This window comes from Arachis stenosperma, chromosome 10, assembly GCF_014773155.1.
Source record: "Arachis stenosperma cultivar V10309 chromosome 10, arast.V10309.gnm1.PFL2, whole genome shotgun sequence".
Taxonomy (NCBI): Eukaryota; Viridiplantae; Streptophyta; class Magnoliopsida; order Fabales; family Fabaceae; genus Arachis; species Arachis stenosperma.
The window spans coordinates 93,294,156-93,366,244 of NC_080386.1; the positions used below are offsets into that span (position 1 = coordinate 93,294,156).

The 72,089-nt window shown below is 36.7% G+C and overlaps 1 non-coding gene and 1 pseudogene across 1 annotated transcript; one reads left to right on the forward strand and one right to left on the reverse strand.

Moving 5' to 3' along the window:
- Positions 1 to 10,626: 10,626 nt before the first annotated feature.
- Positions 10,627 to 15,325, reverse strand: LOC130957354 (AMSH-like ubiquitin thioesterase 3; annotated as a pseudogene).
- Positions 15,326 to 30,053: 14,728 nt separating this feature from the next.
- On the forward strand, positions 30,054 to 30,157 carry LOC130958873 (small nucleolar RNA R71). Its single transcript, XR_009077977.1, has one exon. It is a non-coding gene; the product is annotated as a small nucleolar RNA R71 (small nucleolar RNA).
- Positions 30,158 to 72,089: the final 41,932 nt, after the last annotated feature.

The following is a 72,089-nucleotide window of genomic DNA, read 5'->3' on the forward strand; positions in this document are numbered from 1 at the left end:
TCCCGATAATATGAAGGAAACCACCGGTCCCCACCCCTACCATCCTTCGCATGTAGCCAATCTATGTTCAGAGCTACATCTGGGAGAGGCTGAACACCGCCGAACTGGGGTAGAACCCTATCCACCTGATGCCACTCTATCGCAGCAAAATATATGAGGCTAGTGACGGCCGTCCACAGCCGTCGGTGCTGATCAACTAGTATCTCCGGATGAATAACAGCAGTAACATCAGCAGAAGAGTAAGGCTCCCACACAAACTGCATAGAACACAGTAAGACGTTCATGAGGCAGTGCAATGTAAGAAAAACTAGATCTACCATCAGTAATAAATAAGTCACTCACGTCGTGGACAAGCAACCGATCAAGTGCAAGGCGTGCGGAAACTAATCGCTGTGCCCCTGCATCGTTCCTCGGAACAAACTCCGCCCACCTACAATTTAAATTTACATGATGTCAAAACAAACCATAACACAGTTGCAATTTTTACAATTTATGAACGCATATTTTAAACCATACCTAGAAGCAAGCGGAAAACCAAACCGGTCAAAACCAGTGGGCCTCAGAGTGGGAAACCTCCAGAAAATCCAAGACTGTAGTAGGTGTAGCGGCCCAGCCAAGTTAACGACGTTCCTGTTTGTACCACGACAAAGACACCTATACAACCAGGCTAGTGCAGCGGATCCCCAGCTATATCTGCCCAACTCATCCAATGATGCCAAATAAGGCAACCAGCGAAGGTGTACCCTGTTTGCATTCTTGTCCGCAAACAGCTGAGACGACAAGAGCATCAGGATATAAGCCCGTGCGTATACACGAACTGTCTCATCAGTAGCATCTGCAGGGAGAACACGGAACCTCTCGTGGAACCAGGTGTAGCACACTGTCATCTGCTTCACTTTACTCTGCGGAGGCAACTCCCCGAACAACTCCCGGAACCACACCCATGCTGGTCTACCGTGTTCCATCAGATTCTCAAACTCATTCAAGCACCCACTAACGGGTGCACCATCAATCGGCAAACCCAGTTGATACGCAACATCCTGAAGAGTAATGGTGCACTCACCAAACGGCATGTGGAACGTGTGGGTCTCCGGACGCCAACGCTCAATAAATGCGCTAAGCAGAGGCTCATCAACCCATAACCAATGACTGTTTAGCCTAGCAAGATGATACAACCCCGCAGTCTCCAGATAGGGTATAACCCTGTCATGTAAGGGCATATTCTGCTGCCGCCTAACGGCTGTAATAACCCTACTAGGCTGCAAAACGTTCGTAATAAATAAATCCATTAACATACAACGATTACAAACAACAACATACATAATACTGGTGCTAAGATAACTGTGCACATTAAATTCATGGATTCTCTTATCCTCTACTAAATACTGAAGCTAACAAAACTGTGCACTCACAACAACAAATTAACAATTTAAATTCATGAATAAAACCTATGAATAAAATACAATAAGGATAACAACAAATTGTGCAAAAATACTAAAAAACACAGTAAGAAGATAAATAAGCATAACAACTTATGCATTACTTACAAAACCGATAATATCATTAATATTTATGTAAATAATATTAATCAGAATCACAAAACAGGTAAACGTAATAAAATAAAAATATTTACTACCAATATTCCTACTAACATATCAATTGCTATATTAGAATTAAATTTAATTACAATAATAATAACAATAACAGTTACTAACCTCTTCGTCGATATTTCCTGCCACGTGAGCGATGCCATTTAGTCGGTACAATCGATCCTCATCCTCCTCCATTGGCCCCACCACCCACTTCTCCTTCACTACCTCCAATCCTTTTCACAAACTCTCTCTACCACAATGAATCCAACTTTTTTTCCAAAGGTAGCAAATGAATCCGTCCCAGCCTTCAACGGATTACATATATATATAGATACACGTAAACCGCGGTGGGTTACCGGGTTTTACGTTCAAAGTTGCACTCTACATAAACCGTGGTGACTCCCCACGGTTTATGAACAAACTTTCTCCAACGTAAACCGTGGTGACCTCCCACGGTTTACATGCAAAACAATGTCTTCCTAATCCGTGGTGACCTCCCACGGTTTATGTTTGTTTTAAAACCGTGGTGGGTTGCCACGGTTTACATAATATTCAATTTTGCACAAAATCGTAACATCAAACAGATTTGCACATTTACGTAAATAATGCTTCCACTTTATTTATTTATGTAAATTGCCCTTATATATATATATATATATATATATATATATATATATAAAATAGTTGGTTGTGAAATTAATAAAAAGAATTTCTTAATTTTAAAAGAAAAAATTTAATTTTAATTATAATAAAAAAATAACATATAATATATTTTAATTATAAAATTAGATATATATAATAGATTTCTTTAAATCAACCCCAACATCAGCCTCATATATTTAGCCATGCATTATAATACTCGAAACTTGAATATACAGTTCTTCCATATGAAAAATGCATATTTTTACGAATATAATGTACTCAATTAGTAGTTAGTACCTAATAAATTTTATGATCACGATATATATTTCCTTGATGCAAATGCCGGATTGTGAATATGGATTAACACAAAAATTAAAACTCAACTAAATATTCATATACTTTGGTGACGTTCATCTTTAAAATATAAAAGCATGCTACCTATATATACCTTGATTCGAGATTGTGGAAATGCAGGACACTATCACTTGAGTAAACTATCAATTCGGTTCTTATTCATTTTTTAGAATGATAACGCGACTTTTTACCATAAAAACGACTCATTTTGATTTCTGTCCTTTATTTTTATAATTCAACGCGGTTTCTGTGGGTGTTTTTCTGTTAACTCTAAACAAAAAATACTGATGTATCAGATTCAAAAATAGATAAGGACCTAATTGTTTCTAAATTTAAATTGGTTAGGAGTTTATTTGTCTCTATTCTTTAAATGATATTTAAAAAAAATTATTCATTATATTAATATTTTTTTAATAAATTATTAAATATATGGTATAATAAATACAAAGTAATTAATAAATTATTCAAATTTAAAAATATTATTTATTATGAAACTAAATAAATAATTTTTAAATATATAAATAATAAATATTAAAATACAGTTAATACATTAATAATAATAATCCTATGATATAATATTAGTATTATAATCTAGATAATTTTCACAATAAAATAAAAAATAATAAACACATTATTTGATATATAATTTTTTTTTTGAGTTTTTCTCTGTTTAAACTAAATTAATAATTCTATTTGATATCTTTGCACTAAAATACACCATGAGTAAACTACTAATACTAAATAAAATAAAACATAATATATATATATATATATATATATATATATATATATATATATATATATATATATATATATATATATATATGAAGACCATTTATAAACTTCACAAATTCAAAGCATCAATAATATTACAAATCTATCAATAATACATGTTCTTATAAGGTACAGATCTATAAAAATTTATTAATACAAGAATAATGTGGATTAACTAAAATTTTATGTATATTAAAATTTAATTAAATGTTACATATATTTTACTCAAAATATTATTCATAGATTAATAATATTATTAATATTTTTAATTTGCTGAGTTTATAAATGGTCTCCATAATATATATATATATATATATATATATATATATATATTATGTTTTATTTTATTTAATATTAGATTATTAGTAGCTTACTCATAGTGTATTTTAGTACCAAGATATCAAATAGAATTATTAATTTGGTTTAAAGAGATAAACAAAATTAAATTTGTTATTACTCAAAAATTGTTTACTATATATCAAATAACGTATTCACTAGTTTTTATTTTATTGTGAAAATTATTTAGATCATAATACTAATAGTATATTATAGGATTATTATTATTAATGTATTAACCGAATTTTAATATTTATTATTTATATATATTTAAAAATTATATTTGAGAATTATTCATAATAAATGATACTTTTTAATTTGAATAATTTATTAAAAAATGAATATTAATATAATGAATAAAAAATTAAAAAAAATATTATTTAAAGAATAAGGACAAACAAATTCCTAATCAATTTAAATTTAGAGACAATTAGACTTCTGTCTATTTTTAAAACTGACATTCAGCATTTTTCGTTCATAGTTGACGGAAAAACACTCACAAAAACCGCGTTAGGTCACGAAAATAAAAGACAGAGACCGAAATAAAACGTTTTCATGATAAAAAAACGCGTTAACATTTTTAGAAATAGATAGGGATCGAGTTGGTAGTTTACTCCTATCACTTAGGAATAAGATAAATTATTGCTCCTTAAACTTACAAGATTTTTTAAATTCTTTTAAAGAAGAATCACATCTATGAGATAAACTTGCCATAATCGCTTGATAGTTTTAACTGTACTGTTTTAGTGTCTTTTAAATTTAGATCCTGTAAATGTAAAAATAAAATAAAATAAAATAAAATAAAATAAAAGAATGAGTATAATAATTTCAATTTTTAATGAAAAAAAGGCTAAAAAAAATTGATATTTGATTTTCTCAAAAATTATCTCATGGACAAAATAAAGAGAAATGTTAAGGATCAAATTTTTTTATTAATATTAGCTAATGTTTTAGTAAACATTTTATTTTATATTATTAAAATTTAGAATTTAGTATTTTATTAGTATTCAGAGTTGACTAAGTCTTGGTAAAATATAATTAATTTAGTTAGTCGTGTAGCATTCCTCCGAAATAAATACATATCACAATATAAGATTTACATACTCTAGGATGAGTTTAAAAACAAGATTTTGACAAAAATTTTTATAAACTTGTTTACAAGAATAAAATATGTATATGTTCAACATTTTATATTTTCGCAATAAATGGACTTATTTGGCAATCTTTTACGTAAATGACAAATAATTAAAAAGTTTACAAAGAGTTTAGATAATCGAATTTTGTTTGAATTTTTATTACACACTTTTAAAATAATTATTTAAATATTTTTAAATGGAATAAAGTAACAAGTATGTTAGAAAGGTAATAAAGAGTAGTAGAAAAAAAGATTTGTGTGTATTTAAATTGTGCAAAATGATACAATATAGAATGGTATTTATAGGTGCTAAGTAGGGGTGTTCAAATCCAAACCGATCTAAATTAAACCGCTCATCCAATCCAATCAAAATCGAAAACCGATAAAAAACGCACTAATTCGGATTTGATTAGATCTTATTTTTGCAAACAGCTGGATCGGATCAGATTTCGGATCTACTTTTCACAACTGATCCAATCCAATCCAAACCGCACAATATGTTATAAATTATTTTATTATTATGTTTACAATTATACTTATAACATATTCAATTTGTTATACATTTTTATATTTTTCATATATTATTATTATTTAATAGATGTTTTATGTTCAAAATATGATTTATTTATTTATTTTAACTAATCTATAATTTTATTTCTATTGTTATGTTATCGTTGGTTTTTTAAGATATTGTTAAGACTTGCTATGTCATTGTTGGTTATTTGAAATTTGATGTTGAGACTTGTTATATATATTTAATTTTTTTAATTTACAAAACCGCAAATCCAATCCAATCCAAACCGCTCGAAATTGGATCGGATCGGATCGGATTTTTTTTTTAAAAAATCATCCAATCCAAATCGCACCGCAAGTAAACATAGTGTTTGGATCAAATGAGTTTTTGATTCAAAACCGATCCAAACCGCACCGCGAACACCCCTAGTGCTAAGAGAATTAAATAATAAAGACGTAATATCCTATAATAAATATTCAGATATGCTAAATAATATTAATTGATTTAATTGATCAATCTTAATTATACTCTAACATTCTCCCTCAAACTCAAGTGACAACTTGAGTTTGAAACTTATTTAAAACTGATAGAACGAATGCATACAGAACTGTCAGAAGAAAGCGCAGACGGAACTGTCAGAAGGAAGCACAGACGAAACTGCCGGATGGGAACGCAGACGGAACTGCCGGATGGGAACGTAGACGGAACTACCGCAAGAGTGGTCAACTGCCGAAAAACTACTAAAAAGATGGCAAATTGGCAGAAAATTGCTAAAAAATGACAAAGTGCAAAGAGATGACAAACTATTGGAAGGTGACGAAAACCATATGGTTTCTTCATGAGAATAAGTTAGTGAATGAGTTAATCGGTGAGGTAAGCAAGCATCAAAGCATTGACAAAAGAGAAGAAAAAAATAGCACAGAAGAAAAGTATGAAAAGTACGGTGATTTCACCAGAAGAAAATCAACCTATCATCCTCAAGGAGGATACCATTACTCTGATACCATGTTAGAAAAGGGTAAGAGAGAGTAGTAGAAAAAAAAAGCGTGTGTGTATTCAGGTCATATGAAATGATACAATATAGAAGGATATTTATAGGTACTAAGAGAATCAAAATAATAAAGACGTAATATCTTATAATAAATATTTAGATATGCTAAATAATGCTAATTAATCTAATTGATCCTAATTATACTCTAATAAAGTAAATGCATGAGGATTTTAGCCTCAAACTAATCAGCCTTCGAAAAAATACTAATTAGATCCTCAATGATAATAAACGGTAGACACGTTATGTCTTTTCGTTTGTAAATAGTGCAAAATAAAACAGAATTTTTTGTGTTTTATTATCTACGTCCATGAGCATGGCAATGATATCATTTTGATCAGTGTGAAGCATTTGTTATCTTCTAAGTTTTCATGTAATCATCGTCGATTGTTTTCTATTTATCACAAATCCTAACTAAACAGGTGAAATTTTCCTCCAAAAATTATTATTTCCGTGACAAATCATTATAGTTAATAAGTAACACGGTTAGATTTTACACGATGAATTAATGAAAGGACATAACGTGTTGGCTGTTGGTTATCATGGATGATTTCTTTTTTTTCTTCAGGTGCCAATTAGGCTTGTTTGGTGTAGCGTTGGGAAGAAGAAAATCATGTTTAATTGCATTGAACATTTTCTTTTTATGTTTGGATACTTTTTCTATTCTGAACGCAGAAGTGATTTTACATCCCGACGTTCACGTGAAGCTATAAGTGTGTGTGTTTGGATTCAAGTTTGCGAACAAGAGTTTTGATTTTTCAAACTTGATTTTGATGAAAGGTAAGTTTGTGTAACATGATTTACTTATGTTTAGTAATTTTTATATCAAAATGAATTATAGTAAAATAAATGTTGTTTGAATTACACTACTCAAATTCACCTTTACATGAAAAATAACTAAAATAGACATAAATTTAAATAATATTTTTATATTATCTTATCATTTTATTTTAGATATTTAAATAAATCTTATTAATTATTTTATAGTAAAAATTAATATTTACTTATTAAATAAAAAATAACATATAAAATTGATACTTTATATCAAAAATTAAAATAATATATGAATAAACGTATAGTTTAACATGTTAGTATAAATAAATATTAAGTTAAAGGATAAAATACCAATAAAGTACATAAAAGATAATATAATATGTTATACAAAATAAATACATAAGAACACATTATTTTTACTACATGTAATTAATAATTTGATCTCTAATCAAGTCTTAAATACGGTCCATTTCTGTAGAAGAGCTAACAGTTAAAGTTGGATAAGAATTTTCACCAATATGACTATCATCTTCATAAAAAAGTGTTTGCATATTTATATTGATTGAATTCAGTATCTGTTTTAGAATGTATTCTAATAAAATTATGAGTAGCCATGGTTGCACATAATATTTGAACTTGAGTTTCAATTTTGAACGTAGGTATATGTCGCAAGATAGCAAATCTATTTTTTCACACTCCAAAAGTTCTCTCTATTTTATATCTTAAGCTTAAGTGATGATAATTGAACACTTCGATATGATTTGTAAATACAGAGAAATGCTTAAAATCTACAAAATGATAGCGCTCACATTTATATGGATCAATATATTCTCTCGGTGTTGGATAATCGGTATCTACCAAATAATATTTACCTAATAAACAATAAAATTAATTATATATCATGTGATAACTAAATAAATGTAGCTCAGTTGTAAAAATATGATAGAAACTAACCTGGAAAAGGATGTGAAAAATCCAGAGTAGGAGTTGTAATAGCATTGTTGACTACACGTGCATCATGTACAGTGCCTTCTCATCTATGTAATGTAAAACTAAAGTACATGTTCCAACCACATACGACCATTATATTTTGTGTTGGATATCCTTTTCTTCCAATAAATTTGGATTGTTCACTTGGGCTAACTACACATGGAATATGAGAACCATCAATTACTTCTATAGCATTTTTAAAAAAAATGGCCAATATCTATCATTGGTCATTTCTTATTTTTTCTATGAACATTCGGAAATCTTGAATTAGATGGCTTAATATATTTAATAGACAATCTCAAGCAAGCAACCAGTACCTCATGAAAATGTTTACTTATTGTCTCTCCAAAGTGTTGAGACCTTTCTTGTATCATTCTGTTACATATTCCATGACCAACTGTGTTTAAGGACATTTCAACCATCTCTTGAACTCCCATATGCTTTGTGCACTTTAGGTCATGTTCAACTAATTTAGCACAAAATTAAACAAAAACATATTTTTTCATCCGAAACATTTTATAATAACGAATGCCATGACCACATAAAATTTTTTACGCCCATGAATGACCTGTTTGTTCATTAGTCTTGCATGGTTCTTTCCATAAATAATTGACATCATATTAACGAATCAATGCACTAATATTTTCAATCTCATCTGTATCTTCTATAGTAGAAAGTAATTTTCATTCCTCATTTTGTTCTTTTTTAGTATCTTCAAACAAATGCTCCATGTTCATTTCAAATTAATTAACTCTTATTAAGTCTTACATAAAGATATAAATAAATTCTTATAAACATAACAATATTAAAGTAAGAAATAAATAGTATATAACACTACAAGATTTTTACTTATTTGTGGTAGTTTTTTTTACTATTTGTGGTAGTTTTAAACCCCCACAAAAAGGATTGTGACAGTTTCCAAAATCTCCAAAATTTGAGGTGCCACGAGCTCCTTTGTGGCGGTTTTTCACAATCCCCACAATGTCATTTAGTGGCGGTTTTCTATCCCTTTTGTGGGAGTTCTGTGCTAGCATTTTGTGATTGTTCTTGGTTAATGTTTGTGGTGGTTCAAAACCCCCACAAAAGAAATTTTCCATTTTAAAAAGAACAGCTATTCTGTGGGAGTTTCAAACCTCCACAAACCTGTCAATATTATTCTTAAAATATTAATCTGAATGTTAGAATTACATTATTATACTAATCATTTACTATTTAAAAGAAATACTTAAGCAAGATATTAAAAATGTAAAAGAAAATTAAAATATTACATATTTAAACAAAAGAAATATTTTAAAACAAAATCAATATAGTACATTACTATCATTTTCCAATGACATTAATTACAACAACAAAATATTAAAAATAAAATATATTAAACATAGAATAATTAGAAAATACTATGTACATAAATATATATCTCAAGTGAACTAGTGTACAAACCAGCACTAACCATTTCTTCTATTCTTTTTTGAATCTGCAGATTACATATTTTCTATTTCAGCTACTGAAAAGCAATAAAGAAACAAATACAAAAGGCTAAGAATAATTAACATTAAAATTGAAAAGGGTACAAGTACAAACCTCAGAGATGCATATTTTTCGAACTCATTTTCAAGGGGTTCAGATCCCAAATCAGTTGCATTTACATGTGACTAGTACTGAAATAGATGTAGGAGGATTATACATTAGCATTTGACTTATCAATAAAATAGATGAAATTATTTATATGCTGAAAAATGCATGATAATAAACATTGTGTAAGTGACACATTAACCTATGACTAGTGCAAACTAATTAGCATGCTCTGTTCAAATCAAGATATCAAATTATCATAAAACTATGCAAAAAAAGTATTGTTGTTGAACTGTTTTAGGATCCAATGGTATGACACGAAATCTAAAAAGGAGTAAAAAAGCATCATCAGCAAATGATTCATCAATAGGTGCAAATACCAATTGAGCACAAGCCCCAATTGCATTTTCATCAACCCCGGCCCACAGCAAAGCTGCCAAATCAAATTGCATAATAGAAAGTTAAAATAAGAATCACTTACATAAAAAATATAAAAAAATTAAGACAAAAAAGAAGTATATTGGCTATATTATATTATAAGGGAAAATGCATGTGCCCTATATTTGCTATATTGGCTATATTATATTGGCATGTGCCCTATATTTTAGCTATTGGAGAAGAGAATAAATCGCATGTGGTGTTAGTGAAAAGGATTTGATGAGAAGCTACACTAATATATAGTGTTGGTCCAAAATATTAGCTAAATATAATTAATTGCAAGGAGCTAAAAGAACAATGAGGACTGTAGAAAGAGATCCAAAAGTCCAGGAAATGTCATTGGTCATATCAATAAGAAATAAAATGGTGTTATATGAGGTTAAATGACCATTGTTTTGGTGTAAGATCTTTGATAAATAACTAATAAATATATAAGAACATATTGACAATGCAAATATCATCCAAGAACAATGGATATATCCATCTAAAAGAAGTTCCAATTACGACATTATCATCAGCAAGCTTCCTTTTTTCACTCACTTCTCAACCTAATCTATAAAGATAAAAAAATATACAACCATTCAGGTAGGTAAATTTAAAACCTTACATGCCTTTGCTGACTGTACGTTGCAAGTTGTGATTTTGTTTGAAAAAGAAAAAAGAATAGAAAAACAGCTTATACTATCTTCAGTTGTATTTAACTATCTATTATTGGGGAAAACATTGATGGTTCAACCCACCATCAGAGCTAAGAATGAATAAGTGACAGTCAAGGATAATGGAGCTTACATGTATCCAACCTAAAAGAAAGTATGATAAGCTGTCCTAAACTTCAAATATTTCTTCTTCATTCAATGTTGAACACTGAACAAGAAATTAAATTAGATATACATTGCTCAACTAAAAATAATTAAAATTACAACAAACAGTTAAAAAAATCATTAATGAATCATGAGAGAATTACAATCTTGAGTCTCCTAATTCTAAGGAATACTGTATTTAGCTCTATTCATATATGTTTTTCATTATTCCATTTGAGAATCATTTTATCTCCCAACAATAATCCCAAGAGAATTGGCTTAAGAACTAGTTTCGTTTAAAAGTAATTGAGAAAATCCTATCATATGATTTACAGTTCCAACAGAGGTTTAGTAGCACTTTCACAACAAATGTAGATAAATAATCTCAGATAACAATAAGAACAAATTATGCAACACTCATAAACTCCATGCATCACAACCTCAGATCAGTAGAAGTCTCACTTTGTCTGACAGGATAAAATTGGAAATAGAAAAAAATGAAGAAACAGTCTATATAATCATTTAAAAACAAAAAACTGAACCACAAGAGTAAACATAACCATTATCTTACCGAGTCTGAAGTTGACTCCTGCTTTGGGATAATAAGTGTAGTGATATGGATAACCCTGTTTTTCTGTAGACATGAAATTGCAAGCACAAAAATATATTAAAATTAGCAATCAAAATATTTCTAGAACCCAGAAGTAAACAAAATTATGACTTCTTTTACCAGGGAGCCTGCAAGAACACCACATGTCTCTAAGTTTTTTCGTGTGTTTTTGGAAGCCAGTTTCAAAAAATCTTCCATCATTTTCGCAGGCTGCAACACAGAGTAAAGTGAACTTATAATAATTTATTACCCGGTTTAAGAACGAAACAAATCACACATAAGAACAAGTCACAGTGAATGATCAAGAGAGTCCATGATGTGCTTTGAACAATTTCATTTAAAACGTAAAATAAATCAGACTTACAATATGTAAGTGTTGGTATGTATTAGGACCAGGTCCAGAATCCTAAGAAGATTTAGCTGGTCCAGGCCTTGGATCTACAACTTTTGAAGGAAGAATGGAAGAAGACTCAGGATACACCTGAGCAAGAACAGGAGGTGGCAAAGGCTGTTTGAGCAACTGGAAGGAGTCCTCCCTTGATTCAGTTACAACAGGAGAACATGACTCAACAGCAGGATGCGACCATCTTCCGTCATCCAATGAGAGATCCGAGTTCATTGTGGATGCAGCTGGTCCTTGATCCAATTCTTTAATTACCACAATATCATATTGCCCAGCCTGATTCAAGCTGTCAACATGAACGGCAAGAAAAGTGTAAGGCTGTTATACTCCAGAAAAACAAAACTGAATAAACAACTATGACAATGTTGACTTCAGTGTTCAGCATTTGCTTATAATCAGATTCCTTTAAAGTGAAAAATCAAATAATTTTTTTTTAAAAAAAAGCCAAACTATAATAATGAACGAGCCAAACCTTGAATCTTTGACGTGTGTCAGATCAGTACTGCTTGGATATTGAACCTGCATAAAGACATATATCAATATATCAAAATTATAGATTATAGATACTTGATGTTGCTAGAAGCAAAGTCAAACTGGAGTTTTTACCTTAATTTCTGCACTAGGTCCAAGCCATTGGCCGTGAAGACCACTTGGCCCTAAGAATGAGTGTCTAGACAAAGTCTGCTTCTTTGAAGGAGGTACACATAATACGCCAATTGTGACCCAAACTGTAATTTGTATCTTGCCCTTGCATCCATTTTTTATCTCTTGAATTGTTTAATATCACAGTACAAAACACAAAGATAAATCATGTGATATAATTCAGGATTAGAGAAAGATTAAGAGTAGTTTAAGGCCAAGTAAATGTATTACATACCTAACTCTGAAGCAGGAACTGGAATATAAAGATCTTGGCCTGCATCTGGTAGAATCCTTAAGTCATTAAGATCACCAAACCACAAAGCATATTCTTTTACGACATGAGGTTAATTACTACAAGACATGAAAGAAAAAAACACATCAACAGGCAGCTTCAAACCTTATAAAGGAAAAAATATGAATAATGGAAACTAGAAAGCAACTAGTCATTTAGCTCTTGCACTTTAATTGGTAATTGCAAGTTCTTTTACAGGAAAAAAATCAAGAAGGATAAACTATATCAAGAAATAGCAATAGCTATTTATTTCACTAGGAACGAGGCCAATCATCAGTTCATCACCACAGTTGTAATAAAGTGAAGAATTTATATTCTTTTAAGCAGTTCCTAGTGGCATGTGATATTTGAAGTTAAAATTGTACCAAAGAATAAACTTATTATTATAAAGCCTTTGGCAAATTAATTATAATATAAAGATTAAATTAATAACAGTACTAATAAAGCATAAAGATAAAGATTGAGGGCAAGAAGCTTAGAATTCATGTAGTACGATAATGTACTATACTCTTCAAAAGAGAGAGCTATTAGCCTATTACTATTTAGTATTTACTAGTGGATCTGACTGTGCTGCTGGTTTTAAGGTCAAAATGTCAATACCTGAAAATTATACTTTGTTGAGGCTTCCTTTGTTTTGAAGTTTCATAGAAGTCCATAACTAGCTCCCTGAAAAGAACACCACAATAATGACTTACATGAATGAGGACTTCAAATCTTTTCAACCACAAACTAATGCCATTATTAGATAACACTCACCTGATGATACCTTGATATTTGTTACCATCATTGGAAGGAACATGTTTAAATAAAGACTGAATTAGCCACAAAACTCTTACAATCCCCTTCATTTCAGCACACTTCTTGATGGTATTACACAGAAAAACTGTGTCACAGCAAGCTAAGAAGTTTACAACGGCCTAGCGCTCAATCCTCATAGGTTTAACTAGTTTCTAAAATATGGCATTCAATGTTAGATAAACAACTCTAACTTTGCCAAAAACCGAAATGAAGTTACTAATTATATCGCCATCAACTTGCTAAATAATTGCAAAAGTAACAAGCCAAATCCGAAATTAGAGAGTAATCAATCAAACTAAATTAATGTGGAGGAAATCACAAAAATTAACAAAAAAGAAGCTTCCATAGGAATGCACAAAAGAACACAAAGATCTCAAAAGTTACCGTGTTGTGACCTCAGGAGACGCGACGAAGGAATAGCTCCTCCTTCGACAATCACGTTCACCACTTCCTCTGCAAGACACAACCACCGAAGGATTTACACCAAAAGACATGCACGACTGAATTTGCCAAAAACCAAAATGAAGGGAGCAACACGCTAGGAGATTGAGGAAGAGGAACGGAGGATTTACCGTTTTTGACAAGAATGAAGGAGTGGAGTTAAGGATGAAAACCTGCTCCTGGATGACGGCAAGGATGGCATCGCGGGCGTCGCCGGTTACTCTCCTTCTGATCTCAGTAGCTATAGCGAGCTTGATGGTGACAAATTGAATACAGTGGCATAGATCTAGGGTTTCATTCTCACTATTTTTCCTCTTCTAATTTTTTTGGACAAGAAGATTAGAAACTGGCTATTTGTTTGGACAATTAGACTTAAAAATTTAAATTAGTATTAATTAATGGAGATTTTATATTTTGCCACAAATAAAATATGTTACGGAAGTTTTTTATAACTTCCACAAAATAAATCCCACAAATAAATAGAAATCTTGTAGTGTAATAAGAACAATAATTAAGTACGATAAGCAACATATTCTAAGACAATAATACATAAACAACACACAAATTTTTGTTATTATTTTATTGTTACATGACAAAAATTTATGGCCAAATTTAAATGGAGTACAATAATAACTTAATTAGTTTTGCATGAATGGTAGTGAATTATAAGATACATGTTTGAGCCAATCCAATAATCTTTTTCTCATATCCTTTTAAGGACATAAATATTTTTCTAGCAGGTTTAAACATCATTAGTTGACAACATGTATGAAAATCAGAATCACTAATAATAGCCTTTATCTTTTGAATCTCAACCATTATTTTTCCAATAGATGCAATAGGTACTAGAAATATGGACATAATAGTTGAGCGTGATTTAAATACCAAAGCAATTTTACTTATTGCATTTGCAAATTACTTTGAGGCGGGAGCTTTAGAATTTTTTGTTGTTGTTTCACAAACCACGTCTTTTTTTTCTTTTTTTAATACTCTTTTAACTATTATTTTTTTAGAAGAACTATGATTTATATGTTGAAATTCAGTATTAACTTCCACACTAGCACCTATACCTTTCTCATTATCTCCAAAATCTTTCTCTATATCAACATAACTTTCCATAAAGTATGGTCTATATCTATCATCATCTTCTTTTATGCCATCGGGTAACATCTCAGATGAGAGAGCCCAAGTAAATTTGCCATTGACCACAACATCATTGAATAATATAATTAACTCATCCTTAAAAAAAAGTCTTTTATTTATGAATTTTTCATATAAAGAAATTTTCTGCATGTATACAACTAATCAACATAGTACTCATAAAAAAAATAAAACACAACTCATTATAAAAAAATAAAACAAAACAACACTCATCACACTTAAAATTTTTGTTTTAATAACAAGGTACCGTATAATAATTGTTTGCTTTTCCACCATTTATTTGGTGCATCAAGAGTATGTTTAGTATAATTCTATCATAAATTCGTTTCTTTGTCAAAAAGCTTGTACCATGCTGACAATTCCTTCTTAAAATTATTCAACTTATTTTTTAATCGACTATTATCATATTGTGTTGATAATCACTAACTATGAATTGTGAAAATTATGAATTGATGGTGGTTGAGACAAGTCTAGGACTCGGAATGGAATGATATATCACTGATATACTGAATAAAATGATTTCTAAAAACCACTGGATTACTGTTTTATACTGGAATTATTAAGACGCTATAAGCCTGGCAGGGACGGTTTGGTTAATCCCGCCTGTCGAGGTCGCGGTGGTAGCGTAAGGGCAGTGGTTCGTCCCGCTTATGTTAAGATGTGAGGTCCGTGACAAGAGTATCGCACTCGCATCCTTTTGGAATCACTATAGTATGCAGGCACTGATATCCTGGGCCATGATCCGAGCACGATATCTCGGGGGTTTCCAATATCAGACCGAAAGGCGACATCTCCATGGAGGTGTGTCGGGTTGACAGTTTAACCGACAATGTGATATCACAGCCAATAGAGCAGGTATTCATCATGTACATATTCTATCTGATTACTTGCTTTGCCGACGTGAATTGTTTGCCTAATTGTATAACATGCTTAGTTGCTTCCTGAATTACTTGATATACATGCTTATACTTGCGCTTTACTTGCATTGCTATTACTTGTATTTTCTACTGGGATTGAGGAGGATCGGAAGGCGGTGGGGATGGGATCGCATGGCGGTCAGGTTGGTGACGGCTGTGGGATAGCAGTGAACTGATAGTTAGAAATCCCTTAAGTTAGTTTACCCCTTTTTATAAAGGTTTTAAAGTTATGGTTTTAATTTTAGTATGCTTTAAGTTGAATCTTATGACAGATATTAAGCTCTAGGATTGCTTCTGGCGTCCCAGGGTCTTATATCTTACATTACTGGGCACTGTTACCATATTGAAAACCTCCGGTTCTCATTCCATACTTTGTTGTTACTTTTCCAGATGCAGATCGCAACCTACCTCGGTGAGTTGCTTGATGGTGACAGAGCGGAGGACCTTTATCATGTTTTGGAGTCTTTTGATTTTTTTTATTAGTACTCTCACTTTTGTATTTTATTTTGCCTTAGAGGTTAACTTTATGAGAGATATTCTATATATGCTATTTTAACTTTCAAAATTCAGTATGTCTGTACAACATTAGTCGGCCTAAACTCCGCAGGTTGAGGCTAGTTCCTTATGACTATTATATTCTCTTATATACTTATATTTTTGTTATCTTGTACCTTTTTCTTGTGTCCTAAGTTGTAGCTTCGTGTGAACGTTCGCGCTTTGTAATTTCGTATTTGAGCTTATTTTCTTCATCGGGCTTCTAGAATTATTATTCCTTCTATATATATTTATGTAAAAGTCTTAGAATTATCGTAACCTTTGATTATCCTTTGCTTTATGGCTAGAGGTAAGGCTTAGGGTAATTAGGGTGTTACAATATTCATCAGTATCTCAAAAGTTGTATGTGAATATAACAAGTATCATGAGAAGAAGATTTCTAGACATGCTCTATATGACCAGATTTTAGAAATTAGTCCACTTAAAAACTGGTTGAGTATACCCAAAAACATTTAAGAAAAGTAGCTAAAGGCTCAACCATTGTTTCTACATGTCTTAGAAAAATCAACAATTGTATCGATAAGGACTATTCTTTCCTTGAATATAAGTAGTATCTTTTATCACTACAAATATTTTTTGTCTGAAATAATATATGTGACACAAAAGATAAAGGGTAACAAATATCTCTGTGCATGTGTCTTCGAAAGAACATTTCTAAAGGAAGAAAAATGTCGAAGATTATTATGTTGTATCATAGGGACACATTGAAGGATATATCCTTCATTTGATGGCTCCTAATTTGATGACTAAGGAGCTTGATGCACCACTTATTCGTGGTATATCTTGTACTTAATTGAGTAGATTTTATCTACTATTCTCACATTTATTCACAGAATCTGCATGTTTTACACTTTCCTTCCTGATTTTGTGTTATGATTGAAAACAGGCTTCTTTGGCTTTTAATTCACTATTTTTAATCCTCTCTTATTACCATTCGATGACGTGATATGTGTGTTAAGTGTTTTCAGAGATTATAGGGTAGGAATGGCTTATAGGATGGAAAGGAAGCATGCAAAAGTGGAAGAAATACAAGAAGCTGAAGGAATTGCTAAGCTGTCAACCCTGACCTCTTCGCACTCAGTCGATCATAACTTGAGCTACAGAGGTCCAAATGATGCGGTTTTTATTGCGTTGGAAAGCTAACATCCAGGGCTTCACGCACAAAGAACGCGTACGCATGCATTGGCGAAAGTTCAGCGTATTAGAAATCACCCCCGGAAATTTTTAGGCTATTTTTAACCCAGTTTTTGGCCCAGAAAATACAAATTAGAGGCTGCAGAGGGGAGGAATCAGAACAACTTCTCATAATTCACAATTTATGTTTTAGATGTAGTTTTCTAGAGAGAGAGGTCTCTCCTCTCTCTAGGTTTTAGGATTCTCGTAGTTTTAGGTTTATTTCTTCATCAAATTCAGGTTCAATGTTCCTTTAATTTAGTTTTCTTCTACTCTTATTTGTTTTAGTATTTTAGTTTATCTATCTTCTCTTGTTGATCTTTTTATTCTACCATTTAGTTTATGAACTCCTCATGTTAGATTGATTTTCCTTTTAATGCAATCTGAAGTATTTCATGTTTATTGCTTCTTCTATTATTTGTTATCATTTTGCAATTATTGGTTTTAGATTTAATATTCTCTTATTAATTTTTTATGTTTTTATGTTATGCCTACCAAGTGTTTGATAAAATGCTTGGAAGGATGTTAGAGTAGATTTTATTTTCTTGGCTTGGGATGGTAACTTAGGAACTCTTGAGTTACTAATGTCTAAGTAATTAATGATTGGGAGCCATTAAATCTAGTTCTCACTAATTGAATTAGTGTAGAGCTAGGACTTATGGACTTGAATTGATATAGCTCATTTAACTTTCCTTTACTACTAGTTAGAAAATGACTTAATGGGATTGATCCTTGCCAATTCTCATGTGGTTAGTGATAAGGATAGAGACATTTGACCACCAAACCTTGTCAAGACCTCTTTATCATTTGAGTTTCCTTGCCATTTACTTTTCTTGTTTCTTATTTCAAAAAACCCCAAAAGATACCTTTACATAGCCAACTATAAGAATACTTCCCTGCAATTCCTTGAGAGACGACCTAAGGTTTGAATACTTCGGTTATTATTTTTAAGGGGTTTGTTACTTGTGACAAACAATTTTTTGTATGAAAGGATTTTTGTTGGTTTAGAAACTATACTTGCAACGAGAGTTTATTGTAAAATTCTAGACCACACAAAAGTCCCCACATTTAATTCATGAGCACTCTCACTAGTCTAAGCTAACCAAGAATTTAAATTAAGAATATTATTATTTTCCTCTTAGAGTTAGTGATGAGCTAAAGTAAAGAACAAGGGTGTAAAATAGACTCAACATCGGTTTGCAAAGGATAATGAAAGGGTAAGGCCATATGGGTATGTAAGCTCAATGAAACAAAGACCTCAATCATATAAGTGAATGCAAACATAAAACTATGGAAATATAGAATCAAGCAAGACAAAGATCACAATTTTAGAGAGAACAACACACATCAAAATTAAAACTTTGGTTGATAAGATGCAACCAATCAATTATGCTCAAAATCTCACAGGTTTTGTGTGTTCGAGCTTTAAACCATGTTCCAAATTAAATATCTTCAAACAAGTTTAACAAAAGCTTTAATTCAAATTAGTAAAATACTCTAAAAAGTTTCTTGAAAAAGAAAATATCACTTCAACCAAGCAGTGGTAGAATATGCACAAAATCAAACAAACATGCAATCAAACGTGCAAATGCAACAACTAGTTTAACAAAGAAAATTTAAACATTGGTGTTGAGTCAGAAAGTAGTTACCCACGAAAGTCAGTATCGACCTCTCCACACTTAAAGATTGCACCGTCCTCGGTGCATGCAGAGATGTATAAGTGGACGGGTGGCTCTAACTGATGCTTTTTCTCCAAAGATTGTGCGACAAACTTGTTTATTGCTCTAGTTAGAAACTTTTCCTTTTCCCTCTTGGTGGCCATCCTGAAAAAGGGAGAAAGGAAGAAAAGTAACCTAGAAACAAAGATAGAAAAACAGTAAAACATAGGTGGGCTAATGCCAAATAATAAGAGGTTCTCAGCGGCATGGTAGCTATAACATGTAAGTGAGAAAATAGTAGAAGCAAATGGCATATGAATAGGGTAGAAATTGCAATAATGGGGGAGAGAGTGTGGGTAATGAAAGATAATATAAGTGCATATCAATGCAAATGAAATACAAGTATCATAGAAATTAGCATTGACTTATAATGAGTAACACCCAACAGTTTAAAACAAATCACAAAGCACCAAAATAATTCAAGAAAAGATGCAACAGGTGAATAAAAACATTTAACACCAATGGTAAAATAGGAAATTAGAAAAGGAGATAAAAAGATTAATAAAGTTAAAAAGTAATGAAGGAAAGTATGCAAATGCAGTAAGAAAAAAGAGAATGAAAGAGAATAAGGAGGAGAAGGGATGAGAGAAATTTGAAAGCTGGCGGCACAATCGACGCGCACGCGTACGGTACGCGTACGCGTGCATGGAGAGAAAAGAAAGGGTGCGGAGGTGCACAGTGCGCGGACGCGTGGGTGGCCATGTGCGGAAAAGGATGCGCACGTGTCAGGGACGCGTATGTGATGAGTGGATAATTTATACGCTTTTTGGCATTGATTTTAGGTAGTTTTTAGTAGGATCTAGCTACTTTTAGGGATGTTTTCATTAGTTTTTATGAAAAATTCACATTTTTGGACTTTACTATGAGTTTGTGTATTTTTCTGTGATTTCAGGCATTTTCTGGCTGAAATTGAGGGACCTGAGCAAAAATCTGATTCAGGCTGACAAAGGACTGCTGATGTTGTTAGATTCTGACCTCCCTACACTCGAAATGGATTTTCTGGAGCTACAGAACTCTAAATGGTGCGCTCTCAACGGCGTTGGAAATTAGACATCCAGAGCTTTCTAGCAATATATAATAGTTCATACTTTATTCGAGTTTAGATGATGCAAATGGCCCTTCAACGCCAGTTCCATGCTGCATTCTGGAGTAAAACGCCAGAAACACGTCACAAACCAGAGTTAAACGCCAAACAGACGTTACAACTTGGCGTTTAACTCCAAGAGAAGCCTCTGCATGTGTAAAGCTCAAGCTCAGTCCAAGCACACACCAAGTGGGCCCCGGAAGTGGATTTCTGCATCAATCACTTATCTCTGTAACCCTAGTAGCTAGTTTTAGTATAAATAGAACTTTTTACTATTGTACTAGTGTTTTTTTGACCACATCATTGGACGCCTAGTCCTTAGACCTGGTCCTTTTCCCTATTATTCGAATTCATATCACATTTTGGGGGCTGGCCATTTGGCCATGCCTGGACCATCACTTATGTATTTTCAACGGTGGAGTTTCTACACACTATAGATTAAGGTATGGAGCTCTGCTGTACCTCGAGTTTTGATGCAAAGTACTACTATCTACTATCTTTTGTTCAATTCAGCTTGTTCTTATTCTAAGATATTCGTTGCACTTAAACATGATGAATGTGATGATCCTTGACACTCATCATCATTCTCACCAATGAACACGTGATTGACAACCACTTCCGTTCTACCTCAGAACGAACGGATATCTCTTGAATTCCTTAATCAGAATCTTCGTGGTATAAGCTAGAATTATTGGCGGCCATTCTTGAGAATCTGGAAAGTCTAAACCTTGTCTGTGGTATTCCGAGTAAGATTCAGGGATTGAATGACTGTGACGAGCTTCAAACTCGCGATTGTTGTGCATGGTGACAGACGCAAAAGAATCAATGGATTCTATTCCGACATGATCGAGAACCGACAGCTGATTAGCCGTGCTGTGACAGAGCATTTGGACCATTTTCACTGAGAGGATGTGATGTAGCCATTGACAACGGTGATGCCCTACATACAGCTTGCCATAGAAAGGAGTATAAAGGATTGAAGGAAGGTAGTAGGAAAGCAGAGATTCAACAGGGACAAAGCATCTCCATACACTTATCTGAAATTCCCACCAATGATTTACATAAGTATCTCTATCTTTATTTTATGTTTTATTTATTATTATTTTCTAAAACCATTATAACCATTTGAATCCATCTAACTGAGATTTACAAGATGACCATAGCTTGCTTCATACCAACAATCTCCGTGGGATCGACCTTTACTCACGTAAGGTATTACTTGGACGACCCAGTGCACTTGCTGGTTAGTTGTGCGGAGTTGTGACAAAGTGTGATTCACGTTTGAGAGTGCTACCAAGTTTTTGGCGCCATTGTTGATGATCACAATTTTGTGCACCAGTACGCATCGGTGAATTTGTGCCTCGAGCACAATACCAGGCCCAGTTCAACATAACTCTCGGGTAAAATGAGGTTTTACGCCGATTTTCCCAACCACGCGGATGCGCCAAGGGCGCGGATGCGTGGGTCACCAAAAATGAAAATGGCACGCACGCGTACAGTACGCTTGCGCGTGGGTGGGATTGTGCCTAAGGCACGTATCTCGCCCAGCTCACGCAGCACTCTCTGTTCAATTTTTTTTTATGAATGTAGAATGCATGTGAAGATGCAGAATGAATGAATGAATGAACACTAATCAAAATAAAACAAAATAAAACTAAGAATGAAAAGGAACGATCATACCATGGTGGGTTGTCTCCCACCTAGCACTTTTAGTTAAAGTCCTTAAGTTGGACATGTGGTGAGCTCCTTGTAATGGTGGCTTGTGCTTGAACTCATCCAGGAATCTCCACCAATATTTGTAATTCCAATGGCCTATGGGATCCCAAACTAGGCGCATCAAGCTTCCAAGCAAATTTGAACAAGTGACAAGGCCCCAAGAGTGTTGATTGTTGGAAAGAATTCTGGGGTCCCAAACCTTGCTTTTGCACCCGTCTTCTTGTGGATCATCATTGTTCCAACCTGGTGGCAAGCAGTTTGAATTCTCACTGAAGCGTCCAAACAACTTCCTAAACCCATTCAATCGAGCTCTACACTAACCTTTGCATCTAGACTTGGAGCATGCAACCATATTGAACTTTGCTTGACAACTCCTACCACTAACCATCTCCCTCTTACTCTTAAAGCCAGTAAACTATATTCAAGCGGGAAAGTAAAGGTTAAGGATAAGAATTTTACCCACTTGAATGTTGTATTGGATGGTAATGGCTTTGGGAGAGGTGTTTCCAATGGTCTTGCAAGCTCCACTCCTTTGTGCTCTTCTTTAAATTCTTCTACCTCTTTGCAAGCTTCTTCAACTTCAACCACTTTCTCTTAGTAGCTTTCTTCCAATTCAATCTCTTCTTCATTACCTACCAAGGGCATGGGAGGCTGTGCTTCTTCTTCTTTAATCTCAATCTCTTGAACAACCTCTACAAAGTCTTCAAACATGATATGCCTTGAAGGTTTCGCATCTCCCAAGTCTTCAACCACTTCCTCTTCTGTGATAATTTCGGTTTTCTCCACTTGCTCTAATACAAAAATCAAACTCCTCATTGATGTCTTCCTTCACTAATTCTTCAACCACTCCTTCGCCTTCAAGGGTCTCTACTACCTCCACCCTTTGGGCCCACTCTTGCTTTTCTTGAAGTATGTGTGCGTATAACCGATCCATTACATCCCTAAGATGATCTTTTCACTCTTGTTCTGGGTTAGTAGCATCATTGGGATCATGTTGCTCTTGGATTGATAGATATGGATATTCTTGCACGGAGGGTGGTGGTGCACTAAAGCTTGAGGGTTGAATATTGGAGGTAGAGGGTTAGTCCCTGCGGGATATAAGATATTGGAGTTTAGAGGTGAGACCAATGAGAGTAGAGATAAGTGTGGTTTGAAGCTCTCCTTGCCCCTGGTGAATAACACTAAGAGTGTTGTTATCCAATGGAGGTTGGGGTGGATAGGAGGGTTCATGTGTTGGGAGAAAGGGCTCATAATACGGAGGTGGTTCTTCTTGATAAGGATATGGAGATGGTGTATATTGAGGTGTGGTGTGCGAAATCATGATCACTACAACTTCGCACAACTAACCAGCAAGTGCACTGGGTCGTCCAAGTAATAAACCTTACGCGAGTAAGGGTTGATCCCACGGAGATTGTTGGTATGAAGCAAGCTATGGTCACCTTGTAAATCTTAGTCAGGCAGACTCAAATGGGTATAGATGATGAATAAAACATAAAGATAAAGATAGAGATACTTATGTATTCCATTGGTGAGAATTTCAGATAAGCGAATGGAGATGCTCTGTCCCTTCCGTCTCTCTGCTTTCCTACTGTCTTCATCCAATCCTTCTTACTCCTTTCCATGGCAAGCTTATGCAAGGGTTTCACCGTTGTCAGTGGCTACCTCCCATCCTCTCAGTGGAAATGTTCAACGCACCCTGTCACGGCACGGCTATCCATCTGTCGGTTCTCAATCAGGCCGGAATAGAATCCAGTAATTCTTTTGCGTCTGTCACTAACGCCCCGCCCTCAGGAGTTTGAAGCACGTCACAGACATTCAATCATTGAATCCTACTCAGAATACCACAGACAAGGTTAGACCTTCCGGATTCTCTTGAATGCCGCCATCAGTTCTAGCCTATACCACGAAGACTCTGATCTCACGGAATGGCTGGTTCGGTTGTCAGGCGAGCGCTCGGTTGTCAGGCGATCAACCATGCATCGTGTATCAGGAATCCAAGAGATATTCACCCAATCTAAGGTAGAACGGAGGTGGTTGTCAGTCACACGTTCATAGGTGAGAATGATGATGAGTGTCACGGATCATCACATTCATCAAGTTGAAGAACAAGTGATATCTTGGAACAAGAACAAGCGGAATTGAATAGAAGAACAATAGTAATTGCATTAATACTCGAGGTACAGCAGAGCTCCACACCTTAATCTATGGGTGTAGAAACTCCACCGTTGAAAATACATAGGAACAAGGTCTAGGCATGGCCGTGAGGCCAGCCCCCAGTGATCAAAGAACTAGATGTCCAAAGATGAAAATTACAATAGCAAAAGGTCCTATTTATAGGGAACTAGTAGCTTAAGAATTACAAAGATGAGTAAATGACATAAAAATCCACTTCCGAGCCCACTTGGTGTGTGCTTGGGCTGAGCATTGAAGCATTTTCGTGTAGAGACTTCTCTTGGAGTTAAACGCCAGCTTTTGTGCCAGTTTGGGCGTTTAACTCCCACTTTGGTGCCAGTTCCGGCGTTTAACGCTGGGAATTCTGAAGGTGACTTTGAACGCCGGTTTGGGCCATCAAATCTTGATTAAAATATGGACTATCATATATTGCTGGAAAGCCCAGGATGTCTACTTTCCAACGCCGTTGAGAGCGCGCCAATTGGGCTTCTGTAGCTCCAGAAAATCCACTTCGAGTGCAGGGAGGTCAGAATCCAACAGCATCCGCAGTCCTTTTCAGTCTCTGAATCAGATTTTTGCTCAGGTCCCTCAATTTCAGCCAGAAAATACCTGAAATCACAGAAAAACACACAAACTCATAGTAAAGTCCAGAAAAGTGAATTTTAACTAAAAACTAATAAAAATATACTAAAAACTCAACCAAATATACTAAAAACATACTAAAAACAATGCCAAAAAGCGTACAAATTATCCGCTCATCACAATACCAAACTTAAATTGTTGCTTGTCCCCAAGCAACTGAAAATCAAATAAGATAAAAAGAAGAGAATATACTATAGACTCCAAATTATCAATGAAACTTAGCTCCTAATTAGATGAGCGGGACTAGTAGCTTTTTGCCTCCGAACAGTTTTGGCATCTCACTTTATCCTTTGAAATTCAGAATGATTAGCTTCTTTAGGAACTCAGAATCCAGATAGTGTTATTGATTCTCCTAGTTAAGTATGATGATTCTTGAACACAGCTACTTATTGAGTCTTGGCTGTGGCCCAAAGCACTCTGTCTTCCAGTATTACCACCGGATACATACATGCCATAGACACATAATTGGGTGAACCTTTTCAGATTGTGACTCAGCTTTGCTAAAGTCCCCAATTAGAGGTGTCCATGGTTCTTAAGCACACTCTTTTTGCCTTGGATCACAACTTTATTTCTTTTTCTTTTTCTTTCTTTTTCTTTTTCTCCCCTTTTTTTTTCGTTTTTCTCCTTCTCTCTCTCTTTTTTTTTTGTATCCACTGCTTTTTCTTGCTTCAAGAATCATTTTTATGATTTTTCAGATCCTCAGTAACATGTCTCCTTTTTCATCATTCTTTCAAGAGCCAACAATTTGAACATTCATGAACAACAAATTCAAAAGACATATGCACTGTTCAAGCATACATTCAGAAAACAAAAAGTATTGTCACCACATCAAACTTAATTAAGCTAGTTTTAAAGATGAATTTGAAATCCTGTACTTCTTGTTCTTTTGTAATAAAAACAGTTTTCATTTAAGAAAGGTGATGGATTCATAGGACATTCATAACTTTAAGGCATAGACACTAAGACACTAATGATCATAAGACACAAACATGGATAACATAAGCATGAAAATTTCGAAAAACAGAAAAATAAAGAGCAAGGGGATTAAAGAACGGGTCCACCTCAGTGATGGCGGCTTGTTCTTCCTCTTGAAGGTCTTATGGAGTGCTTGAGCTCCTCAATGTCTCTTCCTTGTCTTTGTTGCTCCTCTCTCATGATTCTTTGATCTTCTCTAATTTCATAGAGGAGAATGGAGTGTTCTTGGAGCTCCACCCTTAGTTGTCCCATGTTGGAACTCAGTTCTCCTAGGGAGGTGTTTAGTTTCTCCCAATAGTCTTGTGGAGGAAAGTGCATCCCTTGAGGCATCTCAGGGATCTCATGATGAGAAGGGTCTCTTGTTTGCTCCATCCTTTTCTTAGTGATGGGCTTGTCCTCATCAATGAGGATGTCTCCTTCTATGTCAACTCTTACTGAATAACAGAGGTGACAAATGAGATGAGGAAAGGCTAACCTTGCTAAGGTAGAGGACTTGTCCGCCACCTTATAGAGTTCTTGGGCTATAACCTCATGAACTTCTACTTCTTCTCCAATCATGATGCTATTGATCATGATGGCCCGGTCTAGAGTAACTTCGGACCGGTTGCTAGTGGGAATGATTGAGCGTTGGATAAATTCCAACCATCCTCTAGCCACGGGCTTGAGGTCATGCCTTCTTAATTGAACCGGCTTCCCTCTTGAATCTCTCTTCCATTGGGCGCCCTCTTCACAAATGTCAGTGAGGACTTGGTCCAACCTTTGATCAAAGTTGACCCTTCTTGTGTAAGGATGTTCATCTCCTTGCATCATGGGCAAGTTGAATGCCAACCTTACATTTTCCGGACTAAAATCTAAGTATTTCTCCCGAACCATTGTAAGCCAATTCCTTGGGTTCGGGTTCACACTTTGATCATGGCTCTTGGTGATCCATGCATTGGCATAGAACTCTTGAACCATTAAGATTCCGACTTGTTGAATGGGGTTGGTAAGAACTTCCCAACCTCTTCTTCGAATCTCATGTCGGATCTCCGGATATTCACTCTTTTTGAGTTTGAAAGGGACCTCGGGGATCACCTTCTTCAAGGCCACAACTTCATAGAAGTGGTCTTGATGCACCCTTGAGATGAATCTCTCCATCTCCCATGACTCGGAGGTGGAAGCTTTTGCCTTCCCTTTCCTCTTTCTAGAGGTTTCTCCGACCTTGGATGCCATAAATGGTTATGGAAAAACAAAAAGCAATGCTTTTACCACACCAAACTTAAAAGGTTTGCTCGTCCTCGAGCAAAAGAAGAAAGAAGAGAGTAGAAGAAGAAGAAAATGGAGGAGATGGAGGGGGGTTATGTTGCGGCCAAAGGGGGAAGAAGTAGTGTGTAGGGTGTGTGAAAATGAAGGAGTGAAGATGGGTTTATATAGGGGTGAGGGGAGGGTAGGGTTTGGTCATTATGGGTGGGTTTGGGAGGGAAAGTGGTTTGAATTTGAATGGTGAGGTAGGTGGGGTTTTATGAAGGATGGATGTGAGTGGTGAAGAGAATAGTGAGATTTGATAGGTGAAGGGGGTTTTTTGGGGAAGAGTGGTTGAGGTGATTGGTGAATGGGTGAAGAAGAGAGAGGGTGGTGGGGTTGGTGGGGATCCTGTGGGGTCCACAGATCCTGAGGTGTCAAGGAAAAGTCATCCCTGCACCAAATGGCATGCAAAAATGCGTTTTGAGCCAATTCTGGCGTTAAACGCTGGGCTGGTGCCCATTTCTGGCGTTTAATGCCAAGTGCTTGCCCTTTTCTGGCGTTTAACGCCAGTCTGGTGCCCCTTTCTGGCGTTAAACGCCCAGAATGGTGCCAGACTGGGCGTTAAACGCCCATCTGCTAGCCTTACTGGCGTTTAAATGCCAGTAGGTTCTTCCTCCAGGGTGTGCTGTTTTTCTTCCTATTTTTCATTCTGTTTTTGCTTTTTCAATTGATTTTGTGACTTCTCATGATCATCAACCTACAGAAAACATAAAATAACAAAAGAAGATAGATAAAATATAACATTGGGTTGCCTCCCAACAAGCGCTTCTTTAATGTCAGTAGCTTGACAGAGGGCCCTCATGGAGCCTCACAGATACTCAGAGCAATGTTGGAACCTCCCAACACCAAACTCAGAGTTTGAATGTGGGGGTTCAACACCAAACTTAGAGTTTGGTTGTGGCCTCCCAACACCAAACTTAGAGTTTGACTGAGGGGGCTCTGTTTGACTCTGTCTTGAGAGAAGCTCTTCATGCTTCCTCTCCATGGTGACAGAGGGATATCCTTGAGCCTTAAACACAAAGGATTCTTCATTCACTTGAATGATCAATTCACCTCTGTCCACATCAATCACAGCCTTAGCTGTGGCTAGAAAGGGTCTGCCAAGGATGATGGATTCATCCATGCACTTCCCAGTCTCTAGGACTATGAAATCAGCAGGGATGTAATGGTCTTCAATCTTCACCAAAACATCCTCTACAAGTCCATAAGCTTGTTTTCTTGAATTGTCTGCCATCTCTAGTGAGATTCTTGCAGCTTGCACCTCAAAGATCCCTAGCTTCTCCATTACAGAGAGAGGCATGAGGTTTACACTTGACCCTAAGTCACACAGAGCCTTCTTGAAGGTCATGGTGCCTATGGTACAAGGTAGTGAAAACTTCCTAGGATCTTGTCTCTTTTGAGGTAATTTCTGCCTAGACAAGTCATCCAGTTCTTTGGTGAGCAAAGGAGGTTCGTTCTCCCAAGTCTCATTTCCAAATAACTTGTCATTTAGCTTCATGATTGCTCCAAGGTATTTAGCAACTTGCTCTTCAGTGACATACTCATCCTCTTCAGAGGAGGAATACTCATCAGAGCTCATGAAAGGCAGAAGTAAGTCCAATGGAATCTCTATGGTCTCATTTTGAGCCTCAGATTCCCATGGTTCCTCATTGGGGAACTCAGTGGAGGCCAGTGGACGTCCATTGAGATCTTCCTCAGTGGCGTTCACTGCCTCTCCCTCCTCTCCAAATTCAGCCATGTTGATGGCCTTGCACTCTCCTTTTGGATTTTCTTCTGTGTTGCTTGGAAGAGTACTAGGAGGGAGTTCAGTAACTTTCTTGCTCAGCTGTCCCACTTGTGCCTCCAAATTCCTAATGGAGGACCTTGTTTCAGTCATGAAACTTTGAGTGGTTTTGATTAGATCAGAGACCATGGTTGCTAAGTCAGAGCGGTTCTGCTTAGAATTCTCTGTCTGTTGCTGAGAAGATGATGGAAAAGGCTTGCCATTGCTAAACCTGTTTCTTCCACCATTATTGTTGTTGAGACCTTGTTGAGGTCTCTGTTGATCCTTCCATGAGAAATTTGGATGATTTCTCCATGAAGAATTATAGGTGTTTCCATAGGGTTCTCCTAGGTAATTCACCTCTTCCATTGAAGGGTTCTCAGGATCATAGGCTTCTTCTTCAGATGAAGCATCCTTAGTACTGCTTGGTGCATTTTGCATTCCAGACAGACTTTGGGAAATCAAATTGACTTGCTGAGTCAATATTTTGTTCTGAGCCAGAATGGCATTCAGAGTATCAATCTCAAGAACTCCTTTCTTCTGATTAGTCCCATTGTTCACAGGATTCCTTTCAGAAGTGTACATGAATTGGTTATTTGCAACCATTTCAATTAGTTCTTGAGCTTCTGTAGGCGTCTTCTTTAGATGAAGAGATCTTCCAGCAGAGCTATCCAAAGACATCTTGGATAGTTCAGAGAGACCATCATAGAAAATACCTATGATGCTCCATTCAGAAAGCATGTCAGAAGGACATTTTCTGATCAATTGTTTGTATCTTTCCCAAGCTTCATAGAGGGATTCACCTTCCTTCTGTCTGAAGGTTTGGACTTCCACTCTGAGCTTACTCAATTTTTGAGGTGGAAAGAACTTTGCCAAGAAGGCATTGACTAGCTTTTCCCAAGAGTTCAGGCTGTCTTTAGGTTGTAAGTCCAACCATATTCTAGCTCTATCTCTTACAGCAAAAGGGAATAGCATAAGTCTGTAGACCTCAGGGTCAACCCCATTAGTCTTGACAGTGTCACAGATTTGCAAGAATTCAGCTAAGAACTGATGAGGATCTTCCAATGGAAGTCCATGGAACTTGCAATTCTGTTGCATTAGAGAAACTAATTGAGGCTTAAGCTCAAAGTTGTTTGCTCCAATGGCAGGGATAGAGATGCTTCTCCCATAGAAGTCGGGAGTAGGTGTAGTAAAGTCACCCAGCACCTTCCTTGCATTGTTTGCATTGTTGTTGTTTTCGGCTGCCATGTCTTCTTCTTTGAAGATTTCTGTTAGGTCCTTTACAGAGAGTTGTGCCTTAGCTTCTCTTAGCTTTCGCTTCAAGGTCCTTTCAGGTTCAGGGTCAGCTTCAACAAGAATGCCTTTGTCTTTGTTCCTGCTCATATGAAAGAGAAGAGAACAAGAAAATATGGAATCCTCTAATATAGAGATTCCTTGAGGTGTCAGAGAAGAAGAAAATTAGAAGGAAGAGGTAGAAGAATTCGAACTTAATCAAATAGAGTTCGAATTGTGTATTGAGAAGGAGTGGTACTCCATAAATAGAAGGATGAGAAGAGAGGAAGAAATTTTCGAAAATTAAGTGAAAGATTTTGAAAATATTCTGAAAAACTTTAATTGATTTTCGAAAACCAAGAGTGGGAAAGAAATCAAGTAATTTTTGAAAAAGAATTTGAAATTAGAATTTAAAAAGATATGATTGAAAACTATTTTGAAAAAGATGTGATTAAAAAGATATGATTGAAAAGTTATGGTTTTAAAAAGATATGATTGAAAAGATATGATTTGAAAAACAATTTTAAAAAGATTTGATTTTAAAAAATTAATGACTTGGCTAACAAGAAAAGATATGATTCAAACATTAAACCTTTCTCAACAGAAAAGGCAACATACTTGAATTGTTCAATCAAATCATTAATTGTTAGCAAGTATCTTTGAAAAGGGAAAGAAATTGATTTTGAAAAAGATTTGATTGAAAAGATTTGATTTGAAAAAGATTTGATTTTGAAAAACTTTGAAAACTTGAAAAAAAAATTGATTCGAAAACAAAATATTCCCTCTTGTGCCATCCTGGCCTTAAACGCCCAGAATGGTGCACATTCTGGCGTTTAACGCCCAATGCACTACCTTTTTGGGCGTTAAACGCCCAACCAGGCACCCTGGCTGGCGTTTAAACGCCAGTCTGTCCTTCTTCACTGGGCGTTTTGAGCGCCCAGCTTTTTCTGTGTAATTCCTCTGCTGCATGTTCTGAATCTTCAGTTCCCTGTACTATTGACTAGAAAATAGAACCAAGATCAAATAAACCATGCATGCAAGACACCAAACTTAAAATAAGACACTAGACTCAACAAGAAACATAAATTTTTTTGGTTTTTTTTTTGTGCTTTTTTCAAAAATTATATGAAAATAGAAAATAAAGGTTTCAGAATTCTTAATTTGAATTCCAGGAATCATTGCAATGCTAGTCTAAGACTCCGGTCCAGGAATTAGACATGGCTTCACAGCCAGCCAAGCTTTCAAAGAAAGCTTCGGTCCAAAACACTAGACATGGCCAATGGCCAGCCAAGCCTTAGCAGATCATTGCTCCAACAGCAAGATTGATAGAGATCAACAAGCTCTTGTGATGATGAGTTGAAACCTCGGTCCAATAAGATTAGACATGGCTTCTCAGCCAGCCAGATTTCAACAGATCATCATGAAACTCTAGAATTCATTTTTAAAGAAATTCTGAAAAAAAATACCTAATCTAAGAAACAAGATGAACCGTCAGTTGTCCATACACGAAACAATCCCCGGCAACGGCGCCAAAAACTTGGTGTGCGAAATCGTGATCACTACAACTTCGCACAATTAACCAGCAAGTGCACTGGGTCGTCCAAGTAATAAACCTTACGCGAGTAAGGGTCGATCCCACGGAGATTGTTGGTATGAAGCAAGCTATGGTCACCTTGTAAATCTTAGTCAGGCAGACTCAAATGGGTATAGATGATGAATAAAACATAAAAATAAAGATAGAGATACTTATATATTCCATTGGTGAGAATTTCAGATAAGCGAATGGAGATGCTCTGTCCCTTCCGTCTCTCTGCTTTCCTACTGTCTTCATCCAATCCTTCTTACTCCTTTCCATGGCAAGCTTATGCAAGGGTTTCACCGTTTTCAGTGGCTACCTCCCATCCTCTCAGTGGAAATGTTCAACGCACCCTGTCACGGCACGGCTATCCATCTGTCGGTTCTCAATCAGGCCGGAATAGAATCCAATGATTCTTTTGCGTCTGTCACTAACGCCCCGCCCTCAGGAGTTTGAAGCACGTCATAGACATTCAATCATTGAATCCTACTCAGAATACCACAGACAAGGTTAGACCTTCCGGATTCTCTTGAATGCCGCCATCAGTTCTAGCCTATACCACGAAGACTCTGATCTCACGGAATGGCTGGCTCGGTTGTCAGGCGAGCGCTCGGTTGTCAGGCGATCAACCATGCATCGTGTATCAGGAATCCAAGAGATATTCACCCAATCTAAGGTAGAACGGAGGTGGTTGTCAGTCACACGTTCATAGGTGAGAATGATGATGAGTGTCACGGATCATCACATTCATCAAGTTGAAGAACAAGTGATATCTTGGAACAAGAACAAGCGGAATTGAATAGAAGAACAATAGTAATTGCATTAATACTCGAGGTACAGCAGAGCTCCACACCTTAATCTATGGTGTGTAGAAACTCCACCGTTGAAAATACATAGGAACAAGGTCTAGGCATGGCCGTGAGGCCAGCCCCCAGTGATCAAAGAACTAGATGTCCAAAGATGAAAATTACAATAGCAAAAGGTCCTATTTATAGGGAACTAGTAGCTTAAGAATTACAAAGATGAGTAAATGACATAAAAATCCACTTCCGGGCCCACTTGGTGTGTGCTTGGGCTGAGCATTGAAGCATTTTCGTGTAGAGACTTCTCTTGGAGTTAAACGCCAGCTTTTGTGCCAGTTTGGGCGTTTAACTCCCACTTTGGTGCCAGTTCCGGCGTTTAACGCTGGGAATTCTGAAGGTGACTTTGAACGCCGGTTTGGGCCATCAAATCTTGAGCAAAGTATGAACTATCATATATTGCTGGAAAGCCCAGGATGTCTACTTTCCAACGCCGTTGAGAGCGCGCCAATTGGGCTTCTGTAGCTCCAGAAAATCCACTTCGAGTGCAGGGAGGTCAGAATCCAACAGCATCCGCAGTCCTTTTCAGTCTCTGAATCAGATTTTTGCTCAGGTCCCTCAATTTCAGCCAGAAAATACCTGAAATCACAGAAAAACACACAAACTCATAGTAAAGTCCAGAAAAGTGAATTTTAACTAAAAACTAATAAAAATATACTAAAAACTCAACCAAATATACTAAAAACATACTAAAAACAATGCCAAAAAGCGTACAAATTATCCGCTCATCAAGGTGGTAGTTCTAAGTATGGCTCATAAGGCTCTTGGTATGGTGGGTAAGGATTAGGGTCATATGGGGGTGTTTGGTGGTAAGGTGCTTGTGAGTATGGTGGTTCAAAATTATGTTGAGGAGGGGGTTCATAGGCATATGGTGGTGGTTGTTGATAATCAAAAGAGTACTCACCATAGCCGTTATCTTGGTATGCTTCTTAGAATGGCTTTTGATCATAGTATGTTGGTGGAGGTTGTTGCAAAGAGGGTTGATCAAATCCTTGTGGCTCCTCCCATATTTGATTCTTCCATCCTTGATGCATATTCTCATTGTAATCTCCTCTTCCTGCAACATAATTGTAACCAAACTCATAGCCAAAGGGGTGAGAGTTCATAGTAGCCAAAGAAAATAAAAACAAAAATAGCAAAAATAAGCAACTAATTCCTAAACTAATAACAACTAGCAAACAAGCAAAAAAGCAAAGATTTACAATAACCAATAATAAGGCACACGTTTGTAATTCCCCGGCAACGGCACCATTTTGATGAGCAGACTTTTGTGTGGTCTAGAATTTTACAATAAACTCTCGTTGCAAGTATAGTTTCTAAACCAACAAAAATCTTTTCATACAAAAAATCGTTTGTCACAAGTAACAAACCCCTTAAAAATAATAACCGAAGTATTCAAATCTTGAGTCGTCTCTCAAGGAATTGCAGGAAAGTGTTCTTATAATTGGTTATGTAAAGGTATCTTTTGGAGTTTTTTGAAATAAGAAACAAGAAAAGTAAATGTCAAGGAAACTCAAATGATAAAGAGGTCTTGGCAAAGTTTGGTGGTCAAGGGTCTCTATCCTTATCACTAACCACAACATGAGAATTGGCAAGGATCAATCCCATTAAATCATCCTCTAACTAGTAGTAAAAGAAAGTTAAATGAGCTATATCAATCCAAGTCCATAAGTCCTAGCTCTACACTAATTCAATTAGTGAGAACTAGATTTAATGGCTCCCAATCATTAATTACTTGGACATTAGTAACTCAAGAGTTTCTAAGTTACCATCCCAATCCAAGAACATAAAATCTACTCTAATAGCCTTCCAAGCATTTTATCAAACACTTGGTAGGCATAACGTAAAAACATAGAAAATTAATAAGGGAAAATTAAATCTAAAACCAACAATTACAAAATGATAACAAATAATAGAAGAAGCAATAAACATGAAATACTTCAAATTGCATTAAAAGGAAAATCAATCTAACATGAGGAGTTCATAAACTAAATGGTAGAATAAATAGATCAAAAAGAGAAGATAGAGAAACCGAATTTGATGAAGAAATAAACCTAAAAATACGAGAATCCTAAAAAACTACATTTAAAACCTAAATTGTGAATTATGAGAAGTTGTTCTGATTGTTTCACTCTGCAGCCTCTAACCTGTGTTTTCTGATATGCTAAACTTTCGCCAATGCGTGTGTACGCGTGCTTTGCGTGTGTGCGTCCCTAAACGCTAGGTCAACTATGGCAAATTATATATCCTTGTGAAGCCCCGGATATTAGATTTCCAACGTAATTGAAACTGCATCATTTGGACCTCTGTAGCTCAAGTTATGATCAATTGAGTGCGAAGAGGTTAGGGCTGACGGCTTAGCAATTCCTTCAACTTCTTGTATTTCTTCCACTTTTGCATGCTTCCTTTCCATCCTCTAAGCCATTCCTGCTCTGTAATCTTTGAAAACACTTAACACACATATCACGGCATGGAATAGTAATTAGAGAGGATTAAAAATAGTGAATTAAAGGCCAAAGAAGCATGTTTTCAATCATAGCACAAAATCAGGAAGGAAAGTGTAAAACATGCGGATTCTGTGAATAAATGTGAGAATAGTGGATAAAATCCACTCAATTAGAGCTAAGAAGATATCCCTAAGGCATATCTAAAATACTTAAGGAATATGTAGAAATTAATCTTAGATTTTTAAAAATAATTGTTATCTCTAAGAAATTCTAAATTAAGTGACCTCAAAAGTTGTGTAGCTTAGAAGGAATAAACCTCAATATGTTCATACAATACGATTTCAACTAAATGAAATACAATAGGAAAGTGAAGTTGAGAAATATCCAATAGAACATTAGAAATATAACACCCTAACACACAAAGTCTTACGCTATAGTCATAAATCAAAGGTGGTGAGGTATTACGATCTCTAAAACTAAAAAGTACTTACGTATATTTGAAAAATAATAATATAGCAGGAGCCTATAAAGAAAAATAACAGAACAAATAATCGCATCACTGATATAGGATTTTTGCAATCTCCGCAAAACTACCAGCAAGTGCATTGGATCACATCAAGTAATACCATGGTGAGTGGGTTATCATTTCCACGAGGATTAAAGAATTAAGCAAGCAATAATTGATTGAGTATTCTAGTTAGACAATTCACAATTTTATGAAGAACAATTGATAATATAAGTATGGAATTTAAATGACTTAAACAATAAGTAAATGAAAGCAATAAATGATTTGAAAGTAAATAACGGAAATATAAATTACTGAAAATTGAAATTCAATAAATGAAAAGAGAGCAACATAAATGAAAATTAAAGCAATTCTAAAGTAGGGGAAGAAGAGAATAATGGGAGGATAATTGGGGTATAGAGATATTGAATTCTCTGGATCAAATAATTTTCATCTCAACTTCAATCATACAATAATTAATATATGGCAATTCATAAGTGACTGAATTTCAATTCCTTGGTAATTCAATCTCTCTTGACTTGATCTTACCAATTCCTTGATCTAATTTCTCATAAGAAGAGATGAAGCTTGTTCTCTAAATTAGAGCTGCACAATTTCATAAATCTAGATGTTAGTTGATTATATGTCACGTTATCAATCAAAATCTAGAATCACAAGAATCAAGAAAAAGAGCTTCAAGCTTAGTTTCATGAGTCAATTTTTCCAAGTGATAATAAAATCCAATTTAGATTTAAACTCTTTTCCAAGAGATTTAAATCCTTATAATGAAGAACAAAGACTTTTTCTAAAGAAGCAAATGAAAGATGAAGTGAAGACGAAAAATAAATCACATTTGATCAATTAAATTCAATAAAGCTTTTTTCCCCAATGAAAAGGAAATTAGCCACTCATGGCTTACAAATGTGAAAAAGTAAGAATGAAATGGAAAGTAAAAGAAGTGAAAAGAAGTGGAAGGAAAGGTTCCCGAATGAAGTCTTCTCATCCTCTATTTATAACCTATTCTAAATTACAAATTCAAATGAAATTCAAATTCCAAGAAAATGCAATTTCTAACTACTATTCACTAGTGACCTTCCTTGCTTCAATTAAGTCATGAGCCTTGTTAATTGTTGTGATCATTGTGGGCTTCATTAAGTGGGCTTGAGGAGCATTTGTTGTGCTATTGAATAATCAAATTAAGCACCAAATGTAGAATGCAATATGCTCTTTTGATGAACCAAAATAAAGCTTAGAAATGTGGCCCAAGAAAGCGTGCTCAAAGGTTGCATTAGAGACACTTTTGCATGGATTTGGGGACACCAAATTCAAGCCTTGTTGACCCACAATTCTTCGAAGGCATCTATGAAGGGGAGCACTTTGTTATGACACCACATTTGCGCGCTGTATGCGAACGCACCATCTTGTGCGTACGCACACTTTCTTACACCCATTCTATTGGGAGCGCTGCCACAGCCTGTGCATGTGAACCCCTACCACTTTTTGCCCTTGTACGTGTGCATGGTCATGTGTGCGCACGCACACATGATTCTATGTTTCAAAAAAAGTGTTCTGTGTGCAGGCACAGGATTGTGCGTGCGCACACTTCTTACACCCCCTTCTTCCAGAGCGTTCGCACGACTTGTGCGAGCGCACACCTCCCCTGTTCCACCTTGTGTGCATGCGCACACATGTTTGTGCGTACGCACAAGTGCTGTTTTGGGCAAAAATTTTGTTTGCACTTTTCCTTAAGCCCTAACGCACTCCCATCCCCTCCATCCCTTTCTTCTCTTGTTTTTTCCCCCTGTTTAGCTACTTGTTTTACTTAGTTTTCATTGCATCTCATTTTCATTTTAGTAGTTATATTTGGTTTGGTTTAGTTGCTTGTTAATTAAATAAGTTGCAAGTGTTTAATTGATGTTGATTGGGTTGCTTCTTGATTGAATTTCATCAATGCACTTATACTTCACCTTAATTTACTAAGTACCTAGTGGGTTTGAATACTCATGTTTTGATTGTACCACTAGGACAAATTATGTAAGTGCATTGAATTAAGTGAATTGAGTCAAAATTACTTGTTCATCGTGATTTTTCATATTAATTTCATCACGTGACCGGTACTTGTTCCTTGTTAATGCTTTGCATTTGTTTGAGTGACTTGCCTTGATTGCTAGCAAGTGTATCACTTTTTGTAACAAGTACCTTTACCATGCGACTATTGCATTATGTGTCATGATGAATGAGGAGTTTTCTTTTCATTGTTGGATTGGTTATTGTTATTATGCTCCTATATCAATTTTGCGCTTTCACATGCGCAATTTCAATAACAAATATCTTATATACTCAATTCACTTGAGTTATGGTTACCTAGGGTTGCTTATACCTTAAGTTTTGCTTATTCTTTACTTGCAACCTAGGCTACCCAATTGAGGAACACATGTTTTTCTTTTGCTTGTGTGGTTTCTGTTTTTACCCGGCTAATGTGTGTGTTCTAAACCGTGCACACTTAGAATACACACATTGCCTTTTATCACACCACACCCATCTTACTTTTCCTCAATTCCTATTTATTTGTTTATATAACAACCTAGAGCCCCAGTACCCACCAGCTGAAAGTGGAGCCTCGCATCTCTTCACCCCCGGATTATGTGCATGCATAGAGGATCGTGCAACGATTAAGTGCGGGAGAGGATCCGCAATTTTCTGGGAGTAAATTTCTCTTTCTCAACACTTTGCACTATTTTGTAGTTTTTAGTAATTATGTTTTTTATGAATATTTGTTTGGTATTTCATTACATTGCACTTTGCTTAGTTTTCTTGTATATATCTTAGCTTACTTATAACTTTATAGTAGTAAATATTTGCTTGTTACCTAATATAGTAAATAAGTTTGGTTAAAACAACAAAGAATTTTCAAAGAAATCTTCTTCAGGGCATTCCATTGATTAGATTTAAAAACTTATTTTTGAACTTGCTTGGAGCTTTTTTTTCTTATGGAACATAGAAAAGAGTTTGAACAAATTACCTAGTGAGATTTGAGCTTTAATGGTGTGGTTGCACATTTTCAACCACAAATTTTGTTTTTGCGTGTTATACTCCTTTATGATTGTAATCTTAGATTTTCTTGAATCTTTATATCCTATATTTGATGCTTTGAATGCATTTAGTATGATTGAGGCCATTTTTGATATTGAACTCACTAACCTATATGGCCAACCCTTGCATCTACCTTTGTAAACTACTTTTGAGCCTTTTAATTCTCCTTTGTTCTAATTTTAAGCACATCATTTACCCTAAGCGAAAAATCAATATTGTCCATTAATTGTATCTTTGATTAGCTTGGATTGAGTGTGTGTGTTAATCAAGTGTGGGGGAGATTTGTGAAAAATATTGGTAGAAAGTTAGTTTGGGGTATTCATTGAGAAAAATTTGGTAAAATGGGTAAACACTCATGTATTCATTACTTGAAACATTTGCATCTCTTTTTGTTGATAAAAGAAAAATTTTGGTGGACATAATTTGTTCATAAAAAATTTAAAAAAAAAGAGTAAAGAAAAAAAAGAAAAAGAGAAGAAAAGAAATGAGAATAATAATGTCAAATAAAAGAATACAAATGTGGTTGAATTAGAAAGAAGAATGCATGAGTGAATGAGTGTGAAAAAGGAGATAAATGGGAAGTTAGGTTGTCTTTCTTTGGTGTAAATAGGTTAATATAGGATTAGGTGGGATACTTGAGCTAATCAGAGATCCAATCTACAAGTCTACTTAACCATATTAATCCTACCTTAACCCTAGCCCCATTATAACCCTCCAAAGACCTCAAGATATTTGCATTCATTCATTAAATATTAGTTGACTGTTAGATGACTTGCAAATCTTTGAAAAACATGATTAAAGGAGAATTGAGTGATTAAGCCCTAAACACTGAGCGACTAGAGTGTATACACATCCGGTGAGGGGTTCAATTGCTCAATTCTATGATTCCACCCCTTATCTTGTATCTTCTTGCAAGTTGTTGAAAGTAGTTTTTGAAAACTTCAAATCAAATCTTTGGATATTGATCATATTGCTTTATTTTCTTGTCTTGGCCCTAAGTTTCTACTTTGGATTGATTGGAATTATTTTGTTTATTTTTGCCAAACTCAATAGAAATTATAGTATAGATATAGATAGATAGCATTTTGCATAGTTGCATGCTTGTAGGTAGTTGCATTGAATAAATTGCTTTCCCTTTTACCCTTCACTTTTGATTGTGATTAGCATGAGGACATGCTATTGTTTAAGTGTGGAGGAATTGATGAATCCATATTTAATGATATATTTTAGTTTGATTTGAGTGGATTTCATCATATAAACCCACATTTATTCATCCAAATAGCATACTTTTGTGTTCTCCCCCTAAATAGAGCTTAATTGTGAAAACATGCTATTTTGTACTTAATTTAATAAATTTTATTCCACTTTCATTCCATTCAATGCCTTGATATGTTTGATGAGTGATTTCAGGTGTAATAGGTAAAAATGGCTTGATGAGAGTGGAAGAGAAGCATGGAATTGGGAGAAAATAGGAAAAAATCAAAGGAGAGAAGAATTTCAGCCTTTGTCCACGCACAAGGGTCAAAATCAGCACCTGTGCCCATGCACAGAATGGAAAACAGTAAGTGTGCCCATGAACAACTTCTGTGCATACGCACAGGAGGAAAATCAGCATGTGTACCTGTGCGTACGCACAGGTACCAGCACGTGAACTCATTAAAAAGTCACGTGGCTCGCAATTTGAGGGGCTTTTTAGCCCATTTCTAATGGCTTGGAGGCATATATGAAGGGGAAAGCAACCACAAATCATAGCATACACTACCATACTTCATAGAATACATTTTAGGAGTAGTTAGGGTAGTTTTAGGGTAGATGTTCTCTCAATTTCTTTAGGGTTCTTAATTAGGGTTGTAGCATTTTATACTTCAATTTTTATTTTGGATTCTAGCAATTTTTATTGTAATTATTTCTTTAATTGTCTCTTCTATTATACTACTTGTTCTACACTTTCATATATTTTATTTTCCTTTATCATATATACATAGTTTTGAAATTGTGAATTTCTAGTTGAGAAATTTGATGTTTGATGGTTATTTTATGTTTGTTTGAGTTATTATTATTGATTGTGATCATTTGTGGTTTATAGCTTTCATCATTTTTCCAATTTTGCCATGTTTTATGTTTATGCGGATTTTGTGTTTGATGAAATGTCAATTTTGATTATGGGATAGATTTTCACCCCTTGGCTTGGGGAAATGAAATTATGGAATACTAGAGTCATAATGTCCAACATTTAGTGATAATTTTTGGGTTGTTAGTTGTTATTGTTTCCACTAACGCTAGCTTCTTACTAAGGTAATTAGTAAGTTAGCTAGGATTTGTAGATTAATAACAATTATGCTCACTTGACCTATCCTTCGATGTTAAGGGTTGACTTAGTGAGATTAATCCATCATAATTATCATAGTTGTAGTTATGGCAAGTAAGGAATTCTATAACTCATCCCAAGTCAAGGTTTCATTTATGTTTTGAACCACTTTTCCATCACTTTATAGAATTACTTGTCTATATTACATACATAGTTCTTTTATTCCTTTATTAGTTTATTAATTACAATTTTGTCTTGTTCTTTTATTTCTTTAATTGTTCATTTCTTTATTGAAAACCCCCTTTGATTCTCACAACCAAAATTGTGCACTTATTAGCATTAGTTCCTAGGAAAGACGACCCGAGGTTTAATTACTCTCGGTTTATATTTTGCATTGGGAAATCAAACTTTGATTGGGAGGATTATTTGTTGGTTCGGACTATACTATCAACAAAGAAATTGTTTTGCTAAATTTCCAAACCATCATAATTTTCCTCCATCATTAGTTTATGTGCAACCTTGACCTCGATTATAGGGTATTGTGTTAGACGCCTCCTACCTGCAAGTCATAAGTAACAACCTAAGCCTAACCCGGTGAATATTAAAGTGTGCAGAGTAGGAACTGAAGTTGAGTTGATGATTATGAGACTTGATTAGAGGCTTATAGTAAAAAGTGAGACTAATATGAGCATTATAATTAGAACTTTGATTAAGTCGGGTGATATGTAAGAGATTATGATTGATGATGAATGATTGTTATTGATGATGAGATTTGATATGATATTTATGATGGGAGACGAGATTATGATTGTAATTATGACTATGATAATGATGATGGTTTTGGGTGATGAGGATTATGATGAATTTGATTATGATGGTTTTGATTGATGATGATTATTGATTGGCAATGAGGTAGGTTTTGTCTCACTTGCGTTATTGATATTGTGAGACGGTGGTTTGTCCTGCCCACAGCGAGGACGATGGCATAGTCCCGCTCGCATTACTGATTAGGCACCTGCACCGAGTAAGGATGGTGGTTTGTCCCACTTGCTCGTAGTTTCAGTGTAATATGGACATGGTAGATTTGTCCCACGCACATTCTCTCTATTTACAAGGTGGGAGGGCACTCATTCCTCATTTTGTTTGGCACGGCCTCACAGAGGAAGGTAGTAGGGCACTCTCTCTCGATTTATTTCTCCTAGTGATACCTCCAAGAAAAGGTAGTAGGGCACATTCCTTTGATTATATTCCTCCTGGGATGCGCAACAAAGAGATAATGTTCGAGTTGGCTACTAGATGTGTTGGGTCTGGCATTTTAACCGATACATGAGCTCACAGCCAATAGGACAGGCATGCATCATGTGCACTTGTTTGATTTGTTTGGTTGTGCATTTTGTTGTGTTATATGTATGTGATTTATCTGACTATGTGCTATATGATACGTGCTTTATATTTATTTTTTTATGTGTGATTGAATTATTTGATTTGATTGTGTTTGCTGGTGTATAGAGGTGATGAAGGTTAAGGCAGATTGAACTCGGTATTGTCCTGGGACTCTGGTTTATATGTTGGATGGATAGAAACGAATGATGGTAGTTTACTGGGTAGAAAATCTTTAGGTGAGTCTTTGAACCCTAAAGAAAATATTAAAGATCCGGTGTAATTTGATTCTTCCAAAAATATATATATGACTAAGAAATAATTGAAAATGCAATTGTATATAAGTTAGCGAAAAAAATGATTTTCTTGAAAATAAAGAAGTAAAGACCACAAGCTTGATAAAGATAAACCCTTCTGAGATGTAAGTTGATCAGGTGTATGAATTTTTTAATTACTTTTGTGACATTTTTTTCTTCTACGGAGGATCTTCGGAATAGGTTCTCACCCTCCTACAATCTATGTTTTTCAAGAAAACAGATAAAGAAGACAAGCATTGGACATTTACTTCTGTATTTTTAGACTGGTCTTGTAATTAGTTATTGTTTTTCCTTGCCATTATTATTATACCTTGTATAGAGGGATAATATTTGTAATTGTGTGTGCACGCACGCACGTGTGTATTATTTGTAAAATTATTCTTGTAAAATGTAAAATATGATGAAATGTATTTGTGTATATTATATATATGTATGCATGTTTGTATGTATAATAAAAATAAATAAATAAATTCCGATTTTTTCTGAGAAAAGTATATAAGGGTTTTTAGGTAAAGACTCCTACTTTATTATTATATACATAGAAGTGATCGTAATATTTTCGCTATTAGAGTGGCGTAGTCGGAAGCGTGACACATTCTGGTAGTGAGGGTGTTACAACTTGTATTTAAACAACATGTGAAAAATAGAACTGAAATTAGTGCATCCGATGATATTAAAACTAAAATAGTGATGGGATTAATTTGGTGCACGACATTCAATTTCAAAGACTAAAATAAATCACTTAATATAAAGTTAGGGACCAATTTAATGCATGTACAATGATAACATAATGAATGACATGCAGACGAATAATATTACAACACGTAGTATAAGTTAACACATGGTCAAATAATATTGTGACGCGTGGCACACCTGTCCGCATTAACATGTCACGTGATACTGATCAGTCCGTCATTATATCATTATACGTGACCAAAAAATAAAGTAACACGTGTCACTAATAATTCATATCATCAAAGCACATCAGCACGTTATTAATAGAAAATAAATCAGAATTAACATTGTATACTTTTATCAATCTCAAAAACATAATTAATGCAATCAAAATTTCAAAATCGATTTTAGTACATTGTGCCAATTAAAATTTGAATACGTTTTCTTTCTTTTACTATTCTTCATGGGCTTGATTGCAATCCAATACCTCTAATTAGGCAAATTTTAATCAATTGAATAAATACTGACATTTTTAAAAAATAAATAAATAAATTATACAAAAACTTGATGTCTTGATCGATCTAAATTCTCCAATGCCTTGTTGTCCACGCAAAAACGATAGCGTATTATTAACGCCCATGGTTAAACTCGTTGGGTAGCTTAATATGTTGTGGGCTAATTGCTCTAATTCTTCCTATCTAAGCCGCTTTGCTCATTCTCTTGGTTTCAATGTTATTATCTTAGCTCAAACACTTTGGCATGCCCTTTATAATTGGGCATAATTCTCACATGTAACCCAATCTAGTGTTGTAGGCTTGTAGCAAGCTATTCACCTTTCTTGTTCTTTTGAACTTCAAAATACCTCTTGTTTTTATCTGCTCTGAAGTTGTTTTCTTCTCTTCTTCCCTATGTAATCATCAAAGATAAAAAAAGTTAAAAAAATCAAGTAGTTTTCTTTGTCGGTTTTAACATTAGAAAGTATTTTTGCTTGTGTGTTCGACCAGACAAGTCAATTTTTCAGTAACAGATAACCCCCAAGCTTCCACCTTTAGTGTCGAGTTATACGTTCTGATGATCCGAACTTTTTTTTAAGGTGTGATTTGCGAGTAATGAAGAGGGAGAGTGTACTTACAAAGATACTCCGATACTTAAGTTAGTATTCAGAATTCAATATATCTAAAAAATACTTTATCTCATTTTTTATATGTGGCGTTTTGTCAGTTACTTTTTGCACAATTAGATTAATCTTGAGAAGATTTGTAACGTGTCTAATTAGTGTACCGTTTGGTCGGATGTTCGGATTGAAGTATTTATTCGATTGAATTATAGCTCATAAAGCCAAACTATAACATATGATACTGAGTTATAACTCGTATTTATAGCTACCATATATATCAGACAGAATCTAGACGAAGTAGGTTTAATGAATTATTCTGAAAAGGTGAGAGATGATAGCAATTAATCATCATATTATGAAATATTGCATTCAACGATGTCAAATGGAAAAATGAGAAAAAATTGAAAGAATCTATTTATTCATGACTTTTCTAAGTTCGTCTTGGTCCACAATCCTAGTTCCTAAAATCAACCTCACACGTTGTTTTCCCATTCGTCGTCGCCCATGTAATTTCCAATCCGTGGTTTAGAATGTCAAATAATAGTTGAATAAATATCTCGATGTTCATATTATCTTAAGTATGATATTTAAGACATTCAATACTTGTGGAAATATTTTCTAGAGCACGTGATCAGTACTTTTAATTTGTAACAAAAGAAAATGATAAAACTCTTCATTTTATATTGGTGCTACCCAAGTACGCAGGCATGAAATTGGCGTATTTCAAATACACATAAGGATGGATAAGAAGAAAGAATTAGATATTAAGAGAAGCCTTATCAATTAGTATATAATACAAGAAACTAAAATACAAAAGCGACCAACAAGGATATGCTATTGCCTATTGCTATTGCTATTGCTATTAGAAGTGATTGGAAGCAAAAATAAAAAACAGACAAAAACTTTATGCTTTTAAAATGCAACAATCATAAAAGGCCACTTCACCACTTGGCCTCCTCCAATCCCATTTCGTTGTACATGCAAATTGCAATGAGCCACTGGCCAACAGGCCAAGTAGCCTATAACCAAATACAATTAACCCTCATCACTACGAAAAAAAAATTTTCTAAAATGATAATGTCAGTAAAATAATAAAATAATATTTTAGTTATTTTTAAATTTATAATATTTATTATCTATCAGTCCTACTATCTTAATTTAAACGTAATTAATAATATATTTTTTTTCCTAAAATGATCATATAACTTTAGAAGAACTAGATTCACTCACTACTATTACATTGTTGTATCAGTATTAATTGAGGTTCATGAATCATGCACAAAATAACGCTGTCACCATAGAAGGCAAGAGGTACGGTTAAGTAGTATTTATATCTTATTAATGATGGGTCTCATCCAGGACACAGCAATAATTGATGAAGTATTTCGGTACGTATAATTAATGGAGTATAATGGAATATTTTATATTTGTCGCTAATAATTTTCTTTTGTATTTCGTTGGGCACATACAATATAGTTAACAAAAAAGACTACTACTTAAATATGTGAAAAGAAGAATCTATAAATTAGGAAACTAATATATATATATATATATATATATATATATATATATATATATATATATTATCATACATTCTTTTTTGGTGACAATATCATACATTGATAGTATAAAATATTTTATATTAGCGTCTAATATCATTAAAAGTAATTTATTTTCAGCTATTATTTATGTAAATGTATGGATTTAATTGGATAAATATATAAAATCTTTTAATTGTATCATATAAAAATATTTCTAAATAATAAACCTTTTAAAAATAAAAAATAATTAAATAATAAAAAGATCACAATAATTTTAGCAGTATTTTTTTTAAATATTATTAAAGTTATAAAACCATCATAATCATTATAATGATATCAATTATAACATGCAAAATATATATATATATATATATATTAAAAGAGTTAATGTTCAATTTTTTTAAATACTTTTCATTATAAATAATTTATAGAAAATGGTTATTTCCATAATTTGAATCCAAAATCTTCTAGTTAAAATATAACTATTTATCATCTCATCTAATTTAATTTTTATTATTTTTATACATATTTAATAGATAAAAAATTAAAAAGACATATTAACATATTATATATTGTCCATTGATAGACTAATATTCTTAATGTAAAGAGTGAAATTCTTTTTCAATCCTTGTCCTTTTTTAATTTAGACAACTTGCACTTTAACGATTGAAAAATGAGAATCTGTTTCCTATTCTTCCATTTTGTTAGACGCATGAACTCATCTGTTCATACCTTGACCCAACATTAAAATCAGGCCTAAAAGAATAAGTCCAATCTACAAAGATTTGAAAAGATCCTATCTCAGCCCCAACCTGTTCGAAAACTGGATCCATTTATCCACGAACCTGACCCAACTTGCTCAATAAGAAGATCTCAATTGCACCAATGCATATCCCTACAAATTCGTCCACTATTTTACATATGAGATCATAACAAATCCCTAAACAGTAGAAAATAACTACCTGCCACTATAGGTAGAGGAGTTATAGAGTGATGGTCAAGCCCTTATTTTAACTGTATAAATACCCTATCACACAGAGGTATTTCTCAACCTTAGTACACAAAACCTGCAGTAAACCCTTGCTAACTTAAGCATTAGAGTCCCTTGCAAGTACCACCCCTATCCTCACTCAAAGACCGCGAACGACTTTGCCTTGTTGGGAGAGATGTCAGAATCCTCATCAAAAGGAGTCTATACCTCGTGTTTAGGCCCAAACCACTTCAGTTTCAGGTAATCCTCGGAACATTGGTGCTGTTGCTAGCAACCTGGAAGTCAACACCAAATCATGGTAGAAGATCCACTAGAAGGTGGACAAACGACCTTCGACTCAGAATCTCGTGAGAAGAAATGACCTAACGTTGACCGAGCAATTGTCGTACTCGGGCACACAGAAAGAGAAAGGGATACTACTAAGGACAGAGGTAGAAGTAACACAGAGGGATGGTAGATAGGTTCTCAAGCCCACATTCCTAGGGGATCAAGAGACGGAGATACGACAGAACTCATGGGGTTAGTTCACAAGCATCAAGGTCGATTAGAACAATTCGAGATCGAGTTAGAGCGACAGTGCAATTCTGAACTGTCCCTATGTAGAGAAGTACGAAGATGTATTTGAAGAAAAATTAAAGAGGTTAGAATCCGATCTGAAGGGGAAAAGGCCTCAAGATGATAAGGAAAAATGCCTTTAGGTAGCAAAGATCCATTCTCAGAAGAAATCATGCGAGATAAAGTTTCTAGAAGCTTTAAGAGTTCAGATATGGACCTCTATGATGGCACAAACGATCTCCGATACCACCTAAGCATTTTCAAAAATCACATGTACTTGGCAAATGAATCAGACGCTACATGGTGCAAAGCATTCTAACTACATTAACGAAGGCAACAATGAAGTGGTTCAACAGCCTCCTACCAAGATTGTACACCTGTTTGGACGACTTAGCCAAAAGCTTTCTCACACGATTATTCATTCAGAAAGACAAAACTAAGCATGCTTTGAGCCTTCTGGGCGTCAGACAGGAGGTCGGATAGTCTTTAGGACTTACATGGAGAGGTTTAACAAAGCATGTTTGAAAATTCAAAATTGTTTACTGAAGCAGCTATCATAGGGCTTGTCAATGGCCTTAGAGAGGGTTCCTTTTCATAGTCTATATCAAAAAGGTACCCAATTTCTTTGTATGTGATTTAAGAATGAGCTAAGAAATATATCAACATAAAGGAGACCATTCAACTAAGAAAACTAGCACCAGGACACGGCAATTAGTATCAACCCTGAGATAAGAAAAAGGAGAAAAGGAAGAAGGAATAGTATAATTTGGAAAGACCTTGGAGATGTCATTCCTACACTCCACTATGAGTTTTCCTAGTCGATGTCTACAAAAAAATATGTCATACTAAAAAGATACCACCTCCAAGGCCATTTCAGGGCAAGAAAGGGGAAAATTAGACTGAATATTGTGAGTGCCACAAAATCTATGACCACTCCATCAATGATTGCTATGATCTAAAGAATGTGATAAAAAACTAGCCAAAGAAGGGGTGATTGGATAAATACCTTGTCGGAAGGTTGGACGAAACGAACAAAAGAAAAAGAGACGAGGAAGAAAAGCTAGAATGACCACCAAGAACACCTGAGAGACATATTCACATAATTACTAGAGGATTTACAGGAGGAAGAATAACTAAATCTTCTCACAAAAGGCACTTGAAGGAGGTATACTAGGTTGGGAAAAATGAAGAGGTTCCTGACCTTCCTACAATAACCTTCACCAAAAAAGATACACGAGGTGTAATCTTTGGTCATGATGATCTAGTGGTGATAATAATGATTCTTGCTAATGCTAATCTTCGTAGGGAATTGATAGATTAGGAAAGTTTAGCAGACATCCTATTTAAACCAGCCTTTGACAAGCTTGGCTTGGAGGAAAAAAATTTGAAGGTGTACCCAGGCACTCTTTTTAAGTTGGGAGATTATCTCATTTGACCTCTATGATACATCACCCTATACACCACTTAAGGGGTTAAAAGCACGAACTATAAGCATCAACTACATTATGGTAGATGTGGCATCAACTTACAACTCCTTAATAGGTCTAACAACCCTAAAATGACTTAAGTGTCAACTCTTCATCTTTGTATGAAAATTTTCATTCAGGAAGAAATAGCTACTATAAGTGAAGATAAAAAATTGGCTAGAAAATGTTTTAATGAAAGCTTAAACTTGCGAGTCTATCCAAAAGGTAAAGAGGTTAATGAAATAGAACTCGGAGTTATCCAAGTTCGACTTAAAGTACAAAGCTCGGACGACCATCAAGTCATAATACTTGGCCAACTTCCTAGCAAAGTACATAGGAGGACAGAAAGGGAATTCAAATACCTGGTACTTGTATGTGTATGGCTCATCTAACAAACTTGGCAGTGACGCAGGAGTCATTCTTGAAAATAAAGAGGGCACCCGATTGAAGCTTTCCCTCAAGTTTAACTTTCAAGCCTCTAACAACCAAGCTAAATATGAAACTAAACTTGCTGGCCTTCGAATGGCTGAGGAAGTCAGCACCTTGAAGGTCATCGTTTTTAGTGACTCCCAAAAAATAACTTCACAAGTAAATGGTGAATATCAGGCCAAGAACCCTAATATGAAAAAAAATAATTGGAAAAGACATTCGCCCAATTAACCAAGTTCCAAGGGGCTAAAGTCAGACATATAACTTGGGAGCTGAATGACCGAGTTGATGCCCTCTCCAAGTTGGCCAGTACAAAGTCAAGGGGTAATAATAGAAGTCTGATTCAAGAGACATTGCAGTCACCATCAGTTGTAAAAGAGGTCGACAAGTCAAATGTATTAACAGTCTCCAACATGAATCTGGGGTGGAAGTTTGACATCCTCCCACAAGAAGAAAGGGAAGTAAGGAAATTGATAAAAAAAGCTCAGAACTCCACCATAGTTCACAATGTCCTTTAAAGTGTGTCCCGACCTCAAAGGCAGTTGAAGTTTTAGATGAAATCCACAGTGGCATCTGTGAAAATTATCTAGGAAAAAGATCATTGGAAAAGAAAGTACTACATGTTGGTTTCTACTGGATGACCTTGCAGAAGGATGCGATCAACTTTGTAAAGAAATGCCCACTCTGCCAAATACATACAAATTTCCATTTGGCACCTCCAGAAGAACTCATCAGTGTAATCTCACCATTACTCTTTGCAAAGTGGGGGTTGGATCTGCTTAGGCCATTTTCTCAAGTGCCTGGACAGGTAAAGTACCTCATAATTGAGGTTGACTACTTTACTAAGTGGATAGAAATAGAGTTCTTATCATCTATTATAGCACAAAGAAGTTAGGAATTTCACTACAAGAACATTGTGACAAGATTTGGAGCACCTTTTTCAATTACCAATAATAACAGAACCCAATCCATCGACTATAGCTCTTGAAACTTGGTGGGACGATTGAAGATCAAACACCAATATACATCGGTAGAACACTCCAGACCAACATACAAGCAAAAGCTACCAACAAATTCATACTGTTTGGACTTAAGAAGAGACTACAAGAAGCAAATGGAGCATAGACTGAGGAACATCTATAAGTACTATGGGTGTATCTCATTTGACCTCTATGATACATCACCCTATACACCACTTAAGGGGTTAAAAGCACGAACTATAAGCATCAACTACATTATGGTAGATGTGGCATCAACTTACAACTCCTTAATAGGTCTAACAACCCTAAAATGACTTAAGTGTCAACTCTTCATCTTTGTATGAAAATTTTCATTCAGGAAGAAATAGCTACTATAAGTGAAGATAAAAAATTGGCTAGAAAATGTTTTAATGAAAGCTTAAACTTGCGAGGCTATCCAAAAGGTAAAGAGGTTAATGAAATAGAACTCGGAGTTATCCAAGTTCGACTTAAAGTACAAAGCTCGGACGACCATCAAGTCATAATACTTGGCCAACTTCCTAGCAAAGTACATAGGAGGACAGAAAGGGAATTCAAATACCTGGTACTTGTATGTGTATGGCTCATCTAACAAACTTGGCAGTGACGCAGGAGTCATTCTTGAAAATAAAGAGGGCACCCGATTGAAGCTTTCCCTCAAGTTTAACTTTCAAGCCTCTAACAACCAAGCTAAATATGAAACTGAACTTGCTGGCCTTCGAATCGCTGAGGAAGTCAGCACCTTGAAGGTCATCGTTTTTAGTGACTCCCAAAAAATAACTTCACAAGTAAATGGCGAATATCAGGCCAAGAATCCTAATATGAAAAAAAATAATTGGAGAAGACATTCGCCCAATTAACCAAGTTCCAAGGGGCTAAAGTCAGCCATATAACTTGGGAGCTGAATGACCGAGTTGATGCCCTCTCCAAGTTGGCCAGTACAAAGTCAAGGGGTAATAATAGAAGTCTGATTCCAGAGACATTGCAGTCACCATCAGTTGTAAAAGAGGTCGACAAGTCAAATGTATTAACAGTCTCCAACATGAATCTGGGGTGGAAGTTTGACATCCTCCCACAAGAAGAAAGGGAAGCAAGGAAATTGATAAAAAAAGCTCAGAACTCTACCATAGTTCACAATGTCCTTTAAAGTGTGTCCCGACCTCAAAGGCAGTTGAAGTTTTAGATGAAATCCACAGTGGCATCTGTGAAAATTATCTAGGAAAAAGATCATTGGAAAAGAAAGTACTACATGTTGGTTTCTACTGGATGACCTTGCAGAAGGATGCGATCAACTTTGTAAAGAAATGCCCACTCTGCCAAATACATACAAATTTCCATTTGGCACCTCCAGAAGAACTCATCAGTGTAATCTCACCATTACTCTTTGCAAAGTGGGGGTTGGATCTGCTTAGGCCATTTTCTCAAGTGCCTGGACAGGTAAAGTACCTCATAATTGAGGTTGACTACTTTACTAAGTGGATAGAAATAGAGTTCTTATCATCTATTATAGCACAAAGAAGTTAGGAATTTCACTACAAGAACATTGTGACAAGATTTGGAGCACCTTTTTCAATTACCAATAATAACAGAACCCAATCCATCGACTATAGCTCTTGAAACTTGGTGGGACGATTGAAGATCAAACACCAATATACATCGGTAGAACACTCCAGACCAACATACAAGCAAAAGCTACCAACAAATTCATACTGTTTGGACTTAAGAAGAGACTACAAGAAGCAAATGGAGCATAGACTGAGGAACATCTATAAGTACTATGGGTGTATCGTACAACTCTTCAATCAACAACGGCAGAATTCCATTCCGACTGCATATGGCATAGAAGCTATAATCCTTATTGAAATATGTGAAGAAAGCCCAAGGGTAAGATTCTACGATGAAGTCAGTAACATTCAAGCATAGAAAGAATTACTCGACCTCCTACTACAAGTCCAAGAACAAGCTCGGATACGAGAAGAATTAAAGCATAGGATGGCTACGAGGTACAATAAAAAGTCATAAAAAGAAACTTCACCACGAATGGCCTCCTCTGATAAGAAATGACGACGGAGCACAAAAGTCAGACGAGAAAAAGCTAGAAACCAATTGAAAATGACCTTACAAGATTATTGAAGTTTTAGGAAAAGATTACTATAAAGTGTTCGACTTAAAGGGTGACGAGTTGTCCATATTGTGGCATGCTTATATTTGAAGAGATATTATAGCTAGAAAGCAAACATTGCTCCCTAGTGTATTCGTTTTCCTGACCTCATGGTTTTTTCCAAAGGGTTTTTCTGAAGGGAGTTTTAACGACGTATCATAGCAATGGCTAGGAGTTAAAAATTAGAAAACTTAGTAGCAATTAGCAAGTACATTTGTATTCCATTTTTTAAGTGATGCATTCTTCTCCATAAATTACCTTTCAAATTATTTGTACGAACACGTGCTCGACAAAATGCAAAAATTATGACTGGCCTCTTATAGTTAGCATGATGAAGCAACAAGGTCCAAGTTGTTGTATAGCAGTTATACAAGTGAATTAGCATGTGTCTTTAAACAATTCGAAAATAACAAGTTGAACAAAAAATAACGAAATAAATCACAAAATAACTTAGCGTGAAGAAACTTATTATAAAAATGATGCAAAAATCATAAGCAAAAGTAACACAAAAGGCAAAAAATTTGAAAAGGTCAATTAAAAACCTAAAAAAGGCCATGCGTATTCAAAACACTACAATTGTTCAACTTTACAAAATAAAATATAAAGAATGAGAAAAAACTAAGTCTTAGGGGCAGCCTAGTCCTTAGTAGGCTGGGCGGGTTCTTCCATACTAGCTGCATAAGGCACCTTGGGATCATCATCATCATCATCGCTATCCACCAAGACCATATCAGGGTTAATGGGCGAGATATCTCCCTTGGGTGCAAGAACTTTAAATTGGACCTGAAGGTTCTTTACAGTTGTTCATGCCCTGGGTCGAGCTGTACGACACGGGCTGGTCAGAGATAAGTCGACCGACCTCTTCAAAGTCAGGCTCCCAAACCTCTTCTAAAAAGAGTTCGGCCAAATCGACTAAAAGGCCCAAACAGGCCCAAACGAAGGGACACAGCCCAAATCTAAAGGCGGCAAAGCCTAAAGAATGATGAGGCAGTTCCTCTTAAAGATAAGATGACTTCACTCAAAGATAAGATAAGATAACTATCTTATCTCCAGAAAGGTCACTCCACGCTATTATAAATACACTGGAGCACCCAGGTATAACTCAAACTCTGATTCTACAAAAAAACCTGCCTAAAGCACATGCTAACTTAAGCATCGGAGTCTCTTGCAGGTACCACCACCCTTCGGTGACGAAGGATCAGCAGTACCACCAAGTCCAACAAGTCGGACACGTCAGCTCCTCCCACCACCACAGATCTCGTCTGAGATTAACCTACAGTTTCAGGTAACCCTCGGAACATTAGTGCCGTTGCCAGGAAACCTAGAAGTCATCCCATCATCATGGCGGACAACCTTGACAACGACCACGATTCTGATTTGGAAAACAGGACGCCGCATAAGAACAAGAACGTTGCAATGAAAGATACATCTCAGCCAAATGGAGATAAGCATTCTCCAAACACAGAAGTCTTAGATGCCCTACGAGCTCAACAGGATCGTCTTAAACAGCTCGAAAAAGAGGCCAAGCATCAACGGAAAGCTGAGAGAGACCTCCAGAGAGAAGCTAGGCGACGCCGCGAGCTGGAGGACAAGCTCTTAAAGCTTGAGGCTGATCTCAAAGCTAAAACCATTCAGTCTAGTCACGAGGATAGCTCCCACAAGGATCAAGATCCCTTCACCAAAGAAATCATGAAAGCTAAGGTTCCAAATGATTTTAAAGCGCCCGACATGACCCCATACGATGGTACCTCTGATACAAGCCATCATCTCAACAATTTCAGAAGCAGAATGTATCTCACCGATGCCTCGGACGCTATTCATTGCAAAGCCTTCCCGACTACTCTGACAAAGACAGCAATTAAGTGGTTCGACAGTCTACCTCCCAGATCCATCACAAGTTTTGATGACTTAGCCAAAAAGTTTCTTGCTAGATTCTCCATTCAAAAGGACAAAGCCAAACACACCCCAAGCCTATTAGGAATCAAGCAAGAAGATCGAGAGAGTCTTCGATCTTACATGGAAAGATTTAACAAAGCATGCTTGGACATACAAAGTCTACCAACAAAAGTAGCCATCATGGGTCTCATTAATGGAATGCGGGAAGGATCCTTTAGTCACTCCATATCAAAGAAACACCCAACGTCTCTGAATGAAGTGCAAGAACGAGCAGAGAAGTATATCAACATGGAAGAAAATTCTCGGCTAGGGGAGACCTCAAAACCTGGATTTTCCTACTCCTCCCGGGATAAGGATAAACAGTCCAAAAAAAAGAAGATCAACACGGAGAGAAGCCTAAAAAATACCACAATTATACCCCTCTTTGGGTGTCTCTCGTGGACGTTTACCGAGAAGTATGCCACACTGAGAAGATCCCACCACCTCGCTCAATCAAAAGTAAAAAAGGAGGGGGAAATCGGACAGAATACTGTGAATACCATCGAATCTATGGACATCCTACCAACGAGTGCTTCGACTTAAAGAATGTCATAGAAAAATTGGTAAGAGAGGGGTGACTAGATCGGTACTTAGCTAACAAAACGGATGAACCCAGAAAAAGAAGGAGAGACGAAGAGGTCGGACGAGCTGAACGACCACCTCACACCCCAGAGAGACACGTTCACATGATAAATGGAGGATTTGCAGGAGGAGGGATCTTAAAATCATCCCGTAAAAGGCACCTTAAAGAAGTATATCATTTTGGGGGAGGAGAAGGATCACCCGACCTCCCTACTATCACCTTTACCCAAGAAGACGCAACAGGCATCATCCCGGGACATGATGCCCCATGGTCATTACAATTGTACTGGCCAATGCTAATCTCCACCGTACGTTAGTGGACCATGGAAGCTCCATAGACATCTTGTTTGAATTGGCCTTCGACAAACTCGGCTTACAAGAAAGAGAGCTCAGAGCATACCTGAACAGCCTGTTAAAAATGCAGGAGCTACCTACCAATGGTTGATGAACAAAGTCTTCGCATAACACATTGGAAAACTAATGGAGGTGTATGTAGATGACATGCTGGTAAAAACACAGAGTGAGAAATCATTAATGTCCGACCTCACCAAAGTGTTCAATACCATACGAAAGTATGGGATGCGACTTAACCCAGCAAAGTACACATTTGCAGTAGAGGCTGGCAAATTCTTGGGCTTCATGCTCACACAAAGAGGAATTGAAGCAAACCCGGATAAATTCCGGGCCATACTCGACATGAAAAGTCCGACCTGTGTCAAAGAGGTACAATAGCTCAACGGAAGACTAGTAGCCCTGTCCAGATTTATAGTCGGGTCAGCCATAAGATCTCTTTCCTTCTATGCCACATTAAGGAAGGGAAAGAGGTTTGAATGGACAATGGAGTGCGAGCAGGCTTTTCAGGATTTCAAAAGATTTTTGGGACAACCACCTATCCTTACGCGACCACGGGAAGGAGAACCACTTATATTATACCTCGCAGTAGGAACTCGGGCAATAGCTTCAACATTAGTTAGGGAAGATAAAGGTAGGCAAAAACTCATCTACTTTATTAGCAAAGCTCTGCAGTGAGCCTAACTAAACTACCATAAGATAGAAAAATTTGCCTACACTCTTATACTTACTTCCCGTCGACTTCGCCCATATTTTCAAGCTCACACCATTAGAGTTCGGACCAACCAGCCTATAAAAGGCATTCTACAGAAAACAGACTTAGTAGGAAGAATCCTACAGTGGGCTGTTGAATTATCTGAGTTCGATCTCCAATACGAAGCTCGAACGGCCATCAAGTTACAGTATTTGGCCGACTTCATCGCTGAGTACACTGACACCCTGGGAACCCCTTCAAAATAGAATCTCTACGTAAACGGCTCTTCGAACAAGACCGAGAGTGGTGTAGGGGTAATAATAGAAAGCGATCAGGGAACTCAGATCAAACTTTTCTTAAAGTTCGAATTCCCTGCTTCAAATAATCAAGTTGAATACGAGGCATTACTAGCTGGTTTGAGGCTGTCTAAAGTGGTGGGAGTTCAAAAGCTTATCATTTTCAGTGATTCACAAGTAGTCACCTCAAAATAGCAGGGAGCTACCAAGCTAAGGAACCTACCATGAAAAAATACCTGGACAAAACTAGAGAACAGCTCAGACAACTCGAGGAATGCGAAGTCCGCCACATACCCCGAGAACAGAATGCTCGAGCTGATGTACTCTCAAAATTAGCCAGCACCAAACTAGGGGACAATAATAGAAGCCTCATTCAGGAAATACTGCAGAGCCCGTCAATCTCAGAGGAGGGAAAGATCCTAGCCATATCAGGTTAGGATCAAGGATGGACGACCACCATAATAAATTACCTCAAGTCAGAGACACTCCCTACAGATAAGAAGGAGGCAAAGAGACTGATACGAGAGGCACAATACTACACCATAATAGGTGGCATCTTGTATAGAAGAGGGATCTCAACACCCCTCCTAAAATGTATACCGACTTCTAATACAAGGGAAGTCCTAGAAGAAGTATATAGCGGCATGTGCGGCAATCATTTGGGGGCACGAGCTCTCTCTAAAAACGTACTTCGGGCAGGATTCTTTTGGCCGACCCTACAAAAGGAAGCAATAGAGTTTGTTAGGACATGCCCACCATGTCAAAAGCATGCTAATTTCTACATCTCCCCACCAGAGGAGCTCATCAGCGTAACATCACCTTGGCCATTTGCAAAGTGGGGACTCGACCTCCTCGGACCTTTTCCCAAGGATCAGGACAAGTCAAATTCCTCATTGTAGGGGTAGATTACTTCACAAAATGGATTGAAGTAGAGCCACTAGCTAATGCCACAGCTCAAAGAAGTCAAAAATTCTTATACAGAAACATTGTTACAAGGTTTGGGGTTCCTTACTCCATTACCACAGACAATGACACTCAATTCACGGACGCATGATTTAGAAAGTTGATAGCTGACTTAAAAATAAAGCACCAATTCACATCCATAGAACACCCCTAGGCTAATGGACAAGCAGAGGCCGCCAACAAAGTCATACTAGCCGAGTTAAAACGATGACTACAGGACGCAAAGGGAGCCTGGGCTGAAGAGCTCCCACAAGTCCTATGGGCCTATCGGACAGCTCCACACTCCACAACAAGGGAATCACCCTTCCGATTGGCTTATGGAATAGAGACAATGATCCCAGTAGAAATCGAAGAAGGATCCCCCAGAATGATCTGTTACAATGAAGAGGTCAACTCCCAACTTCAAAGGAAAGAACTCGATCTACTTCCAGAAGTCCGAGAAAGAGCTCAGATTAGAGAGGAAGCATTAAAGTGTCGAATGGTCTCAAGATACAATCGGAAAGTAGTTCAGTGAAGTTTTGCCAACAACGATCTCATCCTAATCCGAAATGACATCGGCACAGGTTGACCAGGAGAAGGAAAGCTAGCAACTAACTGGAAAGGACCCTACTGAGTTATAGAGATATTAGGAAAAGGCTACTACAATGTGTCCGACCTCGAGGGGCGAGAGCTACCAAGGTCATGGAACACCTGCAACCTAAGAAGGTATTATAGTTAGAAGGTAATAAAGATCTTAGGTCAAGGTGCACTCTTTTTCCTGAAAAAGTTTTTTAACGAGGCACCAAGCTAAGATCTGCAAAATTACCTGACTTAGAAGGGTAAGCACCCACATGTATATATTCTCTTTTTCCCTATATGCCTATTGTCTATTTGAATAAAACTCTTCAGATTTTCTATAAAGTCTCTCTACCAAGACGCATTAATCTGAATGCAAAATTCATCGCACGATTACAAAGCTACAGGTCGGCAAGGTGAGGCAAGGCGAAACCAAATTCACCGCCCGATCACGACAAAGTCGGCGAGATAAAAACCGAATTCATCCTCCAATTTCGACAAAGGTCGGCCAAGTGAGAACCAAACTCACCACCCGATTTCTACAAAGTCGGCAAAATGAAAAGCGATAAAATAGATTAATGCAAGAAGTTATAAAAAGTAATCCATAGAAAGAGGTCTAATGAGGTCTGAATAAAAATGGATTGCTAAAAATAACTTAGGATGGACCGACCAGAAGAAGTCGGAACAAATCGACCAAAGCGACAAAAGTTATAAAAAGTGATCCATAAATAGAAAGAGGCCTAACGAGGTCTGAGTAAAAATAGAATACTAAAAATAACTTCGGAAGGACCGGCAAAAAGAAGTCGGACCAAATCAAAGCGACAAAAGTTATAAAAAGTAATCCATAGAAAGAGGCCTGACAAGGTCTGATTAAAAATGGATTACTAAAAATAACTTAAGAAGAATCGACAATAGAAGACGGACCGACGAAAGCTACAGATCAGACCGACAGGAAAAGTCAGATCGACGAGAGCTACAGATCAGACTGACAAGAAAAGTCAGACCAACGTAAGCCACAGATTGGACCGACAAGAGAAGTCAAACCAATGAAAGTTACAACTCGAAATCGACAAAAGTGTGCGCTAAAAAGGGACATGGTTTAGCCCAAAAAAATGCCACAACTCCCCTCAACAAGGCTATTAAAATTGTTCAAGGCTAACTAAAAAGTTTCTACAAGAACACTAAAAAGTTACTGGACAAATTAGCCCCAAAATTCAAACAGAAAGTGGACGAAAAATAAGGATCAATAAAGAAGAGGTCGGGCCACAAAGTGTGGACACTCCCCACAAATTTGTAGAAATTGCAGAAATGTAAACAAACATATCAAGAGAAACAAAGCTACTATAATAAAAGCTCAGAAGACCACCTGAAAAGTTGACCTTGAGAGTTCGAAAATATTTGTTTTTCCTAAATAAAGTTGCTAAGAAAAGCAACCAAAATGTCAGAGTCACACCAGACACAGTTGTCAAAGTTTAAGAGCCCACAAATCAGGCTATACAAAATACTTCAGAAAAATCACAAGGGGTTCGAAGTCTCCTCAGTGGCAGCATCTTGAGTTGTTGAGGGAGGAACAGTCTTTATGGGAATCGCATCTACAGTCCCGTCCTCTCGAGTTAAAATTTAGACGTCAGGATCAAACTCAAGATGGCTTGCTTCAGCTCGGCGGCAGAACCTTTGATTGGCGGATTGGGAGGAGGACCTTCCTCTTCGTCATCATCCGGGGCGGGAACTATCTTACCATCCTCTACCATATTATCTAGGCTGAAGTGTGTCAGGTCGAGTTTAAGAGCTAGAACTCGGACCTGTGCCTTTAAATTTTCATAAGCAGCCGTCACAAAATCTACCAGATGACCCTGGAGATCGGCATAATTCGCAAGGGCAGATTCAAGCCTCTCTCTCAGTTCCAACACCTCGGCATAAGTACGGGTATAACTTTCCTTGTATTTCTTCGCCGTCTCTTTAGCCATGTTCGCAGCCGCCTCAGCCGTGGTAGCTCGAGACTTCACCTTTTCCAGGTCTAATTCTAGCTTAATTACCCTAGCATCCAGCTCATCCTTCAAGCCCTTAACCCTATTAAAATCCGACTTGGCATCCTCAAGAAAAGCTTTTGTGGCATGGATTGGGGAACCTTGAACAGTTCAGAATAAAGCTGCTCCCATATGGGCCATCCGAATACTGTTACTAGTAATAAAATTCAAGTGATGAAGGATGGATACATTATTCATTGGAAGTTGATCGAAAGGGGCAATTTGATTATCCACAAACCCTACTGCATCAAAGTCAGGGGCATCCAAATCGAAATGCTCTACAGTTTTATGTTTTTAGGAGGTGGACTGTAAGACCCCTAATTTTCAAAAGTTATCAATAAATTATTTATGATGTATTATATTTATTTAAGACTATTTTAGAGATTTTTATATAAAAGTTGAGTAAACTCTTATTTATTATTTAGAGTTCTTATAATTGAGAAATAATTAGTATTTTGTATGTCTTAATTTTAATATATATATATTTTTAACCCTATTTTATAAATAAAGGAGAATTAATTTACTTATCTCCAATTTTTACTAAATTGGTATTTAACTAAAAATTATTTAAAGATTATTAATTAAAAGATATTTTTAAAGATGGATACGTTATATTTAATTTGATGTTTACTATTATCTTACTTTCTATTTATTTCATAAAATTACACTACTATCCCTATTTTTAATAAAAATTAAATAAATAAAAATCCTAACCTAATCCTAATTTTATCTAAACCTAATTTTTACCATAACCCTCTAACACACATACAGATACCCACACCTACAAAAAGAAGAAAGAAAAATAAAAGAAAAGGGAAGAGGGAAGGGGACCGAAGAAGGAAGGAGAGGGGGGAGAAGGGAAGGCGGCGCGGTGGATATTGGTGGACGAAATTGTGATCACATGTTATTTGTTTATAAAGGATGTTTACTCTTAGGGCACTGTTTATTTTCTTCACAACTCCGTTCAACTAACCAGCAAGTGTACTGGGTCGTCCAAGTAATAACCTTACGTGATTAAGGGTCGAATCCACAGAGATTGTTGGCATGAAGCAAGCTATGGTCACCTTGCAAATCTCAGTTAGGCAGATTAAAAAGGTAATTGTGATTATTGGATTGTAAATAAAAAGAAATAATAAAAGGGATAGAAATACTTATGCAGATTCATTAGTAGAGGTATCAGTTAAGTATATGCAGATGCTGTATGGCTCAAGGACGCCTGCTTTCCTACTGCTTCCACTCAATCCTTCTTACTCCTTTCCATGGCAAGCTTTGTATAGGGGTTCACCATCAACTGTGGCTACTTTCATCCTCACGGGGAAATATCCTATGCGGCTGTCACTCGCACAGCTAACCAGTCTGGAGGCATCACCCATGGTTGATAACTACATCCCATCCTCGCAGTGAAAGCTAATGCTCACGCACTCTGTCACAGTACGGCCAATCACCGGTTGGTTCCCTCCTCTACTGGAATAGAATCCCTCTTTTGCGTCTGTCACTAACGCCCAGTAGGTTACAGGTTTGAAGCACGTCACAGTCATTCATTACCGGAATCCTACTCGGAACACCACAGACAAGGTGAGACTTTCCGGATTCCCAGGATCCTACTCGGAATACCACAGACAAGGTGAGAATTTCCGGATCCTCATAAATGCCGCCATCTATCTAGCTTATACCACGAAGATTCTGTTGGGGAATCTAAGAGATACACATTCAAGCCTTGTTGCATGTAGAACGGAAGTGGTTGTCAATCACGCGCGTTCATCAGTGAGAATAGTGATGAGGGTTATCTAACTCATCACATTCATCATGTTCTTGGGTACGAATGAATATCTTGGAATAAGAATAAGATAGAAATTTGAATAAAAGAAAATAGAACTTCATTAATCTTTGAGGTACAGCAGAGCTCCACACCCTTAATCTATGGTGTGCAGAAACTCCACCGTTGAAAATACATAAGTGAAAGAGGTCCAGGCATGGCCGAATGGCCAGCCCTCTCCATGATCAAGTGACCGAATGATTAAAGACTTAAAGTGGTCAAAAGATATCTAATACAATAGTTAAATGTCCTATATATACTAGACTAGCTACTAGGGTTTACATGAGTAAGTAATTGATGCATAAATCCACTTCCGGGACCCACTTGGTGTGTGCTTGGGCTGAGCTTGATCAATACACGAGCAGAGGCTTCTCTTGGAGTTGAACTCTGAGTTATGACGTGTTTTGGGCGTTCAACTCCGGATAATGACGTTTTTCTGGCGTTTAACTCCAGACAGCAGCGTGTACTTGGCGTTCAACGCCAAGTTACGTCGTCATTCTTCGAATAAAGTATGGACTATTATATATTGCTGGAAAGCCCTGGACGTCTACTTTCCAACGCCGTTGAGAGCGCGCCATTTGGAGTTCTGTAGCTCCAGAAAATCCATTTCGAGTGCAGGGAGGTCAGAATCCAACAGCATCAGCAGTCCTTTTGTCAGCCTTTTTCAGAGTTTTGCTCAGATCCCTCAATTTCAGTCAGAATTTACCTGAAATCACAGAAAAACACACAAACTCATAGTAAAGTCCAGAAATGTAAATTTAACATAAAAACTAATGAAAACATCCCTAAAAGTAGCTTGAACTTACTAAAAACTACCTAAAAATAATGCCAAAAAGCGTATAAATTATCCGCTCATCACAACACCAAACTTAAATTGTTGCTTGTCCCCAAGCAACTGAAAATCAAATAGGATAAAAAGAAGAGAATATACTATAATGTCCAAAATATTAATGAATATTAATTTAATTACATGAGCGGGACTTGTAGCTTTTTGCTTCTGAACAGTTTTGGCATCTCACTTTTTCCTTTGAAGTTCAGAGTGATTGGCATCTTTAGGAACTTAGAATTTTAGATAGTGTTATTGACTTTCCTAGTTAAGCATGTTGATTCTTGAACACAGCTACTTTATGAGTCTTGGCTGTGGCCCTAAGCACTTTGTCTTCCAGTATTACCACCGGATACACAAATGCCACAGACACATAACTGGGTGAACCTTTTCAGATTGTGACTTAGCTTTGCTAAAGTCCCCAGTTAGTGGTGTCCAGAGCTCTTAGGCACACTCTTTTGCTTTGGATCACGACTTTAACCATTCAGTCTCAAGCTTTTCACTTGGACCTTCATGACACAAGCACATGGTTAGGGACAGCTTGATTTAGCCGCTTAGGCCTGGATTTTATTTCCTTGGGCCCTCCTATCCATTGATGCTCAAAGCCTTGGATCCTTGCTTTAAAATTTTCGCTTTTTTTTTTTTCACTGCTTTTTCTTGCTTCAAGAATCAATTTCATGATGTTTTTCAGATCATCAATAACATTTCTCTTTGTTCATCATTCTTTCAAGAGCCAACAATTTTAACACTCATAAACAACAAGATCAAAAGACATATGCACTGTTCAATCATTCATTCAGAAAACAAAAAGCATTGTCACCACATCAATATAATTAAATTAAATTCAATAATAATTTCGAAAACTATGTACTTCTTGTTCTTTTGAATTAAAACATTTTTCTTTTAAGAGAGGTGAAGGATTAATGGAATTTATTCATAGCTTTAAGGCATGGTTACATACTAATGATCATGAAATAAAGACACAAAACATAGATAAACATAATACTAAAAACCGAAAACAGAAAGAAATAAAGGACAAGGAATGAATCCACCTTTTAGTGGCGTCTTCTTCTTGAAGGACCCATGATGTTCTTTAACTCTTCTATGTCCCTTCCTTGCCTTTGTTGCTCCTCCCTCATTGCTCTTTGATCTTCTCTTATTTCTTGGAGAATGATGGAGTGCTCATGATGTTCCACCCTTAATTGTTCAACATTATGGCTCAAATCTTCTAAGGAGGTATTAAGTTGCTCCCAATAGTTGTTGGGAGGAAAGTGCATTCCTTGAGGCATTTGTTGATGATGAATTTCCTCATGTTCTTCTTGATGGCCGTGAGGAACTTCTCTTGTTTGCTCCATCCTTTTCTTGGTGATGGGGTTGTCTTCTTCAATGGAGACATCTCCATCTATGATAACTCCAGCTGAGTAGCATAGATGGCATATAAGATGGGGGAAGGCTAGCCGTGCCATGTGTGAAGGCTTATCAGCTATTTTGTAGAGTTCATTGGAAATGACTTCATGAACTTCCACTTCCTCTCCAATCATGATGCTATGGATCATGATGGCCCGATCCATAGTGACTTCAGATCGGTTGCTTGTAGGGATGATGGATCTTTGGATGAACTCCAACCATCCTCTAGCTACAGGCTTGAGGTCCAGTCTTCTTAGTTGGACCGGTTTGCCTTTGGAGTCTACTCTCCATTGGGCGCCTTCCACACAAATGTCCATTAGGACTTGGTCCAACCTTTGATCAAAGTTGACCCTTCTAGTGTAGGGGTGTTCATCACCTTGCATCATAGGCAAATGAAACGCCAACCTCACATTTTCCGGACTAAAATCCAAGTATTTCCCCCTAACCATTGTGAGATAATTCTTTGGATTCGGGTTCATACTTTGATCATGGTTTCTAGTGATCCATGCATTGGCATAGAACTCTTGAACCATTAAAATTCCAACTTGTTGTATGGGGTTGGCTATGACTTCCCAACTTCTTCTTTGAATTTCAAGTCGGATTTCCGGATACTCATTCTTCTTGAGTTTGAAAGGGACCTCATGGATCACTTTCTTCTTTGCCACAACATCATAGAAGTGGTCTTGGTGGCTCTTGGAGATGAATCTCTCCTTCTCCCATGACTCGGAGGTGGAAGCTTTTGCTTTCCCTTTCCCTTTTCTTGAGGAAACTCCGGCCTTAGGTGCCATTGGTAATGGAAAAACAAAAAAAAGCTTATGCTTTTACCACACCAAACTTAGAATTTGCTCGTCCTCGAGCAAGAAAGAAAAGAATAGTAGAAGAAGAAGAAGAGAATATGTGAGAGAGGGGGAGAAGTAGTTTTGGCTATGTGGGAGAGAAAGGTGTTTGTGTTGTGTGAAAATGATGAAGAATGGGAGGGTATTTATAGGGAGAGGGGAGGGTATAGGTTCGGCCATTTTGGGTGGGAATGGGTGGGAAAGTGAATTTGAATTTTATGAGGGTAGGTGGGGTTTATGGGGAAGAGGAGGTTGATGTGAATGGTGAATGGGGTAATTGGGAAGAGGAATTGAGGTGATTGGTGAAGGGTGTTGGGAAGTGTGATATTGAGAATGAGATTTGGATTAGGAGAGTGTGATTAGGATTAAAAGGAATGTGGTAGGTGGGGATCCTGTGGGGTCCACAGATCCTGAGGTGAGGATCCTGTGGGGTCCACAGATCCTGAGGTGAAAAGAAATACCATTCCTTCACCCTATAGGCATGTAACATGCCTTCATGCATCATCCTGGCGTTCAAACGCCCATTGGTGCATGTTCTGGGCGTTAAACGCCCATGTAATGCATGTTTCTGGCGTTGAACGCCAGTTTCATGCTTGTTTCTGGCGTTCAGCGCCAGATTGTCCTCTCTGTGCACCATCCTGGCGTTTAACGCCAGGTTGTTGCTTGTTTTGGGCGTTCAGCGCCAGAATGGTGCTCTGTTCTGGCGTTGAACGCCAGATAGATGCACCTTACTGGCGTTGAACGCCAGTCTGCGCTGCCACCAGGGTGAAAAATTTTTTCTTCTGTTTTTGACTCTGTTTTTAATTTTTTTGATTTTTTCGTGACTCCTCATGATCATGTACCTAATAAAACACAAAAATAACAAAGAAACAAAATAAAATAAAATTAGATAAATAAAATTGGGTTGCCTCCCAACAAGCGCTTCTTTAATGTCAATAGCTTGACAGTGGCTCTCTTGGAGCCACAAGATGATCAGGTCAACTTAAGTGTGGTATTCCCAACACCAAACTTAGAGTTTGGATATGGGGTCTTGACACCAAACTTAGAGTTTGGTTGTGGCCTCACAACACCAAACTTAGAGTTTGACTGTGGAGGCTCTTCTTGACCTTGAACTGAGAGAAGCTCTTCATGCTTACTCTCTTTTGTCACAGAGGGATGGTCATGTGCCTTAAACACAAGGTAGTCCCCATTCAATTGAAGGACTAACTCACCTCTGTTGACATCTATTACAGCTCCTGCTGTGGCTAGGAAAGGTCTTCCTAGGATGATGCATTCATCATCTTCCTTCCTAGTGTCTAGGATTATAAAATCAGTGGGGATGTAAAGGCCTTCAACCCTTACTAGCACGTCCTCCACTATTCCATAAGCTTGTCTTATGGACTTGTCTGCCAATTGTAGTGAGAACAAGGCAGGTTGCACCTCAATGATCCCCAGCTTCTCCATTACAGAGAGTGGCATAAGATTTATCCCTGACCCCAGATCACATAGAGCTTTTTCAAAGCTCATGGTGCCAATGGTGCAAGGTATTAGAAACTTGCCAGGATCTTGTCTCTTTTGATGTAGAGTTCTCTGAATCCAAGTATCTAGTTCACTAATGAGCAAGGGAGGTTCACTTTCCCAAGTCTCATTACCAAACAGCTTGGCATTCAGCTTCATGATAGCTCCTAAATATAGAGCAGCTTGCTCTCCAGTCACATTTTCATCCTCTTCAGAGGAAGAGTAGTCTTCAGAGCTCATGAATGGCAGAAGGAGATTTAATGGAATCTCTATGGTCTCTAGATGAGCCTCAGATTCCTCAGGATCCTTAATAGGAAACTCCTTCTTGCTTGAAGGATGTCCCAGGAGGTCTTTCTCCTTAGGATTTTCGTCCTCCTCCTCCCTTGTGCATTCGGCCACTTTGATTAAATCAATGGCCTTGCACTCTCCTTTTGGATTCTCTTCTGTATTGCTTGGGAGAATACTGGGAGGAGTTTCAATAACTTTCTTACTCAGCTGGCCCACTTGTGCCTCCAAATTTCTAATGGAGGATCTGGTTTCATTCATGAAACTAAAAGTGGCCTTTGACAGATCAGAGACTATATTAGCTAAATTAGAATTATTTTGTTCAGAATTCTCTGTCTGTTGCTGAGAAGATGATGGATATGGCTTGCTATTATTCAGCCTAGTACGTCCACCATTGTTAAAACCTTGTTGAGGTTTTTGTTGATCCTTCCAGGAGAAATTTGGATGATTTCTCCATGATGAGTTATAGGTGTTTCCATAAGGTTCACCTAAGTAATTAACCTCTGCCATGGCAGGGCTTTCAGGATCATAAGCTTCTTCAGAAGCTGCCTCTCTAGTACTGTTGGATGCATGTTGCAAACCATTCAGATTTTGAGAGATCATGTTGACCTGTTGAGTCAACACTTTGTTCTGAGCCAATATGGCATTCAGAGCATCAATTTCAAGAACTCCTTTCTTCTGAGGTACCCCATTGTTCACGGAATTCCTCTCAGAAGTATACATGAACTGGTTGTTTGCAACCATGTCAATGAGTTCTTGAGCCTCTCCAGGCGTTTTCTTCAGGTGAATAGATCCACCTGCAGAATGATCCAATGACATTTTCGAAAATTCAGAGAGACCATAATAGAATATATCTAATATGGTCCATTCTGAAAACATGTCAGATGGACATCTTTTAGTCAGCTGCTTGTATCTTTCCCAAGCTTCATAGAGGGATTCACCATCTTTTTGTTTGAAGGTTTGAACATCCACTCTCAGCTTGCTCAGCTTTTGAGGAGGAAAGAATTTATCCAAGAAGGCAGTGACCAGCTTATCCCATGAGTCTAGACTATCCTTGGGTTGTGAATCCAACCATATTCTAGCTCTGTCTCTTACAGCAAAAGGGAAAAGCATGAGTCTGTAGACTTCAGGATCAACTCCATTCGTCTTTACAATCTCACAGATCTGCAAGAACTCAGTTAAAAACTGATAAGGATCTTCAGATGGAAGTCCATAAAACTTGCAGTTTTGTTGCATTAAAGCAACTAGTTGAGGCTTAAGCTCAAAGTTATTGGCTCCAATGGCAGGAATGGAGATGCTTCTTCCATCAAACTTGGACGTTGGTTTTGTGAAGTCACCAAGCATTCTCCTTGCATTATTATTATTATTTTCGGCCATCTCTTTCTCTTGTTCGAAAATTTCAAGAAGGTTTCTTCTGGATTGTTGTAATTTAGCTTCTTTTAATTTTCTCTTCAGAGTCTGGTGCACGAAATTGTGAACAATACAACTTCGCACAACTAACCAGCAAGTGCACTGGGTCGTCCAAGTAATACCTTACGTGAGTAAGGGTCGATCCCACGGAGATTGGTGGTATGAAGCAAGCTATGGTCATCTTGTAAATCTCAGTCAGGCAGACTCAAATGGGTATGGTGATGAACGAAAATAACACAAAGATAAAGATAGTGATACTTATGTATATCATTGGTGTAAGAGCTTCAGACAAGCGTATGAAGATGCCTTCCCTTCCGTCTCTCTGCTTTCCTACTGTCTTCATCCAATCCTTCTTACTCCTTTCCATGGCAAGCTCGTGTAGGGTTTCACTGTTGTCAGCAGCTACCTCCCATCCGCGCAGTGAAAGCTAATGCACACACTCTGTCACAGTGCTGCCAATCACCGGTTTGGTTCCCTCCCCTACCGGAATAGAATAACTCTTTTGCGTCTGTCACTAACGCCCAGTAGGTTATAGGTTTGAAGCACGTCACAGTCATTCAATCATTGAATCCTACTCAGAATACCACAGACAAGGTTTAGACCTTCCGGATTCTCTTGAATGCCGCCATCAGGTCCTGCCTATACCACGAAGATTCCGAAGAATCCAAGAGATATTCACTAAGCCTCGGATGCTTGTAGAACAAGAATGGTTGTCAGTCACCTTGTTCATGGGTGAGAATGGTGATGGGCGTCAATCATCACCTTCATCAAGTTGAAGAACAAGTGATATCTTGGTAAAAGAACAAGCGGAATTGAATAGAAGAACAATAGTAATTGCATTAATACTCGAGGTACAGCAGAGCTCCACACCTTAATCTATGGTGTGTAGAAACTCCACCGTTGAAAATACATAAGAACAAAAGTGATCATTGGTTTCGGCCCCAGAGAGAGAACCAGAAGAACCAAGATCTGATCTAAGAACTAGATGTCCGAGGATAATAATACAATAGTAAAAGGTCCTACTTATAGAAAACTGGTAGCCTAGGGTGTACAGAGATGAGTAAATGTCATAAAAATCCACTTCCGGGCCCACTTGGTGTGTGTTTGGGCTGAGCAATGAAGAAATTTCGTGTAGAGACTCTCCTTGGAGTTAAACGCCAGCTTTAGTGCCAGTTTGGGCGTTTAACTCCCAATTAGGTGCCAGTTCCGGCGTTTAACGCTGGAATTTCTTGAGGTGACTTTGAACGCCGGTTTGGGCCATCAAATCTTGGGCAAAGTATGGACTATTATATATTGCTGGAAAGCCCAGGAAGTCTACTTTACAATGCCGTTGAGAGCGCGCCAATTGGGCTTCTGTAGCTCCAGAAAATCCACTTCGAGTGCAGGGAGGTCAGAATCCAACAGCATCTGCAGTACTTTTGAGTCTCTGGATCAGATTTTTGCTCAGGTCCCTCAATTTCAGCCAGAAAATACCTGAAATCACAGAAAAACACACAAACTCATAGTAAAGTCCAGAAAAGTGAATTTTAACTAAAAACTAATAAAAATATACTAAAAACTAACTAGATCATATCAAAAACATACTAAAAACAATGCCAAAAAGTATACAAATCATCCGCTCATCACAACACCAAACTTAAATTGTTGCTTGTCCGCAAGCAACTGAAAATCAAATAAGATAAAAAGAAGAGAATATACTATAGACTCCAAATTATCAATGAAATTAAGCTCCAAATTAGATGAGCGGGACTAGTAGCTTTTTGCCTCCGAACAGTTTTGGCATCTCACTTTATCCTTTGAAATTCAGAATGATTGGCTTCTTTAGGAACTCCGAATCCGGATAGTGTTATTGATTCTCCTAGTTAAGTATGATGATTCTTGAACACAACTACTTATTGAGTCTTGGCCGTGGCCCAAAGCACTCTGTCTTCCAGTATTACCACCGGATACATACATGCCACAGACACATAATTGGGTGAACCTTTTCAGATTGTGACTCAGCTTTGCTAAAGTCCCCAATTAGAGGTGTCCAGGGTTCTTAAGCACACTCTTATTGCCTTGGATCACAACTTTATTTCTTTCTTTTTCTCTTTCTCCCCTTTTTTTTTCGTTTTTCTCCTTCTTTTTTTTTTTGTATTCACTGCTTTTTCTTGCTTCAAGAATCATTTTTATGATTTTTCAGATCCTCAGTAACATGTCTCCTTTTTTATCATTCTTTCAAGAGCCAACAACTTTAACATTCATGAACAACAAATTCAAAAGACATATGCACTGTTCAAGCATACATTCAGAGAACAAAAGTGTTGCCACCACATCAAACTAATTAAGCTAGTTTTAAAGATGAATTTGAAATCCTGTACTTCTTGTTCTTTTGTGATAAAAACAGTTTTCATTTAAGAAAGGTGATGGATTCATATTCACAGCTTTAAGGCATAGACACTAAGACACTAATGATCATAAGACACAAACATGGATAAACATAAAGCATAATTTTCGAAAAACAGAAAAATAAAGAACAAGGAAATCAAGGAACGGGTCCACCTTAGTGATGGCGGCTCTTCCTTCCTCTTGAAGGTCCTATGGAGTGCTTGAGCTCCTCAATGTCTCTTCCTTGTCTTTGTTGCTCATCTCTCATGATTCTTTGATCTTCTCTAATTTCATGGAGGAGGATGGCATGTTCTTGGTGCTCCACCCTTAGTTGTCCCATGTTGGAACTCAATTCTCCTAGGGAGGTGTTCAGTTGCTCCCAATAGTCTTGTGGAGGAAAGTGCATCCCTTGAGGTATCTCAGGGATCTCATGATGAGAGGGGTCTCTTGTTTGCTCCATCTTCTTCTTAGTGATGGGCTTGAGGTCATGCCTACTCAGTTGAACCGGCTTTGGATGCCATAAATGGTTATGGAAAAACAAAAAGCAATGCTTTTACCACACCAAACTTAAAAGGTTTGCTCGTCCTCGAGCAAAAGAAGAAAGAAGAGAGTAGAAGAAGAAGAAATGGGGGAGAGGGAGATGGCTTTGTGGTTCGGCCAAAAAAGGGGGAGAAGTGGTGGTTTATGAAGGATGGATGTGAGTGGTGAAGAGAAAGAGATGTTGAGGTGATTGGTGAATGGGTGAAGAAGAAGAGAGAGAGTGGTGGGGTTGGTGGGGATCCTGTGGGGTCCACAGATCCTGAGGTGTCAAGGAAAAGTCATCCCTGCACCAAATGGCATCAAAATCCACGTTTTGAGCCATTTCTGGCGTTAAACGCCGGGCTGGTGCCCATTTCTGGCGTTTAACGCCAGGTTCTAGCCCTTTTCTGGCGTTTAACGCCAGTCTGGTGCCCCTTTCTGGCGTTAAACGCCCAGAATGGTGCCAGACTGGGCGTTAAACGCCCAACTGCTACCCTCACTGGCGTTTAAACGCCAGTGAGTTCTTCCTCCAGGGTGTGCTTTTTTTCTTCCTGTTTTTCATTCTGTTTTTGCTTTTTCAATTGATTTTGTGACTTCTTATGATCATCAACCTACAAAAAAGATAAAATAACAAAAGAAAATAGTTAACTATAAAACATTGGGTTGCCTCCCAACAAGCGCTTCTTTAATGTCATTAGCTTGACAGAGGACTCTCATG